We start from the raw sequence: 60,948 nt of genomic DNA, 5'->3' as shown, positions 1-60,948 counted from the left end.
CAGTTGGTTTCCTGTCCTTGATGGGAGACCTTGTTTCTGAACACAGCGTTTTAAAGAAAGAAGTTTTTAGTAGAAGAAGCCTGTATCTACCCAGCCCCGTCCGGTGTCTGGAAAAGCAGGGTGAGTCCTGTGGCGCCGTTCTTCGGAGCTAGAAGCGCTGTCCACCAACCCTTAGGGGACCTGGTGTCCGTACGGGGGGTGTCCGGCAAGGACTATAACGTGGGTTTTGGACCGCAGCTCCATCCTCCACCCTTGCGCTCCCTTGTTGCTGTGTAGGACTTCCGGGTGTTTGGCGACACGCGAAAAGCATGCTGGGAGGAGGCGTGCTTGCGTGATGTCACCGGAAGAAGATGGCAGCGCCCATGCGGCGGCAGCAGCAGTGACGTCTGTGTAACAGGGCAAGAAAATCCCCACTGTTAGATCACTGCTGGGAGCGCAGACGAGGCGCAGGGGTCATATGCGACCGAAAGGCGGAGGATCCACTATTAAAGTAGTGCTTACTGGCGGAGAGAGGTGCTTGTGCCTACATTCCAGGATGGATACAGATGGGCAGCAGCACTCTCCGGCAGCAGGCACGTAAGGACGGTAATCGTTCTAGTGACGCAAGCTGGCCTGGCCATGACAGTCAGAAGAGCAGATCCTCCCGCGGCTCCGAAGCTTCTGTGAGAGATGTGGATGTTCAGAGGAAGCCTCCAGAACCGGTACTCTTGATCTCCTATGGTGGGTGGAGTGATCTTCGTGAATGTCACCTTACTCATAGGTCATTGTGGTTTTCCCTTTTTTTTGTTCCTGCATCACTAGGTGGTCCATAAAAAATCCAGGTCCAAAAAGAAACATAAGGAGTGTCCCCTGAGCCACTCTCGGCTCAGTGGCAGAAAAAATTGTGTGCAGCATGCATTCGTACCACAATTGCAGAGGAGTCTCCAGGGTTCTCGGCGAACCTTAGGTCAGTCATCAGATCTGAGGTACAAGATTCCATGAAGGCTTTCTTGAAGAAGTCAAAGGCGGTAGACTCTGACTCTATTTCTTCCGCCTCGTCCACTGCTACTTCACACTCTGACTCTTCATCCTCAGTGATATGGGAGGCAGGCCATGCTTCTCAATTGATGTTGGGAATCTGGTTAAGGCGGTCAGGGCGACTATGGGCCTAAATCCCCCAGATCTCTTGAGGATGTTTTGTTTGGAGGATTAGAGAATAAGAAGCAGCATACCTTCCCGGTAAACTTTAAAATAGAAGCTCTTATCCAGAAAGAGTGGAAGCGTCCCGATAAAGCAGGCGCTCTCCTCCCTCCTCAAAGAGAAAATATCCTTTTGATGATGAGAAGGCGGCATTGTGGGATAAAGCCCCGAGGATCGAAGCTGCAGTGGCAAAATCCTCTAAGAGAGGAGGCATTCCCCTGGAGGATTTGGGAACATTTAAAAGACCCCTAGACAAATCAAGCAGATGGCTGTCTTAAGCACTTGTGGGAATTTGGCCAAAAGGGCATTATGGTTGAAGGGTTGTCCAGGGGGGAATCTGCAAACCAAGCATAAATTATGTTCAGTGCCATGTGATGGTCAGCTCCTTTTTGGCAAACAGCTGGAAGATGCGTTGAATAAGGCATTGGATAGCAAGAAGTATTTACCAAGGTTCCACTCAACTCAGCCTCTTCTCATTCTTCCTTTCGGAGGCATAGATTCATCAAGGGCAAGCCTCCGGATAAATAGAAAATGGGAGCACAAGCCTAGACGAAAGTCAGGATTCATGTTCGGTGGTTCCGCTTCCTCCTCGAAGAAGTCATCCCAATGACGCCAGGCTACAAATTGGGGGACGCTGTTCTCAATTTCTGGAAGCACGTGAACGTATTTCCACGAACACTTACGTGCAGGCTATAATAAGGGAAGGTCTCAAGTTGCAATTTCTCTTTCAACCCCTGCAGCATTTCATCATCACGCCTCTTCGGAGGTCATTGGAAGAACAACAGGCTCTGGAGTCAGAAATTATGGGATTACTGGACAAGTAAGTTCTTTGCGAGGTTCCGCTTTCAGAAAGAGGAACAGGATTTTATTCCCCTCTCTTTCTCATAAGAAAACTGGATGGTTCCTTGCGAACCATAATCTACCTCAAACGTCTCAATTGGTTTCTTCAAAATTATCCATTCAAGACGGAAACCGTTGTCTGCCATAAAACTATTGTTCCGCGACTGTTATATGGCGGTAACAGACCTAAAGGACGCATATTACCATGTTCCCATCCATCAAAACTATCAACAGTTTCTCCGAGTGGCACTTCCATCCAGAACAGACTTCATCATTATCAGTTCAGAGCAATTCCTTTTGAGCTGTCTATCGCCCCCAAGATTTTCACAAAAATGCTCGTCCCTTATCTAGATGACTTCCTTTTGATTGTCAACTCCAAACAACAATGTACAGAACACCTGCAGTACCTCCAGACGATCCTGCGAGACCTAGGATGGATTGTGAATCACAAAAAAATCGAAATTAGAACCAGTTACGACTCAAACGTTTCTCAGTCTCACACTAGACTCGGAGCGTCAGTTATGCCTTTTGCCAAAGGAGAAAACACTCAAGGTGTTGGAGTTGGCTCTGAAGGCAATCCACCATCCCAAAATGTCCCTGAGAAAAGCTATGTCTCTGCTGGGCTCCATGACATCCTGCTTTCCGGCGGTTCTATGGGCCCAGATCCACTTGAGAGCACTCCAATGGCAAATCCTGTCTGCCCAAAAAGCATTAGGAGAACATTTGGAAGGGGACGTCACTCTATCCTTGGCGGTCAAGAATTTCCTGCTTTGGTGGACGTCCATAGATAACTTGTCCATGGTAGTTCCCTAGCTGCCTCAGGATCAGAAAGTGGTCACTACCGATGACAGCCAGCCCGGCTGGGGAGCTCACCTCCACGAGCAGATATCCCAGGGCTGAGGGTCAGCACTGGAAGGAGCACAGCCCTTTTAACCTTCTGGAGCTATGGGCAGGAGAACGAGCACTCAAATCCTTTTTTTCCCTCCTCCGGAGACGACATGTTCGCGTAATGTCAGACTGTCTACAGTCTCATACATAAACCATAAAGGGGGCACAAGGTCCCCATCCCTACTGCAGGCATCTTACAGTCTTTTTCACTGGGCGGAGCAGAATTCCCTCTCAGCTCTGCAAATAAAAGGCCTTCTCAATACCATGGCAGATTACCTCAGTTGCCATCAACTGCGACAAGGAGAATGGTCCTTGAATCCACGGATCTTTCAACAGATAGTGACTCTGTGGGGAACATCACAGATAGACCTGTTTGCCACCAGACTAGTTCTATTTCCTTAACCCAGCAGACCAGCCCTTCGCCGTGGATGCGCTTCAGGTTCCATGGACTTTCAAACTAGCCTATGCCTTTCCCCCGATTGTCATGTTACCAACAGTTATACAGAAGATCAGGGAAGATCAAGTGAGGGTCCTTCTCATTGCCCCCTTCTGGACCAAGAGGTCATGGTTCTCTCTTCTGAGGACAATGTCAGTAACAGATTCATGGGTTTTGCCGGAGATTCCAGACTTTTTAGTGCAGGGACCAGTATTCCACGCAAAAGAGAAGGGGTTCCATTTAACAGCATGAAACTTGAGAGGTCATTGCTCATGCGCAAGGGGTTCTCTTCTTACCTCGTCTCTACATTGCTGAAGAGTTGGAAACCGGTTTCCACAAAAATCTATGGGAGAGTGTAGCAAAAGTTTCTTACATTTGCAAATATTCCCTTGGGTATGGAGGCTCCTATTCCATCCATTTTAGAATTTCTGCAGAAGGGGTTTGACCTAGGGCTAGTGTGCCGCCCCCGTACCAGCAGCCAAGCTGCTCGGGTCCGGATCCGCAGTGGCTCGAGGGGTCTCCGGACCCGGGGGTCATGCGGACACTCAAATAAAAAGGGGTGTAATACGTGCGGGAGATTTGTTGTAGGTTCTTCGTGACGCCACCCACGGTGTGTGGTAAGATGGAGTACCACCGCTGCTATTGGATGGAGTGGATTGGATGGAGTGGCAGCTAGATGTTGGACCCTTCCGTGGGTAGGGGTGGATGCAGGACACGGGGAATGATGTAGGCCGGAAGTGGCGCACCGTGCCGGATCGGGGGATGTTGGTGTACTCACTGTTGAATAATTGCACACAAGTCTGCTGGTAAACCAAGGTGTCAGTGGCCGGCTGCCGCGTCCGGGTGTACTCTGGTCCCACACCCGGCTGGTGTACTGATGTCCCTTCCTCCGGCACTCTGTAACTTTCTCAATTCTGGACAGCCTCGTATGGAACGGGGAAGTCCACTCCCGGTGCTGTTGTGGTTGGGAGTCGTGCCCTCGAAAACTGACCCTTGGGATCTCAGTGGGTGTTTGCGGATACCCTATCCCCCGTGGTGGGCTGCCATTTCGCTCTATCTCGGCTCCCACTTTGGAACAACGTCTGGAACCTTGCTCCCGGCCTGGTTAATTAGAGAAGGGGCTTGCAACAGTCTTCTAACTAGGGTCCAGGTACCCCGCCTGTGCACAGTTTCCGGACCGGATCTCCGCTGTCGGTACCGGCGGACTCCAACCCTGTCCCGGTCCACTTTGGATTTCCCGCGACCGAACTCCTGTCGCCTTTGGACACGGTCCACTGCTTGGCACCTAGCCAGTAGACCAGGGCCACTACCCAGGCTACCCTTCACTAGGCTCAGCTTTCTTTACTACTCGAAATCTGAACTTTAACTACTGTGTTCCCACCGCCGGTTCCTCAAGACCCCTAGTTGGGTGCTCCCAATCCGCCTGGTCCCACCCACTGGTGTGTCCTTCTTACCCTGAGGGGGGTGGCTAGGATTTTGTGGCAGATGGTACCTGATGTGGGATGGTGTTATATCAGGTGAATTGTTCCTCTGTGACCACCTGGCGGCGCCAGGGCGTCACATTAGCGGTAAACACTCTAAAGGTTCATGTTTCTGCCTTAGGGGCCTTATACAAATGTAACCTGGCAGCCAACCAGTGGGTTAAACGGTTTATGAAAGCTTGCAATAGTAATAAACCAATAGTCATGCCTAAAGTTCCACCATGGGATCTTAATTTAGTTTAAGATTCCCTCACAGGTCATCCCTTTGAGCGCATTGCTGAGATCTCCCTAAAGTTACTAACATTAAAGACTATTTTACTAGTGGCCTTGACATCAGCTCGTATCGTTAGTGACTTACAAGCCTTATCGGTAGTTCATCCTTACACTCAGATACTAGATGATAGGTTGGATCAGGTCTTAATATTACCTTATCTCCCAAAGCTCGTCTCTCGTTTCCATAGGATGCAGGAAATAGTTCTGCCCTGCTTTTGCAGCCATCCCACGAATCCGGGGAAATGCAGATTTCACACGTTAGAAATTAGGAGGGCCCTACTGCAATACATCTCATTGACATAGTGTTAGGAAAACACAATCCTTATTCATAGTTATTCAGGATAGTAGGTTAAGGTCTTGGGGTATCAAAGGACACTATCTCTAGGTGGATTAGGGGAGCCATTGTTTTAGCCTACTCATCTGCTGGTGCTGCCATCCCTGATGGCATACGGGCCCATTCCACCAGAGCGGTGTCGACCTCCTGGGCTGAGAAGGCACAGGTATCTATTGACCAAATTTGTAGGGCCGCTACCTGGTCCTCACAATTTACTTTTTTCCAACGCTATCGGTTGGATCTATCCTCCTCGGCTGACCTCTCGTTTGGTAGAAGGGTGCTTGAGGAGGTGGTCCCTCCCTAATATGTTATTCTCTGAAAATCTTTCACGTAGTGCTGTCACGGGTGAGGGGAAAATACCAAGGTTACTTACCGGTAGCCGGTCTTTCCAGAACCTATGACCGCACCCATATAATCCCTCCCTTTCTCACCCTTGGTGTGCACTATTCTAGGTGTGCATGTGTGTGTGATAGTTAGTGACGGAGTTAAGTTCTAATGATTTTCGGAGGTCTTCTCATTCTCGGTAAACCAACTGATGAAGGGGAGGGGTACCGCCCTTTTATTCAGATTGGTTTCCTGTCCTCGCTGGGCGGATCCCTCTCTCACGTGGTGCTGTCACGGGTTCTGGAAAAAACGGCAAGTAACCTTGGTGTTTTTGCTGCAAACATAACGATAGTTAAATTTTAGTGTAGTCAAACCACAGGACATGTCTCCAAAAATTAAGGTCTTTGTTCCTGTGTGCATTTGCAAACATTTTTATCTGGCTATTTTATGTTTCTTTTGGAATAATGGCTTCTTCCTGGCAGAGTGGCCTTTCAGACCATGTTGATACAGTACTCATTTCACCGTGAATAATGACACAATCTTACCAGCTTCTGCATGTTCACAGGGTCTTTTGCTTTGTTCTTGGGTTCATATGCACGTCTGACCAAAGCACGTACCCAGATCCTTCCTGAGCAGTATGACAGCTGGAAAATCCCATCTTGCTTGTACTTGTGTATAATTTTTGGACAGATGAACAAGGCACCTTTAAGTAACTGGAAATTGCACCCGAGTGAACCAGACTTGTTCAAGTCCACAATTCTCTTCCTGAGATTTTGGCTGATTTCTTTTGACTTTCCCATGATGCTACACAAAGAAGCAGTGTGTTTCAGGTGTGCATTTAAATAAATCCACAGATGTGTCTCTAATTAAATCAGATGTTGCCAATAAACCTATCAGAAGCTTCCAAAGACATGACATCATCATATGGGCTGTCCCATATTGCTTAAAGGCATAATACTCTTAGTGGATTTAAACTTTTGTTTTTGCAGGAAGTAATAAAAATGCCTTAAAACATTTGATCTCTCTCTTATTCTGGCATTTGACAAATCTAAATAATTTTGGTTCCTAATTGACCTAAAAAGGAAAGGTTTATTTTTATTGTGATTTCATGTCCTATAGTGAGAAAACCTGCATATGTGGTTTTTTAGTGTAAGTAAACTTCTGGTTTCAACTGTACGTCAGGTTATGTATAGTGACTGCACAGTACAACCGTGCACACATGCATGTCAAGTTATCCATGGAGGAGAGACTGAAGGCACTCACCAGAAATGCGGTAAAAAAAGCTGTTTATTCAACCATCAAGTCAAGGGGAAAAGGCGTGGGGAGGTAGGAACACACAATCCGTCGGACGACGGCCGTTTCGCGTCTTTACAACTGACGCTTCCACGAGTCCAATGGACTCCGACGGATTGTGTGTTCCTGCCTCCCCACGCTTTTTCCCCTAGACTTGATGGTTGAATAAACAGCTTTTTTCACCGCATTTCTGGTGAGTGCCTTCCGTCTCTCCTCCATGGATATTGTGAATTGTGGTCTATTGGAATGAGCACCGTGGCCAGTATACAATGGAATTTATTGCCATATACTGCATGTATAACCCTGGAATAAGATGATTAAGCGGTTAGCTCGCTGAATGGTGTTTCCTCCTTTTTCTTCTGTTTTGACTACGTCAGGTTATGTATAGTGACGGCACAGTACAGCCGTACACACATACAGTACATGTCAGGTTATGTATAGTGACGGCACAGTACAGCCGTACACACATACAGTACATGTCAGGTTATGTATAGTGACGGCACAGTACGGCCATGCACAGATACATGTCAGGTTATGTATAGTGACGGCACGCTACGGCTGTGCACACATACGTCGGGTTATTTATAGTGACGGTGCACACATACATGTCGTGTTATGTATAGTGACGGCACAGTACGGTCGTGCACACATACCTGTCAGCTTATGTAAAATGACGGTGTCATACAGTGTTCAGGTCCAGACTCATTAGGTGTCACTGCAGCGTCAGGCTCTGTTCACACTGCAGAGCCTGACAGGCAACCTGATGTCTCCTGTTGTTCACCCAAAGCTGGGCGTCTGCTGTTTCATGTGGTCTATTCCTCGGTCCTGCAGGGGTTAATTCCTGCTGACCTGGGGAACGCTACTACAAGCTCAGGTTGCTAATAATTACCAATCACAGCCGCTTCCTTCCTATGAAAGATTCTGGACCTTGCTATTCAGCTCTGATAATTGCTTCAGCATAGCTCCAGCGATTCCGGTCTTAGTTGTTATCCTGCTTATGGTGATCTGTGTTGCGGTTTTGTGTGGTGGGGACGTTACTCTGTTGTGCAGTTATTTGCTTCTGTTTTCTTTTCATATTGTCTCTCATTTGTGTTTGAGTGCAGTGTGTACGAGTTTTTCGTTCTCCCTTGTCCATGTTGTTTGTGTGGGGTTTTGTTATTGGATTTTCCGACCGGTCTCAAGAGTTTGGGAAAGGGAAAGTAAGATCAGGGCTTGGACAAACGTCAGGGTTACGCTGGGGGCTCGGACCTGGCTAACATCAAGCCTACCTCCGAGAAAAGAGCGCAGAGCCTCGAGTCTGAGGGCCAGCCTAGGGGCCCCTGTTCTGTCATTACATATGCCGTGACAGACACCACAGTACTGCTGTGCACACATACATGTCAGGTTATGTGTAGTGACGACACAGTACGGCCGTACAGACATACATTTCAGGTTATGTATAGTGACAGCACAGTGTGGCCGTGCACACATATATGTCAGGTTATGTGTAGTGGCGGCACAGTATGGCCGTACAGACATACATATCAGGTTATGTATAGTGACAGCACAGTGTGGCCGTGCACATATATATGTCAGGTTATGTGCAGTGGCGGCACAGTATGGCCGTGCACACAGACATGTCAGGTTGTGTATAGTGACGGCACAGTACGGCCGTGCACACATATGTCGCCTCCTGTAAGAAAATGGAGCCAGTCTCCTCCTTCTCCCTTTACTTCCGCATACACAGATCGCAAAATGGCCGCTGCGCCGAATCTGTGACATTTCTGGATTCTGACATGGTTACCGCCCTCCTTCTCCTCCCTCTCCTCCTCTCCATCCTCCCTCCTCCTCCCCGACGGCCTGGAAGCCGAAGCCCCGGTCCACACAGGTCGACAGCCTCGGTACCGCGGTCTACACCAAGGCGGCAGGAGGCGGAGCTGAGGAGCGGCTGTCAGCACCGACTCCCGGAGAGCGAGGTGAAGCGTGCGATGATCGCTGTGGGGGCTGACGGCCATTGTCCTAAGTGTGCAGACAATGGAGCAGGGGCTGTACGGTTCACTTGCGGGTGTTGCGCATCCTGTGGTCGTCCATCACAGAGCATGCATGTATGGTCAGCTGTATACTGTGTCCAGCATTTGTGGTCAGCTGTATACAGTGCCCGGCATGTATGGTCAGCTGTATACAGTGCCCGGCATGTATGGTCAGCTGTATACAGTGCCCGGCATGTATGGTCAGCTGTATACAGTGTCCAGCATTTGTGGTCAGCTGTATAAAATGCCCGGCATGTATGGCCAGCTGTATACGGTGCCCGGCGTGTATGGCCAGCTGTATACAGTGCCCGGCGTGTATGGCCAGCTGTATACGGTGCCCGGCGTGTATGGCCAGCTGTATACGGTGCTCGGCGTGTATGGTCAGCTGTATACAGTGCCCGGCATGTATGGTCAGCTGTATACAGTGTCCAGCATTTGTGGTCAGCTGTATACAGTGTCCAGCATTTGTGGTCAGCTGTATACAGTGCCCGGCATGTATGGTCAGCTGTATACAGTGCCCGGCATGTATGGTCAGCTGTATACAGTGTCCAGCATTTGTGGTCAGCTGTATAAAATGCCCGGCATGTATGGCCAGCTGTATACGGTGCCCGGCGTGTATGGCCAGCTGTATACGGTGCTCGGCGTGTATGGTCAGCTGTATACAGTGCGCTGCATGTACGGTCAGCAGTATACTTGCCCGGCGTGTGTGGTCAGCTATATACAATGCCGGGTGTGTGTGGTCAGCTGTATACAGTGCCTGGCGTGTGTGGTCGGCTGTGTGCGGTGGGTGCCTGGTACGTGTGGTCGGCTGTGTGCGGTGGGTGCCTGGTATGTGTGGTCGGCTGTGTGCGGTGGGTGCCTGGTGTGTGTGGTCGGCTGTGTGCGGTGGGTGCCTGGTGTGTGTGGTCGGCTGTGTGCGGTGGGTGCCTGGTGTGTGTGGTCGGCTGTGTGCGGTGGGTGCCTTGTACGTGTGGTCGGCTGTGTGCGGTGGGTGCCTGGTGTGTGTGGTCGGCTGTGTGCGGTGGGTGCCTGGTATGTGTGGTCGGCTGTGTGCGGTGGGTGCCTGGTGTGTGTGGTCGGCTGTGTGATGCCTTCATCAGGGAATATTACAATGGTCGCAGCACATATGTCCAGTGGGCAAAAAGGAAGAACTCTATGAATTGTGCAGGCTCTGGTGTGAGGACGTGACTCTCCCCCTGAGTGTGGTGCTCGGTCCGGTTTGTCACGTTGATGTATGTGATTTATCCTGGCCGCTGCGGTCCTCTGTGGTTGGGCCATGTGTACTCGCTGAGGCAGCTTTGGCGACTTTTTGGCTGTGACATTTTTGTTCTGCTGCTCTGTAATGTGACCGCTCACTGCGACACACGAGTCTCCATTGTTATGGCAGGTTTTTGGGTTTTTTTATGACTGGTCGTGGCAACTTGAGTGACCACTTTCATTTCTATTTGGCACAGTATATGGTGAAGGTCTGCACCTTGCCCACACGACGTGGGTCACAGTCTGTGTAGATCCAGCCTTAAAGGGAACCTGTCATCAGAAATTTCGCCCAAAAGCTAAAAGATTCCCCCTCTGCAGCTCCTGGGCCCCATGTGAGACCAAAATAAAGCCTTTATAAAGTTCTACCTTTTTGTATGCAGCTTCTGTAAATCTGACACGGGGGCGGGCTCTCTGCCGTCCGTTATTTTGCCCCCTGGTCCTGTATGCCGCCCCCATCGCTCCTTTCCATATCTGATGCACCGCCCACTGCTCCAGCCATCCCCGCGCATGCCCAGTGCCAGTCTCACAGGACTGAGCAGTGTGACCGCTGGTGACGTGTGCGCAGGCAAGTGATGATGGGCGGGACTGTGACTGTTATCAGCAAGTACCCGCCCATAATCTTGTGAGCGCGCAAATCTCTCCAGCGGTCACACTGTGCTCAGAGTAGATGCTAGACTGTATGGGCTGCTTCCAGGGATGATGTCCCTTTGTCATGTGATAGGGGCGTGTTCAAAATACTATCACATGACAAAGGGACGTCATCCCTGGAAGCAGCCCATACAGTCTAGCATCTACACTGAGCACAGTGTGACGCTGGAGAGGTTTGCGCGCTCACGAGATTATGGGCGGGTACTTGCTGATAACAGTCACAGTCCCGTCCATAATCACTTGCCTGCGCACACGTCACCAGCGGTCACTCTGCTCAGTCCCGTGAGACTGGCACTGGGCATGCGCGGGGATGGCTGGAGCAGTGGGCGGTGCATCAGATATGGAAAGGAGCGATGGGGGCGGCATACAGGACCAGGAGGCAGAATAACGGACGGCAGAGAGCCCGCCCCCGTGTCACATTTACACTATCTGAATACAAAAAGGTACCACTTTATAAACTCTTTATTTTGGTCTCACATGGAGCACAATAATAACAGGGACCTTTCTAGAATGCAGCCCAGGAGCTGCAGAGGGGGAATCTTTTAGCTTTTGGGCGAAATTTCTGATGACAGGTTCCCTTTAAATGTTTTTTTTCCACATTCGTTAATTTGTACATCTTTTTGTTTAAAAAAAAAACATGCAATTTCCTTTTAAAAAGTCTTTTCCATTCTCAAGAACTGAGGGATTTATAGGTTAAAGCTAGTTGCCTAGGTTACCAGCCACTTTTACTGTCTATCAGCAGTGTCCGCACACGTGCACTGCACACAAGCTCTTTCCCACAGAGCTTGGAAGTGCTGCTCTGACAGTTGTAGGGTCTGGACAGGTTCCGTGTCCTTGTTTAGCCACAGAGACAAAGCTTCCTCTACTTACAGCATCAGTTTGGGCCAGTGGTGCAGCCATTCAGCTGGTCTGAACCGTCAGTCACACAGGGGCGCACCTCGCTGTGTAGGTGCAGGAGCTCTGTGCCCCTGAAAGCTATTTCTAGACAACCTTTTTGTCTCCCATTATTGTAAATCTGTGGTGCAGAAAGAAGTCTTCCACACTTGGGTGCAGATCGGGAGCCAGGCTGCTCAACACAGCAGAGTACCCTGGGGAGAATCACTGGTGACTGGGTTCAGTTGTGGTTTACTATTCTTGGCCTTCATCAATTTAAACGTTTTTTTGGCTTAAAAAAACCCAAATAAATTCTTCTTGTCCCTGGGATCCGCTCTGATGGTCTCTGCAGGCAGGCCACTAGTGGTGAGGTCACAATCACCAGTTACCCGACCCCCGGGGTCTATTCTGATGGTCGCTGCCAGGCCACTAGTGGTGAGGTCACGATCATCAGTCACCCAGATACTGGGGTCCATTCTGATGGTCGCTGCCAGGCCACTAATGGGGAGGACATGATCACCCGGCCACTGGGGTCTGCCCTGATAGTCTCGGCCAGGCCACTAGTGGTGAGGTCACGATCACCAGTCACCCGACCCCCGGGGTCTATTCTGATGGTCACTGCCAGGCCACTAGTGGTGAGGTCACGATCACCAGTCACCCAGCCACTGGGGTCCTCTCTGATGGTCTCTTCCAGGCCTCTGGTGTGGAACGAAATCACCAGTCCCCCGGCCACTGATTCCCATAGTCATGAAGTCCTTGCTTTTGATCCAGCAGATACCTTTTTAACCCCTTCGCGATATTCGACGTACATGTACAATGCAAGTCGGAGGCGGGTTTATGGAGTGGGGTCACAGGGTGACTTGGATCCATACTAGTCATGTAGTGGCTGTGTCTTAGGCTACTTTCACACATCCGGATTTTTGCTCTGCGGCACAATACGGCGTTCTGCAGAAAAACCGCAACCGGCTTTTGTAACGCCGGTTGCGTTTTTTTTGCATAGACTTACATTAGTGCCGTATTGTGCCGCAGGGGCTTGCGTTCCGTCCGGTTTTGGCCGCATGCGGCAGATTTAGCCGATGCCGCGGCCGGATCGAACGTTCCCTGCAACGTTTTTTGCTCCGGCAAAAAACACCGCATCGCGCCGCATCCGGCCGCTGCAGCGCATTTTTCAATGCATACCTATGGAGGCCGGATGCGGCGCGATGCGGAAAAAACCGCATCCGGTCGCCGCATGCGGTTTTTTCCACTGCGCATGCTCAGTAGCATGCCGCAACCGGAAAAAAACGGATGGGCCGCATGTAAAAACTTATGCAAAGGATGCGGTGTTTTCGCCGCATCCGTTGCATAGTTTTCACAGCCGGATTGAGCCGCAGGGCTCAAACCGGATGTGTGAAAGTAGCCTTAGCCAGGGTCTGCCTCCAACAATTTCAGGTGGTGCAAATCCCTGTTTGAAATTGTTAACCTGTTAAAGGCCACTGTCAATTTCTGAAAACAGCATTTATTGAAAACTGCATGGGGGTGCGATCGGGGGGCGCTTATGTCTTGCTATGATAGCCGAGCGTCTATTGAAGACCTCCGTTCTTGTAATTACATAGCTCCCTTGAAACCCTGCCTGTGGCTGGCCTTCAAAGGATAACATGATTTTTGCTATATACAGCAATACTGTGGCATTACTGTATATAGCACAAACTATCAATCGCAGGTTATAGTCGCCTAAAGGGACAAACACAGTAAAAAAGTAAAAAAAAAACAAAACACAACTTCAAATAACCCCCCCCCCATTAAAATAAAGAAAATAACAAAAATACACTTGGTATCATTCAGAAAAACCCGATTTGTTAGGATAGTGTAAAAAATAAATTAAACTTAACCCAGAATTATTTATTTTTTTGTCTTCATACAAAATACCACAAAAACACTCTGTAACAAGCGATCAAAATAAAACGTCTATCTCAAAATGGCAGCAATAAAAAAAAATCACCCCCCCCCAAGAAAAAACATCACACGGCTGTGTCATCCAAAAAATGTTTTGGTTTTTTTTAGTTTTTTTATTTCACCAGTAAAATAAAACAAAAAGCAAAAAACAATAATGGCAATTGACCTCATTGTGAAGAGGTTAATCTTTTCCCATGCACTTGTATCCACCCCATATAGGAGAAGCAGGTGGGCTCGGTTTGGTGAGCTTGGAAGACGTGATGTTATCCTCAGGGGTCCAGTGAAAGGCTCCACTTTTGCCTATAGAAAGAATTGTCATTTGGAATTTTTTATGAGAATGTCTCTGCTCCCCGGTCGGCCATTAGTCCCCACAGATCAATTTATTCGGCATACTGAAAGGACACTTCAGAGCTGAGATCTTCCCAAAAATCTCCCTTCCTCAATCATTGTCTACTCCAAGGACAGTGAATTGTCCCTCGGGAAATGTCTTCATCATCGCAGGCGCTGTTCTGTTATGTAGGTGAGAAGAAAGTGAGCTATGGTGCTGGGGACATAGAACTGGGTCCAGGAAAAGCCAGCAGACTTATGAATGCTGCACTGACCTATCTATACTGGAGATCAAAATTTAAAGAACAACACACAATGTCCTAAATGTTGCAGTCATTGTGTTGTCCTATGTGATTATATCCTAACATGAGTAAACTCGCAGTATTTCAAGCTTCTTACATAAATTGAATTTATTGTAACGCACATAATAAAAATGTAAATGAGATAAATGAAAAAGAACACGGATCAAAATTAGAGAACACGTTCACATACCTACAAGTTATTGATGTTAATGAGCCCATGGTTCTAATTTCCTTAATTACCGTATCTGACAACCTAACTTTCCAGTTTGCATTGACTTTGAAAAAATGGTGTGCCGTTCCAAAGTGACTGAAACCCTCCGACAGCAAGTTGTCCAGATGAAGGCCAAAGGGGTGACCGTATCAGCCATAGCAAGAAAAGTTGGTCTTTCCAAGTCTGTGATTTTGAGAATATTGCATCTTTACATCACAAACTCTTTCAAGTCCCCCCAAGAAGGCTGGTCACCCCTCGAAAGACAAATGCAAGAGAGGACAGGATAATGAGGAGAATATCCATGGGTAATCGTTTCAGCACTGCAGCTGGAATTGCTCGCCAGTTCAGCACTGAACAGGGTAAGGATCTGTCTCGTCATAAAGTGTCATGACGTTTAAGCGCATTTGGACTGAAAGCCCACTCCGCAGTGACCATGCTTCTCATTAGCAGAAAGAATCAAAAGGCTAGACTCCCCTTTGCTGAGGAGCATGTTGTGTGGACAGAGGAGAAGTGGTCCACAGTTCATTTTAGTGATGAAAGCAAGTTTAGTTTATTTGGATCTGATGGGGAAACTTTATGTTCATCAACAAATTATCCCAAGACTGAACCCAAAGGGTGTTAAGATGTCAGTGAAAGGTGGTGGAGGAAGGGTCATGGTTTGGGGAATGTTTTCTGCAGCAGGAGTTGTACCTCTCATACAGCTACATGGCAGAGTGAATGCAAGTGTGTATCAGAACCGTCTTCAAAAACACGAGGCTCCTTACTTGTGTTCATCACTCAATCAACCAGCAATTTTCATGCAGCACAATGCCCCCTGTCACACAGCAAAACCGGTAAAGCAGTTCCTTAAAACCGAAAACAATGAAACAATGACATGTCCAGCCCAGAGTCCTGATCTAAACCCAATAGAAAACCTCTGGAAAATTCTTGGTGACAAAGTTATGGCCAAGAAACCCACAGCAGTCAAAGAACTGTGGAAGAGACTGGAAGAAGAATGGACCAAAATCACACCAGAGCAGTGTGAGAGGCTAGTGATGTCCTGTGGCCACAAAGGTGCTTAAGTCATTCACAGCAAAGGCCTGTACACGTCCTACTGATTGGTGACAGTTGTTACCTTCAGAAAATTTAGTCATAATCTTTCTCTGTGCTACAGTCATTGCTATTCTCTAAATATGATCATCTCGTTTTGGGCAAAATAAAGGTTTTATCTTGATAAACCTTGGATCTTACAAGTGCTGACATTGTATCTATACAAAAACTGAAGTGGGTACAGTGTACAGCGCCCCTCCAGAAGCTGAACTGCAGGGGTATCTAATGTTCATAGTGATGAGCGAAAAGTAACTATTCGTGTTTGTATTATTCGCAATGAATCCCAAAGTACTGTTCAGGTATTTATCACGAATAATGAATCTAATGCAAGTCAATGGGGAACGTGGCAGCATTGTCTGAGCACGAATAGTTACTATTCACAACTTATCCCGTCCTAAGGATAGACCATTTAAATTTAATCTCATAATTACCAGGAGATCTTACCTTTTTCAAAGAGCATTAATTTTATTTTCCTTTTCCATACCCAGGCTTGTCTTTTACATGACAAGTTGTAGTTTAATGACACCATTCATTTTCCCATTCAATGGACTGAAAGAAATTCCAAATGGGATGAATTGGTCACAAGAAAATGCAATTCTGCCAGTGTTTGGCCTTATGCTTTTAACAAAAGCAAAGTAAAAAACAAATAAGAATGACTAGGCCCCTTGATTGTCCAGGTTAGTACGATTATAAGTCTATGCTCACACGAGCATGAAAAACAAACAAGTGCAATGCGAGAAAATCTTGAATTGCACTCTGACCAATGTTAGTCGATGAGGAAGAGCAGTTGGTCAGCTTATCTCGCATCCAGAATCTGGATGCGAGAAAAGTCGCAACATGCTGCGATTTTCTGTAAAAGCCGTAGCACTCGCACCCATTCAAGTGAATGAGTCCGAGAGAAACATCGGACAATGGAGGAGATGGGTGGGATTAACCCATCTCTCTCCTCTGCAGCGCCCGCCCTCAGTTTCACAGCTGTGATCCGATCGCAAGATAAAACGTCAAGACTGGGCCAAGAAATATCTTAAGACAGATTTGGCCTGATGAAATGAAAATGACTCTTGATGAGCCAGATGGATGGGCCAGAGGCTGGATCAGTAAAGGACAGAGAGCTCCGACTCAGACGCCAGCAAGGTGGAGGTGGAGTACTGGTATGGGCTGGTATCATCAAAGATGAACTTGTGGGACCTTTTAGGCTTGAGGATGAAGTGAAGCTCAACTCCCAGACCTACTGCCAGTTTCTGGAAGACGACTTCTTCAAGCAGTGGTACAGGAACAAGTCGGTATCGTTCAAGAAAAGCATGATTTTCATACAGGACAATGCTCCATCACATGCATCCAACTACTCCACAGCGTGGCTGGCCAGTAAAGGTCTAAAAGATGAAAAAATAATGACATGGCCCCCTTGTTCACCTGATCTGAACCCCATAGAGAACCTGTAGTCCCTCATAAAATGTGAGATCTACAGGGAGGGAAAACAGTACACCTCTCGGAACAGTGTCTGGAGGCTGTGGTGGCTGCTGCATGCAATGTTGATTGTAAACAGATCAAGCAACTGACAGAATCTATGGATGGTAGGCTGTTGAGTGTCATCATAAAGAAAGGTGGCTATATTGGTCACTAATTTTTTGGGGTTTTGTTTTTTGCATGTCAGAAATGTTTATTTCTAAATTTTGTGCAGTTATATTGGTTTACCTAGTGAAAGTAAACAAGTGAGATGGGAATATATTTGGTTTTTATTAAGTTGCCTAATAATTTTGCACAGTAATGGTTACCTGCACAAGCAGACATCTTCCTAAGATAGCCAAATCTAAAAAACCTCACTCCAACTTCCAAAAATATTAAGCTTTGATATTTAGTCTTTTGGGTTGACTGAGAACATAGTTGTTGATCAATAATGAAAAAAATCCTCTAAAATACAACTTGCCTAATAATTCTGCACACAGTATATGAAAAACCTTCATCCATTAATTTACATATTTCTAGGGCCCGATAATGTTTTTATTCACAATGTCTTGATTGGATAGCCCCCTTTTTGATCAGCCTGAAAAAGGGAATATTCTGTTTAACTATTGGGTGCGGATTGTCACACATCTTATCGTATTATATATACCATGTAAAGGTGAAATGGGTAATATCCATCACTGATTTTCCCATCATGTTTTGAATATTTAATCCCCCTTATGTGGAAAATTCTTATTGAAATCTTGAAGACCTACTCATACTTTTATGTTTTGGGGTTCCTACCTTTTTATTATTGGGATTTATTGGATCCCCTTCCACAACATCCGTACACCCCTTTTCTGTCCCAGCATGTCTCATCAGCTTTACCTTTACACTGTCTATCATTGGTGCTCTTTGTGTATGTATCTCCAGATTCACCTTTAATGCCTCTCACTTATACCATCTAATATGACCGCTCTCTCCACCACTGCCTCGCACCTCACCGCCTGTGTCTTCCACATACAGTCCTGATGTGGTGGCCGGGAAACAATGGACCTCGGGCATGTGTTCAATGACTGGGCCTCCTGGATTGGTAAGGCCTCTCTTGATGACACTGTGTGTCTGAGGCATGCCCCTCACTCTCCTTCTCCAGTATTCATGCCATGTAAGTTATGCCCCTTTTGAATGATGTGCTCACATTGGATGAGCCCCTAACATATTGCACCATCCTGTATGGCCAGCTTTCCTAGAGACCTCCATAACACGTTGGGAGACTGTGTTCACCCTAGAACTCCTGGATCATGGACATGCACAGAGATCATGTAGGTAACAGCTTGATCCCTATTTATCTCCTGAATGAGTGGATCTTAAAGGGAACCTGTCAGGTGCAATATGCACCCAGAACGAGCAGTTCTGGGTGTATATTGCTAATCCCTTCCTAACCGTCCCTGTATACACTAGCATAGATAAAGGGATCTTTAGAAAACGTATTTCTAAAGATCTTTTATCATATGTTAATGAGCGCGGGGACTAGTCCCCTGGGCGTTGCTGCCCTTGCCAGTTGGCTCCATTAGCATGTTAGCACGCCCACAGGAGCGTACGATCATGCTAATGAATGTGCAGTGTCAGAGGATGATCTCACTCACCTCTCCGCCGCCATTGCTGTCTTACACTGGATTTCGGCTCAGTGCGCATGACCCAGGAGTTTCGGCCATGTGCACTATGAAACCGGGTGTATGAGTCCTGGCTTCAAACTGAAATAGTGTACATGACCGAAAGTCTGGGGTCATGTGCACTGAGCCGAAATCCCCTGTCAGACGCGGTGGAGAGGTGAGAGATCATCATCTGACGCTGCACATTCATTAGCATGATGGCACACCCACAGGGGCCTACTAACATGGTAATGGAGCCGACTAGCCAGGGGAACTAATGCCCAGGGGACTAGTCCCCTCGGTCATTAGCATACGATAAAAGATCTTTAGAAATACTTTTTCTATGCTAGTGTATACAGAGACCGTTCAGCTGGGATTAGCAATATGCACTCAGAACTGCTCGTGGTTCTGGCTACATATTGCACCTGACAGGTTCCCTTTAAACTATTCCATTATTTATGCTACTCCTTTAGCCAATGAGCACCTTCACCAAAATTAAGGTGTCCTTTCCATGGCTTCTGCCTTATTTTCCCATATATTTTGGTGCCATTGCTTCTGTCACAGGCTACAGCCACCTACCTGCCCACCGTGTCCACACCTTGGGAGCTGTGGTTTCCGGCCCCTGCTCAGACGCATGCCTTTATATGTCTGGTGCCAAACACCAAGATTCTGGATTTAAAGTTTAGTTCCCTTTAAACTCTATCTCCTTAGTGACCGGGCCAAATTTCTCAAATCTAACAAGTCCCTTTATGTAGCAATAACTGGAATGTTTCAACAGACGCCACTGGTTTTTCTTTTGTGGCACACTGTACTTTGATAGTAGTAAATTTAGATCACTATATTTTGCATTTGTTATTGAAAATATTAGAAATTTGACCAAAAGAATGTAATTTTTTTTGCCAATTTATAAACTTTGAATATTTATACATTTAATCCACATAGTCACACCACACAGGAGTTAATAAATAACATTTCCCATGTGTACTTTACATCAGCGACTTTTGTCAAATGTCCTTTTTGTTTCGTTAGGTTAAAAAAAATAGCATTTTTTTATTTATTTTTTTAAGAAATGTACAAAATTCTGTTGTCTATTCAGTTTTGAAGTGATTTGGGGGACTTATATATTGGGGGGAAAAAAAAGGTGCTACCATTTTAAAAAAAACAACCCCTCCAACATATACAAAACTGCTCTCCGCTTATTAACCCTTCAGGTGCTTTTAGGAAATCAACACAAAGTGGATTGACAGGAGTGGAAAATTGTATTTTTAACACTACCATGTTGCTAACATCTGAACAGGGCCATTATTTGGCCTTGGATTGTCATGGCAACCATCAGGACTACACAATCGGGCTCTCAGGGTGATGATGGGGTTCAGGAGGAGCCTCCACATTCTGTTAACCATCTAGATGCCCCTGTCACTAATGACAACAGCATCAAGGGGGTTAAACGGCAATGGTTTGTGCCAACCCTAATCGTGGCTGATGCAGCTGGCTATAGTGTACAGCTGGGAGCCGCGGCATTCACACCCTTCGGGAGATGCTATTTTCTTACATATCAGGTCAGCAAAAAAGGTGTATTGGTAATCAACACCTGGAATATAGACACACACAAATAAAAGCACACATACATACATAATTTATTTCGCAGCCAGTATAAGAAGTATTGAACACATCACCAATTTAAATATATTTTTAAAAGTGCTATTGACATGAATTTCTCACCAGATGATGGTGCTAACCTATTCTATCCACAGGGACAAAGAAATCAAATCATATACGACCAGAAATTAAGTTAGGTATGTTGTGTAGTGGGCCACCCCTTTAATTCTTTATACAAAAGCCTTTATTGGTGATGACAGCTTAAAGATGCCTCCTGCATGAAGAAACTAGTCGCATGCATTGCTCAGGTGTGATTTTGGCACATTCTTCCACACACACACACTTCAAGTCCTGAAGGTTTCGTGGGCTCCTTCATTGAACTCTGAGCTTTAGTTTCTCCCATAGGTTTTCTATTGGATTCAGGTCAGGTGATTGGCTGGGCCATTCTAGCAGCTTTGTTTTCTTGCTTCGAAACCAACTGAGAGTTTCCTGGGCTGTGAGTTTAGGATCATTGTCTTGCTAAAATGTCCACCCTCGTTTCATTTTCATCATTCTTGTAGATGGCAGACTTTTACTAAAAATGTCTCAGTATGTTTGTCTCTTCATCCTTCCTTCAATTACATGAAGTTTGCCAGTGCCTTATGCTGAAAATCAACCCCACACCATGATGTTACCACCTACAAACTTCACTGTTGGTATGGAGTTTCGTTGTCCTTTGCAGTGCCTTTTGACCTCCAAACATTGTGTGTATTTTGGCATCCAAAGAGTTCCAAATTTGGTGTTTGAATGACCTCATCTATTTTATTATATGATGTAATGGTAAGTGGGGGAAAAATGCTAAGTCTGGGGAATTAGCAAGAAAACTGAAATTCTGCAATTGTTTGGGGTGTGTTTTTTTTTTTTGTTTTTTTTTTTTATTTCCAAAGTTCATTTTACAATAAACTGACCTGGCAGCATGATTCTCCGGGTCAGTACGATTTACGCAGATGCCAAACTTGTATAGTTTTTGTTTTAATTAAGTGGTGAAATCAAATATTTTGGGGGAAATATAAAAATCTTGTTTGTCTTGTGACTTGCCTTGTGTTTGTTGTGGCCCGAGCTGATATTGATATTATTTTGGGGAATATACAATGTTTTGATCTCCTGTTAATATATTTGCTTCTGTTCTTACGGCAGCCAAAAAACTGCAATTCTGGCGGTTTTGATTTTTTTTCTTGTTGCACTGTTTACCAATAAGATTTTATATTTTTTTTGTACTTTATTTAATAGTCCCCTTAGGGGATTGGAACCTGCAATAGTCTGATTACTTGTTCTATATACAGCAATGCCCAAGCATTGCTGTACATAGAAGAAATCACAGTCTCCTATAAACACTGGTCACGGGCTGGCGGCTTTCATAGGAGTTCTCAGAGGACTCCTATGATCCCTGGCTGTCATGACAAAACATCAGCGTTCTGCGATTGTGTCGCAGGAGCGCTGATGAGGGGTCAGAACAGTGCGTGCCCCTGCCAGTGCAAGAGTGCCATTTAACAGGTTAACCAGCCGCTTGAGCAGCGCCGCTCCACCCACAGCTGTTAGAGGCACATATCGGCTGATTAAATCAGCGAAAGAGGCATGTTTGGAGAACGCGCCCACATCAAACGCAGGAAGATGACCCATGATGCATATAGCACCTGATGGGTCGTTATGGGGCTAAATGCGCTTGAACATTTTTTGTTTTTGTTCAGCAATGGAGTCTTGCGTGGTGAGCGTGCATACAGGCCATGGAGGGTGAGTGCACTACTGTTCTGATTTGTTTTCACTCCTCTGCCTAAAATCTTGCGGGGAGCACTTGGTTCTGGCCAGTTTATGTTGAACTAATGTTCTTTCCACTAATGACCCCAACCAACAGTGCACACTTGAAACATCAATAGTTTAGAAATCCTTCTGTAATTAATGCCATCAGTGTGTTTTGCAATAATAAGGTTGCAAAAGGTCTTGGGACAGCTCACTGGTTTTACCCATCCTCAAATGTTTCTTGTGTGGCACCTTAGTAATGAGACACCTTTTTATAAGCCATCAGATGAACTAGCTGATATTATTTTTCAGCTGGTGTCATGACTTTCCATGGCTTTTTGCAGCTCTTTCTGTATATATTCAATACTTTTTCCCCCATGTAATTTCTCATTATTACACATCACAAAATGTATGGACGTCTATGGTTTGAGTTCATTGCCTGTGTGGATTGGATGGATTTTTACTGACATCTGGTGATTCATGCCAATAGCATTAATTTAAATTGCTGACATGTTCAATACTTATTTCACCTGCTCTATATAGTCTCTTTAGTCAATGTGCACTTTTCTCCATATAGAATCATGGAGGTGATCCCACGACATTATCATGCTGTGGTTACCAAGTGACAGGAACTAATTATATGACCAATAATGACAATTTTTCGGGCATTACTAGTTGTGCAATTGGGGATGGCTCATCAAAATCCTGATGCTGGTCTTCAATCTTGTTTTTAATATGACTTTTACCTCCATATCGCATAGCCCCTACATACTGTGTTTTTCCAAAAATAAGACACTGTCTTATATTTTTTTTGCCCCCCCCCCCCAAAAAAAAACCACTAGGGCTTATTTTTGGAGGAGGTCTTATTTTTGAGAAGCACAGTTGGGGGGTAAGTTTAAAAAAGCAGACCCCCCATTTCCCAGGAGACTCATACTTACCAGACCCGGATGTCTGCATGGCTCCCAGGTCCTCCCTGTGTTCTCTGGTGGATGCTGCACACCGTCATCCCCTACTTCTGGCTGACGCATACACACCACAGATCACATGATCTCACATCCAGCGCTTCCGGCCACAGGGAATGATGGGAGGAAGTCACGTGTGTCCACAGGTCCTGTTGCGGCAGGTCCTTGCGCCCCACCGCACAGTCTCTGAGGATTCTGTCGGCGAAAAGAAATCTGTGTCGCTGGATGTGGTGAGTGTCTGTGTGATCTGATGTGTGTGTGTGTGATCCGATGTGTGCGTGTGTGATCCGATGTGTGCGTGTGTGATCCGATGTGTGCGTGTGTGATCCGATGTGTGCGTGTGTGATCCGATGTGTGCGTGTGTGATCCGATGTGTGTGTGTGTGATCCGATGTGTGTGTGTGTGATCCGGTGTGTGTGTGATCCGGTGTGTGTGTGTGTGTGATCCGATGTGTGTGTGTGTGTGATCCGATGTGTGTGTGTGTGTGTTCCGATGTGTGTGTGTGTGTGTGTTCCGATGTGTGTGTGTGATCCGATGTGTGTGTGTGTGTGTCATCCGATGTGTGTGTGTGTGTGTGATCCGATGTGTGTGTGTGTGATCCGATGTTTGTGTGTGCGAACTGATTGTATGTGTGTGCGAACTGATTGTGTGTATGTGATTTTGTGCAAGGGTGCGATCACTGCAGGTCCTCTGCTCGGCGTCTAGGGAGTATGATTACGGGGTGGCCGCTGTGTATAATGAAGTGCCCTGTAGTTTTTTACCTTTTTTTTAGCTGCATCGACACTTCATTATTGATCCACGACTAGGGATTATTTTTGGGGGAGGGCTTATATTTAAGCCTTGCTCCGAAAATGCTGAAAATCCCTGCTAGGACTTACTTTTGGGAGAGGGCTTATTTTTGGAAAAACGATATCACTTGTGATGTTATATTAGTCCGTACTTTTGACAATGCGTATAATCATGTGCTGGTCTTGTGTTGCTGTATCATACATCCGAGAACAATTCTCATCTCTCACCATCTTTGATCTATTTTTTTTTTTTTATGTGATTTGTACATGCAGAATTGTGTAGCCCCTACATATCACTGGTGATGTTATGTCAGATCGTACTTTTTGACAATGAGTATAATCTTTTGCCAGTCTCGTGTTGCTGTACCATACATCCGATAACAGTTCTCATCTCTCCCCGTCTTTGATAACAATCCTCACACTGGCACAGTGTGCCACTAACCTCCAGAACCTGGCATATGGAGCTTATAGGCCGGCCGACCCCATACTAGGTAGTAAGGAGTATGTATATAGCCAGTTATGTTGGGAAGCGATGTGCTGCGGGCCTTGGGCTACTGTAAAAGCAGCAGGTTTTTACCAGGAGTTGTTAGTGAGCTGTGTAATGACACAATTAGTGTGCTGCTCAGACTACAACTTGTACCTAATGAATTTACTGTACACATGAAAAATGTAGCCTGGGTCATGACTTGCTGACATTAGGCGAGGGCTAGGTTTTTGCTGACGGCTTTAGACAGTGCCATTATGTCATTATAAAACAGATAGCGTTGTCTTGAAGAGCAACTGACGAAATAGCGCTCCTGTAATATGTGTATGGCTGGTGAGTGTACTCATACACGACAAGATAAATAATGTATGCACAGACAAGAAGTGTTGTCATATGGACCTGGGAACAGAGAAGGCTGCAGGGCTGAACTAGCAGAGACAAACTATTGAAACTCTTTTTTTATGTCCTTTTAGTGTATTGTATATATTAGTTTTGCTATTTCTCAGGTAACTTTCCCATTTGTTTTTATCTGACCGATTCTTTTGGTTTTCACCTTTTTACACTGAGAACACCTGCAGGCTAAGATCACAAAGTTCTCATGTCCAGTAATGTTAGGGCCACACGGCGAGTAAAATCGGACAAGTGGAATGCGAGAAAAAAATCGTATTCCACTCGGACCAAAGTTATTCTGTGGGCTGTTACAATCTATAATTGTTTTGTGTCCCCCCCCCCCCCCTTGGCCCTAATCGGAATGAGAAAACAATCACAGCATGCTGCGGAGTCTGAGACGTGTCACTTGCACCCGTACAGGTCTATGGGTGCGAATGAAACACTGGACTGCACTCTGATGACATTCGAGTGGAGTGCGATAATTTCATCAGCTGACAATGGAGGTAATGGAGAGATTAATCCCTCTCCTCTGCAGCGGTGATCCGATCGCAGGATTGGTTCGTAGTATAATGACTGGGTTCACGCTCGCAGCACAGTGCAAGCCGAGGGTCATTAGCATAACACATCCAATGCTCTTGCATCGGAGGCTATGCGCTCGTATGGCCTTAGCCTAAGGTTGAGTGTATTGCTTAGTTCTCTTTGAAACAATTGTACCTGCTGATTCCAGGTCTTTAGCTCTCCATACGTGATCCTTGGCTCTTGGACAACTCTTCTGATAATTCTTATCACTCCACTGTCTAAAATGTTGTGGTGAGCACCTGGTTGTTGTCCGGATTATGGTGAAATAATTTTCTCTCCACTTCCAGTTTATGGCCCCAATAGTGCTCACTTTAGCCTTCAGTAGTTTAGAAATTCTTCTGTTCACATGTCCAGTAATCTTCCGTTCCAATGGATCCAGCAGCAATCTACTGACCGTGTATCCATTTTTTAACGTCCACACGGATGAAAAGATCAATAGAAGCCTATGGGTTTGTGAAAAACACAAACGCTTGCCGTGCCAGAATATGAATATTTCTCCAGCTTTTCTTGGCAGTCCGTGAGTAATGGACAATACTTTGCTATGTACTGTTGTTTTTTCACTGATTGCCAAAAAAGCTGAAGAAATAATCCATTGTTATTTTTTGACGTATAAGAAAAAGGGATGATACATGCATAGATGGTAAAAGCGGACACTGCCCCCCCCCCACCCCAAATAACCAAATAATGCAAAATTGATTCTGCATGGTGCTGGAAAAAGGAATTAGAAAAAAAGAACCAACGTGTGTATTTGGAGTTACTTGGAGCCCGGCAAAAAGTTGGTTCTAGTGGCTTAGTTTGTCCTCAGACTAAAGACACTTAAGGTACCGTCACACTAAACGACGCTCCAGCGATCCCACCAGCAACCTGACCTGGCAGGGATTGCTAGCCAGAGTACACATCGGGTTAATTACCCAATGTGTACTCCGGCTACTTGTGCAGAGAGCAGGAGCCGGCACTGACAGTGAGAGCAGCGGACGCTAGTAACGAAGGTAAATATTGGGTAACCAAGGTAAGGGCTTCTTGGTTACCCGATATTTACATTGGTTACCAGCGTCCGCAGAAGCCGGCTCCCTGCACATTTAGTTGTTGCTCTGTCGCTGTCACACACAGCGATATGCGCTTCACAGCGGGAGAGCAACAACTAAAAAATGGCCCAGGACATTCAGCAACAACCAGCGACCTCACAGCAGGGGCCAGGTTACTGCTGGATGTCACACAGCAACATCGCTAGCAAGTCGTGCCTCAGCAGCGATGTTGCTAGCGATGTTGCTTAGTGTGATGTGGCCTTTAGTTTGTCCTCAGACTAAAGACACTTACACTGGCTGATCACCATTAATGAGCCTAAATGGGTGTTAAAAGGCTTTTCTCTAAATCTAATTATCCCCTACCCCTACCCATATGAGGTGTTGGAGGGGGTGTTAGCTGGGTTCTGATCCTGAGCAGTGGTCTATATGTAATGAAGGTGTAACTTCATGACCTCCACTCCATTCTTCCTTTTTTGGGACACCTGCGCTTGGTTATTTCTGGCTGTTCTGTAGAGGTGAGGTTGAGTATGCCCACCTCGGCTCCATTTCATTGGCTAACATTAGATTCTGAGGAAACCCCTGTAAGTCACCATCACTATTAGTCAAAAGTTTATACCTTGTTTACATACATTGGTAGATGATATGTCTGATGGTTTATGGTGAACCAAACCTGATGTGATTGTAACCTAGCAAGCAAACCCCAGACTTCTAAAGGCCCCGTCACACGCTACGATACAGTCAGGGCCAGAAATATTTGACAGTGACACAAGTTTTGTTATTTTAGCTGTTTACAAAAACATGTTCAGAAATACAATTATATATATAATATGGGCTGAAAGTGCACACTCCCAGCTGCAATATGAGAGTTTTCACATCCAAATCGGAGAAAGGGTTTAGGAATCATAGCTCTGTAATGCATAGCCTCCTCTTTTTCAAGGGACCAAAAGTAATTGGACAAGGGACTCTAAGGGCTGCAATTAACTCTGAAGGCGTCTCCCTCGTTAACCTGTAATCAATGAAGTAGTTAAAAGGTCTGGGGTTGATTACAGGTGTGTGGTTTTGCATTTGGAAGCTGTTGCTGTGACCAGACAACATGCGGTCTAAGGAACTCTCAATTGAGGTGAAGCAGGACATCCTGAGGCTGAAAAAAAAGAAAAAATCCATCAGAGAGATAGCAGACATGCTTGGAGTAGCAAAATCAACAGTCGGGTACATTCTGAGAAAAAAGGAATTGACTGGTGAGCTTGGGAACTCAAAAAGGCCTGGGCGTCCACGGATGACAACAGTGGTGGATGATCGCCGCATACTTTCTTTGGTGAAGAAGAACCCGTTCACAACATCAACTGAAGTCCAGAACACTCTCAGTGAAGTAGGTGTATCTGTCTCTAAGTCAACAGTAAAGAGAAGACTCCATGAAAGTAAATACAAAGGGTTCACATCTAGATGCAAACCATTCATCAATTCCAAAAATAGACAGGCCAGAGTTAAATTTGCTGAAAAACACCTCATGAAGCCAGCTCAGTTCTGGAAAAGTATTTTATGGACAGATGAGACAAAGATCAACCTGTACCAGAATGATGGGAAGAAAAAAGTTTGGAGAAGAAAGGGAACGGCACATGATCCAAGGCACACCACATCCTCTGTAAAACATGGTGGAGGCAACGTGATGGCATGGGCATGCATGGCTTTCAATGGCACTGGGTCACTTGTGTTTATTGATGACATAACAGCAGACAAGAGTAGCCGGATGAATTCTGAAGTGTACCGGGATATACTTTCAGCCCAGATTCAGCCAAATGCCGCAAAGTTGATCGGACGACGCTTCATAGTACAGATGGACAATGACCCCAAGCATACAGCCAAAGCTACCCAGGAGTTCATGAGTGCAAAAAAGTGGAACATTCTGCAATGGCCAAGTCAATCACCAGATCTTAACCCAATTGAGCATGCATTTCACTTGCTCAAATCCAGACTTAAGACGGAAAGACCCACAAACAAGGAAGACCTGAAGGCTGCGGCTGTAAAGGCCTGGCAAAGCATTAAGAAGGAGGAAACCCAGTGTTTGGTGATGTCCATGGGTTCCAGACTTAAGGCAGTGATTGCCTCCAAAGGATTCGCAACAAAATATTGAAAATAAAAATATTTTGTTTGGGTTTGGTTTATTTGTCCAATTACTTTTGACCTCCTAAAATGTGGAGTGTTTGTAAAGAAATGTGTACAATTCCTACAATTTCTATCAGATATTTTTGTTCAAACCTTCAAATTAAACGTTACCATCTGCACTTGAATTCTGTTGTAGAGGTTTCATTTCAAATCCAATGTGGTGGCACGCAGAGCCCAACTCGGGAAAATTGTGTCACTGTCCAAATATTTCTGGACCTTACTGTATATCTAACGATATGTCGTTGGGTCACGGAATTCGTGACGCACATCCGGCATCGTTAGAAATGTCGTAGCGTGTGACACCTCCGAACGACTGTTAACGAGCAAAAATACTCACCTTATCGTTGCTCGTTGACACGTCGTTCATTTTCATAATGTCGTTCCTCCTTCTGCGCGACGGTTGTTAATCGTTCCCGAGACAGCACACGTCGCTCCGTGTGACACCCCGGGACGACGAACACAGCTTACCTGGGTCCTGCCGGCAATGAAGGAAGGAAGCAGGGCTGTGGAGTCGGTAAGCCAAACCTTCGACTCCGACTCCGACTCCTCAAATTCTCTTGCACCGGCTCCGACTCCGACTCCGGCTCCGACTCCGGCTCCGACTCCGACTCCTACATATATTGCTTATAGTTAGGTGAAAAATTTATTGTAGTACATGAATATGTGTATGTGAACATCAGACATTTAATAATTTTTATGATACAATAATCAAGATATTTGGATAGAACATAAAATATATTTATTGGAATACAACTTTAGAACACAAAAAACTGTAATAAATTGTAAATATGTAATACACTATGTAATATACAGTAGATTACATATATATCTTGTGTGTGTGTATATACACTGTATATATATATATTATATATATTACATATTTACAATTTATTAGTTTTTTTGTGTTCTAAAGTTGTATTCCAATAAATATTTTATGTTCTATCCAAATATCTTGATTATTGTATCATAAAAACAATTAAATGTCTGATGTTCACATTGTACTACAATAAATTTTTCACTTAAATATAAGCATTATACTAAATGTTGTTATTTAGTAAAATATTCAGCACATTCTGCATTGCACTCCTGTCCCCAATTTATTATATATTTTAGGAGTCGGAGTCTGTGCATTTTATACCGACTCCGACTCCGACTCCACCAAAATGAGCTCCGACTCCGACTCCACGACTCCGACTCCGACTCCACAGCCCTGGAAGGAAGGAGGTGGGCGGGATGTTGTGGCCGCTCATCTCTGCCCCTCCACTTCTATTGGGCGGCCGCTATGTGATGTCCCTCCCCCTTCAGGAAGAGGATGTTCGCCGCCCACAGCGACGTCGTTAGGGAGGTAAGTGCGTGTGACGGGGTTAACGACTTTGTGTGCCACGGGCAACAAATTGCCTGTGATGCACAAACGACTGGGACGGGTGCGATCGCTCACGTGATCGCACGACATATTGTACCGTGTAACGCCGCCTTTAGTCTGTCAGATGTAAGGAAATTAGAGAATGAAAGAACAAATAGGCCAATCCAGAAAAGGCAGACATAAGTATGGAAGAGTAGAGTTCAGTTATGTCGTGATATGGACCAATTCCTCTAATCTTTGAGCCAGTGTCCAGTATAAGACAGTGATGAAGGCAATAAATACCCTGAAAATTGGGACAGGTTCTTGTGTGAAAACCACTCAGAGAAGAATGTCAGGAACGCTAATGGTAATGGCCGAAACGGAAGGGGAAGGGTGTAACTTGTGCCCAGTTCTCCTGATGTGAGTAGCATGGCTGTCTACGCACATATTGGCACAGATTATAATGGAAGTTCGCGTCTTAGGCCGAGTTCACGTGTCCGTTAGAACGGATCCACCAGCAATCCATTGGCAGAAAAATTGCGCAAACACAATTTTTGTCTGCCTAAAAAAAGTGATTTCTACTGGATCCATTTTTTTTTAACATTAAAGTCTATGGAAGAACAGATCCGTTAATTTGCCATCCGTGTTTTGCTTCCTGGATCAGTTTCGAATGGAAGAAAACTGATGGCTATTTAATGGGTCAGGTTTCCATAGACTTCAATTAAAAGAAAATGGATCCAGTAAAACTCAATGTTCTGTCTGCACAGCTTTTTGCCACTGGATTGCCTGTGGATCCCTTCTAATGGATGATTGCTGGACATGTGGACTTGGTCTAAGCTGGAGTAGATTTAAGTTTATGACTAAGGCGCCCTAAATTTATTAAGAGACTTAACACTAGAAGTCCCAGAAATTTCGAGCTCCATGGGGTTCCAATGGTAGAAATGTTAAATGACCCCTCTCTGGGACTTCTAGTGTTCAGGCTCCCATCAAATTCACTCTTAGCAAATCCCTCCCCCACAGTTACTCTGATAGAATAAAGTATGGGGGTACACTGAGCCGTCCGCATTTCTAGTAGCTGCACTGTGCGTCTGAGATGGTCACCGTCCCGGCTGATGGATACGTTCGACCCTTTTCAATGTGTTTTTAAAGATATTTCCCGTTTTTGCAGTACTCGTTGCGGAAATGTCTTATCTCCATTAGTAAGATGATTGTGTCTTTAGTCTGGAGAATTACATCTTCCTCGCAAACTATGGATCATCATCTGCTTTTCCCAATGTTATACCTTTCTTCCCTCAAAGTCCCTTCTGTACAATGCAGCTCTGCAGAACTGCTATAAAATAAAAGGCAACTGAATGGAAAACCGTTCTTCAGGAAATAAGCACATAAAACCAAAGCCGAAGGTGGAATGTTCCCCAAAATAATGTGTGAGCAACGCACAGGAAATACGACCACATGTAATAATATCGGGGGTAGGGTGCGTTCTCATCAAGCAGCATGGACGGGGAAGCCCGGAGGAATAAATGTGCAGGACAGCTTACCGATATAACCCTCATTATATGTACATAGACTTCTATACCTGCTATTTTTACAATTACGGCTAACCCGAGAGGGGGTGGAGGGCCGTGTAAAGCGCCTTTGCTTTGTCCATCGCTGTATACACAGCCACATCCTGTATACATGGTAAGGATCACATTACTGTTCACGTCATTGTGCTGTCGCTGTTTTGGGGCTGCTGGGTGCTATTACGCTCAGTTGATATAATGCAATTCTCCATTTTACGATGGTTTACCTTAGATTGGATCTACACGGCATTGCCGATCTATTCGAAATGTATTACTACATTGTTACATAGTATAATTTCTGTAATTCCAGTGACTGCGTTGTTCTCCTGTACAGAATCCTCCCTAGTTATTTTAGAGTTGTTGAACGCTGCTGAATTACAGATTTAAAGGGAACCTGTCAGGTCCAATATGTACCCAGAACCACCGGCAGTTCTGGGTGCATATTGCTAATCCCTGCCTAAAGGGTGCGTTACACGCTGCGACATCGCTAGCGATCTCGTTAGCGATGTAACGCGCCTGATCGTACATACGATTTGCCGAGATCGCACATGTGACCGGCGCTACAAAAAATGACCTATTAATTTAAGACAAAGATTCTGAGTTTTTAAAGTGCAAGTGTACATATTTTATTTCACAATTGGTGACTATTTCAATAAAAACTTTTTCTAAAAGTCAAAACGCCAGGACTGGACCAAAAAGGTTATTATTGGTATATGTGTAAGACAAAGTCTCCCAAGGTTCACAAGGCACATATATAGATCAATGGTACATAACCACAACATCAGGGAGCAGACCAACAGAACAGACCTACAGGTTAATGTAACTAATTTTGTGCAGATGACATATGAGCACAGATACATTAAAGGACAGTCAATAGCATAGTTTAGCATAAGTAAGCAGAAATTATCAGTCCAAAATGCAAAGAATCCTGAAAAATCCACTGCATAAAGTGGTTTTTACTCCACAAGATAGTGCTTGTTGCGTGCCTAGTAACAAGCCCCAAAGAGACCCGTAGGGTGGAAGGTACATTGGACAATCCAGGCGTTTGGGAAGGCCCCCATTACGCCCTACGTACGTTTCAATTCTTTAGACTGTAGAGAATCTTCCTCAGGGGTCAAGGTGCCGTAGGGGGTCTTCCTCAGGGGTCTACGGCACCTTGACCCCTGAGGAAGATTCTCTACAGTCTAAAGAATTGAAACGTACGTAGGGCGTAATGGGGGCCTTCCCAAACGCCTGGATTGTCCAATGTACCTTCCACCCTACGGGTCTCTTTGGGGCTTGTTACTAGGCACGCAACAAGCACTATCTTGTGGAGTAAAAACCACTTTATGCAGTGGATTTTTCAGGATTCTTTGCATTTTGGACTGATAATTTCTGCTTACTTATGCTAAACTATGCTATTGACTGTCCTTTAATGTATCTGTGCTCATATGTCATCTGCACAAAATTAGTTACATTAACCTGTAGGTCTGTTCTGTTGGTCTGCTCCCTGATGTTGTGGTTATGTACCATTGATCTATATATGTGCCTTGTGAACCTTGGGAGACTTTGTCTTACACATATACCAATAATAACCTTTTTGGTCCAGTCCTGGCGTTTTGACTTTTAGAAAAAGTTTTTATTGAAATTGTCACCAATTGTGAAATAAAATATGTACACTTGCACTTTAAAAACTCAGAATCTTTGTCTTAAATTATTATGTTTATGAGTTTGTGCCACCCGAGGGATTTCTGTAGGTACAGAACCCAGGGGAATTGTTTGAGTATGGTTTTATGGAATCTCCTTCTAAAAAATGACCTATGTGCGATCTCGGCAAATCTTATCTGTGATCTGGCGTGTCACATCGCTAACGAGATCGCTAACGATGTCGCAGTGTGTGAAGCACAACTGTCTCTGTATACACTAGCAAAGATAAAGAGATCTTTAGAAAAAGTATTTCTAAAGATCTTTTTTTCGTATGCTAATGAGGGCTTGGACTAGTCCCAAGGATGTTTTATCCCCCGACTAGTCCCACCCCTCTTAGCATGGTAGTATGCCCACAGGGGTGTGCTAACATGCTATTCAATTCAGCATCACCAGCGGTGCTGCACGTACCGGTGTTCGCTGTGACCGCGCTTCTGAATGCCGGGAACATCCGGTCATGTACAGTATGAAGTACACTTCCCGGCTTCAAACAGGTCTACTGCGTATGACCGGAAATTCCCGGCATTCAGAAGCGCGGTCACAGCGAACACAGGTACGTGCAGCACCGCTGGTGATGCTGAATTGAATAGCATGTTAGCATGTCCACTCCCTTGCTAAGAAGGTGGACTAGTCAGGGGATATAACACCCTTGGGACTAGTCCCCGCACTCATTAGCATAAAATAAGATCTTTAGAAATACTTTTTTTTAAAGATCTCCATCTACGCTAGTGTATACAGGGACGGTTAGGCAGGGATTAGCAATATACACCCAGAACTGCTCGTGGTTCTCACTGCGTATTGCACTGACAGGTTCCCTTCAACCTTTATTAGTTGTGTCTATGTTACTATTTTGTTGTGCACCATCGCATTTCACAATCATTCACATTTTAAATGGTATTCTATTTTTTTTTTTTTCACATTTTCAAATATCAAGTCTATAATGACATACAAAAAAGTTCACATACCTTGGAATATTTGTCTTTTTTTATTTTTTGAAGTGTTTTTGGGGTCAGTTGCAAACAATATCAGTTGCTCTTGGTATGAGTTTTAGTTTTTGTATTCTCCCGCTGTTTTCTCTGACCTCCATAAACTTTTCCACAGAAGAAAGTGACTTGCCACTTGTTCCTTCCTTGAAAACATTGCAGCTCATTTTAGCCATTTGGACCTAGTTTTCTTAGTACTGGTTTCTTCTCCTTATATGTTTGGACTATTGATCTTTTGAATTGGGTTGTCTTATATTTATTTATTTTTTTTTTTTAAAGACTGGGGGGCTTCCTGATCGCTCTCAGCATGCAGGACATGTTGGTCTGCCTATTCCTGGCTGAGGAGTGTCACCGCTGCCACAAACCATCGCTGTTTAGTGAGGTGGGACTAGGGAGTGGGGATCAATGGGGGATCGTAGGAGCATCAAACAGGATCTGTGTACAAGTAAATTGAGGGGTTTCAGGCCAAGCATTTATCACTTATTCTGTGAAATGTTCTTTTTTGGGAAAACCTTTTAATAGTAGATCTCAAAGGGTTATTCAAAATGTTAAATGTTATCAGCTATCCAAAGAAAAGGTGATAACTTGCATATGAGTGGGGATCCTGCCCCTGGAATCCATACCAGTCAAGGGTCTGGTGTGAATGGTGCGGTGGCATGGGCACTTAAGGCCCCTTTACACACTGAGACTTTCTAGCGATCCCACCAGCGATCCTGACCTGGCCGAGATTGCTGGAAAGTCTTTAAACAGTCGCTGGTGAGCTGTCAAACAGGCAGATTTGGCCAACGACGCAGCAGCGTTTAGAGACTTTCCAGCGATCCCGGACCTGCAGAACGACCTCGCTGGTAAGGAACGCTTTAGCACGCCTACAGGCTGGGTTCTAAAAGTCGCTAACGATGTCGTTGTAACGGTGTCAAGCACACCAATGCATGCTGCGCAGCGGGAAACAAAGGACCAAAAAATGGTCCTGAAAGATTTGTAGCGATCAGCGACCTCACAGCGGGGGCCAGATCGCTGATGGATTTCACACACTGCAATGTCGCTGGGGAGGTCGCTATTACATCACAAAACCGGTGACGTTACAGCGATGTCGCAGTGTGTAAAGGGGCCTTTAGGGTACCGTCACACTTTAGCAACGCACCAGCGATCCCACCAGCGAGCTGACCTGGTCAGGATCGCTGGTGCATCGCTACCTGATCGCTGGTGAGCTGTCAAACAGGCAGATCTCACCAGTGACCAGTCTCCAGCCAGCAGCGACGTGGAAGCGATGCTGCGCTTGCACGGAGCCGGCGTCTGGAAGCTGTGGACACTGGTAACCACGGTAAACATTGGGTATGGTTACCCGATATTTATCTTGGTTACCAGCGCACACCGCTTAGTGCTGGCTCCCTGCACTCGTAGCCACAGTACACATCGGGTTAATAAGCAAACCTTTGCTTATTTACCCGATGTGTAATCCGGCTACGTGTGCAGGGAGCCGGCACTGACAGCCTGAGAGCGGCAGACGCTAGTAACTAAGGTAAATATCAGGTAACCACCTTGGTTACCCGATGTTTACCTTGGTTACTGCTTACCGCAGGCTGCCAGACGCTGGCTCCCTGCACATTCAGATTGTTGCTCTCTTGCTGTCACACACAGCGATGTGTGCATAACAGCGGGAGAGCAACAATAAAAAAATGAACCAGGGCTGTGTGTAACGAGCAGCGATCTCACAGCAGGGGCCAGATCGCTGCTCAGTGTCACACACAGCGAGATCGCTAATGAGGTCACAAAAACCGTGCCTCAGCAGCGATCTCGCTATGTGAGAAGTACCCCTTAGCCTCCACTCCATTCTGTGGAAGTACACTACAGATCCATTAGATAATGTTAATGATCCTTTAAATCAGGATTGGCTCAAACATGGTCTGGAAAGCTGGAATCTGATCAAAATCTAGGACCTTTATGAACGGTTCATTTTTTTTTCCCTCATTCCATGATTTATTTTTTTTTATTTTGCTAGTGCTCAAACCGCTATTTATGCCCATGTCTCTGGAGGAGCATAATAACATATGAAGACTGCTCAATTATTATGTCGAGGCAGATGTTATATTCAGGATCCATGGTGGCTTTAGCCATGTAGAATTGACATGTATGAGTTTGGACTGTAACGTTCTCCCCGGAATATAACGCTGAATGCACATGTAGCAATTTACTGGAATAAGAGGCAGGCGTGCAACAAAATGTAAACCTGGAGATTGCATATTACATTCTTATACCACCAGCCTGGGCTTGTAGTGGTAAGCCGTTACAGCATCATTGTTCTTGATCCTGTTGCAAAGTTCAGCTTTCAGTGGAATCATCAGCATTCAGATATCATAAGAGAATGTACTGCATCACTAAGGCCTAAGCCACACGGCGAGAAGATCGGTGCGAGTGGCGTGCGATAAAACATGGCATTTCACTCGGACCAATATTAGCCTGTGTGTCAGCACACTTGAGCGATTATTTTCTCAGCCCTAATCAGACCGAGAAAACAATCTCCGCATGCTGTAACTATAATGTGAGACTCTTCTCTCGCACCTATTCAAGTGAATGGGGCGAGAGAAAAATCGCACTGCACTCGCGGTATACCGGTGTAGCACGTGTGCAGAGCGAGAATCGCAATAGCCGGCTACGGAGGAGGGAGGGAGAGAAATCCCACCTTCCCTCCTCAGTGCCGGCCCGCCCCTCCTCAGTGCCGGCCCGCCCCTCCTCAGTGCTGGCCCGCCCCTCCTCTGTGCTGGCCCGCCTCCCGCAGCTGAGGTCCGCTTGCACAGTCGGACCTCAGACGCAGCGATACTAGCATGACACTCGGCTTCTGCTGTGCTGCCAGTGCGAGCCGATTGTCATGCGAGCATCGCAGTAGTGCCCCGTGTGGCCCCGGCCTTAAAGGGAACCTGTCACCAGTTTTGTCCCGTATGAGCTACGGCCACCATCAGTGAGCTCTTATATACAGCATAACAAAAAACTGTATAACGTAAAAACCATTGTGTGTTATACTCACCTGGGGGTGATCAGGTCTGATGGGCATCGCTTGGTCTCTGGTGCCTCCTCTCTTCCATTGCTGTCCTCCTTCCTAGCTCCGTGTGGATGATGCTTCCTACATCATCCACTCAGTTGCAGCCATTTATTTCCTGCACATGCGCACTTCTCTCTGCCCAGGCCAATCTGTATAAAATAAAAACCATCTTTTATTATATTCCGGGGGTGGTTGGGTCCCAATGGGCATTGCTGGTCTCTGTCCTTTGCCTCCTTCCTTCCATCTCCGTCCTCCTTCATAGCTCCATGTGGATAATGCTTCTTATGTCATCCACACAGATGCCTCTATTGCACTCCTGCGCACTTCCCTCTGCCCAACACATTTCTACCTGAACCTATTGCTTACTCCAACAGTCATACAGTGAGTGATTCGTGCATGATGCTCTAAAAAATAGAAAAATTATGTAAATTCTGTTCACTTAATTTTTCACTCTGTGATAGCAGACTGCTGAATCTTGACAGTTTGCTTTGTACACTGTCACAATTCTCTGGTATTCCCTGTGTGGGGGGTCACATGACTACAAGTATGCGATTTTATGCTCTTTGTGTTTTATTTTTTTAATTATTATTATTATTGTTAGTTTATGTAATGAGGGACAGTCTCTTTTGATCCCTGGTGTTTTAGGGGACTTGGAATCCCCTTCACCGTCAAGGAACACACGGATATTCTAGAAGGTACATGGTAGATGAGGACCATGTTGCTGTACATTACTGTGTGTATGGAAGTATTATGGGTAGGACAAGCTGTCTTTGTGCTTACATTTTGGTAGAGATGTTTAGGTTATGCTGTGATTTTCTGTTTTCTTGCAGACACATTCCCTATATTAGAGGAGCGCTGTCCGCTTCCATGTACTGCTCAATGTTTCTTATGCTCAGTTTGTATTCTTAGAAGAGGTCGACCACTAAACGTCTTGTAGAAGGAATATTGGACCGCATTATACTGCTATCGTAGGCTGCCTTTATTACATTGATACAGCCAGTGCTCTGCTGGCACATTAATATTTCATAGCGCTGGCTCCCATTTTAGTGCAGTCCGGACAGCAGCTAGACGACGTCGCAGGAGCAGCCATTAGCTCTATTCTACGTAATGCTGTGAATTTTCTCTATCTCTATTATCTGTACATATAGTAAACTATAAAACATACTGCTTTTTATCATCTGTATATAATCCTTTATTATAAATCCTCTTATTTTATTTTTTTGTTTTTAAAGCCAAACATCATGTTATAGCATTGTTCATGGCACTGCAGACCCAGTGCTCAAATGCGACATATATATGTATATATTCTGTATTCATGGGAGGGGAGCTCCAGTCTATATTCCCTGCCTCTCCTGATTTGTAGTGTCACTTATGAATGTATCTGATTTATTCAGAGAATATGTATTTGATGGCATATATCACAGAAGGATTTAAATATTGAAGCCTAGAACACTTTGTATAACTGCATGATCAGATTGTAACGTGTGCAGTGTCACAAATGCCTATGGAATAGAATCACAATACAGCTAACAATCACAGCTCAAGTCAATAATGATACATTTGCAAGGTGCACATACACACATTACAGACATGCACACACTTTATGCACAGACATGCACATGCGCACATTACACATACTACACAGACAGGCACACATTACACATACTTTATGCACACAGGCACATGCGCACATTACACACACTTTATACCAGGGCTGTGGAGTCGGAGTCGTGGAGTCGGAGTCGGAGCTCATTTTGGTGGAGTCGGAGTCGGTATAAAATGCACCGACTCCGACTCCTAAAATATATAATAAATTGGGGACAGGAGTGCAATGCAGAATGTGCTGAATATTTTACTAAATAATAACATTTAGTATAATGCTTATATTTAAGTGAAAAATTTATTGTAGTATAATGTGAACATCAGACATTTAATTGTTTTTATGATACAATAATCAAGATATTTGGATAGAACATAAAATATTTATTGGATACAACTTTAGAACACAAAAAACTAATAAATTGTAAATATGTAATATTATATATATATACACAGTGTATATACACACACAAGATATATATGTAATCTACTGTATATTACATAGTGTATTACATATTTACAATTTATTACAGTTTTTTGTGTTCTAAAGTTGTATCCAATAAATATATTTTATGTTCTATCCAAATATCTTGATTATTGTATCATAAAAATTATTAAATGTCTAATGTTCACATACACATATTCATGTACTACAATAAATTTTTCACCTAACTATAAGCAATATATGTAGGAGTCGGAGTCGGAGCCGGAGTCGGAGTCGGTGCAAGAGAATTTGAGGAGTCGGAGTCGAAGGTTTGGCTTACCGACTCCACAGCCCTGCTTTATACACAGACATGCACACATTACACATACTTTATACACATACATGCACACAGGCACATGCGCACATTACACACACTTTATACACAGACATGCACACATTACACACACTTTATACACAGACATGCACACATTACACATACTTTATACACAGACATGCACACAGGCACATGCGCACATTACACACACTTTATACACAGACATGCACACATTACACACACTTTATACACAGACATGCACACAGGCACATGCGCACATTACACACACTTTATACACAGACATGCACACATTACACATACTTTATACACATACATGCACACAGGCACATGCGCACATTACACACACTTTATACACAGACATGCACACATTACACACACTTTATACACAGACATGCACACATTACACATACTTTATACACAGACATGCACACAGGCACATGCGCACATTACACACACTTTATACACAGACATGCACACATTACACACACTTTATACACAGACATGCACACATTACACATACTTTATACACAGACATGCACACAGGCACATGCGCACATTACACACACTTTATACACAGACATGCGCACATTACACATACTTTATACACAGACATGCACACAGGCACATGCGCACATTACACACACTTTATGCACAGATATGCACATATTATGCACAGATATGCACATGCACACATTATACACAGACATGCACACAGGCACATGCGCACATTACACACACTTTATGCACATGCGCACCTTATACACACACTATACACAGACATGCACACAGACACTTGTGCACATTACACATACTTTAAACACAGACATGTACACATGTTCAGGCAGATGCACACAAGGACATGGGTATAAGCACATGCACATATGTGTTTATACACATGAACACAGGCACATGTACTAAAATACTGACTTGCGCTCCTTTTATTTTTAATGTTTGAAATAATAAGCAGAAGATCTGTTCCCATCTGGAGACTGCAGAGGTCCCCACAGACCTCAGATAATTTTCAACAGGTTTGGTTAACTGCTATCTAATATATATGGAGGCCTCCCAACTTTCCCCTGACAGTTTCTAACAAAGCTAAGGATTGAATTGAAATGCCCAATATTTTTGAATGTGATGGAGCTGTATGGCCGCGGCTTTCTCCCCTTTTCCCATTAAGAACTCTTCAGTGCTCAGCTCAGGAGCGCTTCATTAGAGAGAGCGCTGTTGGCCAAACTGACAGCTTATGTTAAACTGATCTTGTGTAGGACCTGCTTAATGGAAAATAATTTATAATACAGTAGTACTTATATTTATAAAGCACCAGCATTTTCCGTATCACTTTGCAATTGAGCGGGAGAATGGGAAGACAATTGAACACACAATTGAACCATTACAGGAGATGGGAGGGCTTGAAATAGGGGTACACAATAGGTAGAAAGTGCTTGTCTGGTATGGTCCGGCCATCATTATAATAAATAGGGGTTTCCTTATTAGGCTGCTTTCACACCTCCGGTTTCTGCAATGCGGCACAATCCGGCACTTTGCAGGAAAATCGCAACCGTTTTTTTCTTGCTGCCGGTTGCGTTTTTCCTGCATAGACTTTAATTATTGCCGCATGGCCTTGCGTTCCGTCCGGTTTTTGCCGATGCGGCGGCCGGATGGAACGTTGCCTGGCACGTTTTTTCATGCGGCAAAATAACCCGCATCGCGCCGCATTCGGCCGATGCGGCGCATTTTTCAATGCATGCCTATGGCGGCCGGATGCGGCAAAAACCGCATCCGGCCGCCGCATGCGATTTTTGCCACTGCGCATGCTCAGTAGCATGCCGCAAGCGGCAAAAAACGGACGGGCCGCATGTAAAAAACTTATGCAAAGGATGCGGTGTTTTCACTGCATCCGTTGCATAGCTTGGACAGCCGGATTGAGCCGCACAGCTCAAGCCGGATGTGTGAAAGCAGCCTTAAGCTGCATGATACAGTCATCAGCCAGCATCTAAGTGCAGTTATTCTATGCTATTGAGTGCTTGGAGAATGTGGAGATGGATGAAGAGTAAGGACCAGGTTCTGCGAAACATTTAGAAAATAGTACAGGGAAGCATTAGATCAGTAACTTGAGATTTGTTTTTAGAGCACGCTTAAAAATGAAGGTCTAGGTATTAGTTGGATGGGATATAAAACCAGGAAGACCAGGAGTTTTGAAAGGCAAAATACAAAATTTTATTTCAGCAAAAAATCGCACAAAATCACAAAAGAATCACATGAAATGACAAGGACATACAGATTAAAAATGGTGCTATAAAGGGGGAGAAACCCATGAAAGGTGGGACAGAGAAGCACGCTCCTAGATCCATCATAGACATGGGAATTTAGAACAGGCTCTAATAAATAGTAAAATACAAAAATATATATCGAGCCTTAAGTCATCTGCTTACCCATTGTTAAAAGAGCACGATAGATCGCACGATAGATCGTCTTGTGTAAAGCACCCTTTAGATCTAGGTTGCCAGACTCCGGCACCATGCCCAGCATTTGCTCTACATAGGTATCACGTCTCTTCACCGGTTTTACTCTTGAGCCTCAAATATCCGTGAGGAAGACACACTAGATATTACCAGGAATGTTCTTTTTTCGGTCAATCTTCCACCTTTCATCCTTCGAGCAATGGTTTGGTACAAACTGGAGTGTAAGTTCTGTATGTGTGAAATGGGTTTACCAAGAAGACCACAACTGAAGTGAAGCCTCTGAGATACAAGGGGCAACTCTTATATCAGCCACTGTGGTCAAGTGTCCGTTGTATACACATTCACTCGTGATACGTTGTATTTGTGAGTATAAATGCGTTTTGTAGCTATGATTATAAAAAAGTTGAGATGTAAAAATGTTTGTTTTCTTCTTTATCCAGGTTGAAGTCTGTAACCAGGAGGTCATTGCCCCTATGCATTTTATGTGGCCGTCTCCAGACCGCGCTTTATTAGAAGATCTGCTTGCAGGCGTGTACACAATTATTCTGGATTTCTTCTAAATACGGTCTCTTTGACTTTGCCATGTTTCGCCGTCAGGACCTGCCTGGAATGCATGTACGTGAATCATTTACCCACCCCGGTTTTTGCGATCCATTTTTTCTGGATGAACAAAATATCAAGGCAGGTTACCGATCATAGGATCAGCTTTTTATTTCTGTAATTTCTTTTTATTTAGCATTTATTTACAATTGGTATAGCCACATAGAGTAATATACAGCCATCAACAATGAAATTGCAACACTTCGATGGAAAAGTCGTGGAGTTATGAAAGTCATAGAATTGATAGACATGTTATTGATATACAAATAGGAAAAAATGGAAGCAGCATTTTCAAAGAATCTTGATTTATTCAGTATCTGTATATGAACATCCCCCTCAGTAATACATGCATTAACACGCCTTTCCTATGGCTGTTTCAGGGATGGTCTACCACAATGAAGGCACTTGGGCAAATCTCTAAAATCCGCTGTTGGCAACTTTTTTTTTTTTAATTGTTGACCGTTCACGTCTCAGATGTGCATGATTGGAGACAAGTCCAGAGAAGCTGCAGGTGTAGCACGTTTATGCCACGCAGATGGCACACAGTAGCACGAGCAACATGATCATGTTGGAAAATGGCTCCTGAAACACTTGGAGAAATGGTCTTACCACTGGTCTCCTAACCAAATCAATTAACGCCGAGCTGTTAGTCTACCAGGAATGAAGAGTAGAGGGGTCAGGCTAATGTACATTATGTGACCCATGTGTGGGCCTCTTCATGCTATTGCCCCATGGTCTCCAGACTTCTGGCTATAATTGCATCCAAGACGACAGCAGGTCTCATCCCTGAAGAGGATAGACTTCCATTCCAATCTCCAATTTTGTCTTTATCTGCACTCTTATCTGTTGAGAGTGATGGCGTGAGGTCAATGGACCACACGGACCTGGAAGTCTGACTCTCAACCCAAAGTTGTTCAAACGCCTTTTGATGGTTTGAGAGACTGATGCTTGTTGTGTGACCTCTAACTTCATTTACGGTACAAAATGGATCAATCGTGGAACCAGTAGTATGCCCAATATGACTCCAGGAGCTGTTTTTCTACAGGTCCAGGTTACATGTTGCTAGTGCTACTGTAAGCAGCCTGCATGGCCTAAAAATACCACAACCTGCAGTAACTCTAGACTTGTCTCCCATCAAGCACATCTGGGACATTATTGATCGGCAATTGTAAAGGAAGCTGCCAGCAGTGGATCTTGATGATTGGACCAAGTGCATTTAGCATGGCAGAGCTTTCTTCAGACAACCATTGATAACCTCATTGTTAAGGCGAGTGTGTGTGTATTTCTGTACATGGAGTTCATACGTGATGCTGAATATAGAAATGCTTTGATATTTCCATTTTTTATCATGTACGTATCATGAACATGTCTACAAATCCTGTGATTTCCATAATTCTGCAGCTTTTCCTTCTTGTTGTAATTTCAGTGTTGAGTGTTTGTTCCTCTGACATGTTCTGTGTAACTAGGTGACTTCCAGCATTACTGCTTATGTATGGCGATATTAAAGGAAGACTAGAGGGAGAAGTGATATATTGCACAATTGTAGGGCCGGAGGTGCTGGTGTACAGCTCTGACTTCAGTAATTCCCTAGAAGGGAGAGGTATTATGCCCATTCACTCTTTCTTGAAGTTTTCCTTTAAACATACTTATACATATGAAATCCATCAATCATAGCGGATTGTCAAAATCACAAAATGCCACATCATACCAAGGGACAACATTCAAATTGTCTCTCCAGTAAAGGAGACAAACTCTAGCACAGCGCCACCTATTGGAAGTAGCGATCCTAAAAGTCACAAGTGGATTTTCAACAATCCATTGCAATATGACTCAGGATATATAAGCCAGATCAGAATCCCAATTTGCAGACACGGTGTTTCGGGGTGCTTGCCCCTCGTCAGTGCAAAGTATGGGGGTGTCTGATCTGGCTCATGAGAAAGCTATGTGGGGACCACGGGGGAACACTATTCTCCTTAAGGAGACTTTGCAAGCCAGTCTGGCTGCCAGGTAAGGGGACTTATAGCTGCAATGCCCCTCTGGGAAATATTCAAATTGTCTCTCCAGTAAAGGAGACAAACTCTAGCACAGCGCCACCTATTGGAAGTAGCGATCCTAAAAGTCACAAGTGGATTTTCAACAATCCATTGCAATATGACTCAGGATATATAAGCCAGATCAGAATCCCAATTTGCAGACACGGTGTTTCGGGGTGCTTGCCCCTCGTCAGTGCAAAGTATGGGGGTGTCTGATCTGGCTCATGAGAAAGCTATGTGGGGACCACGGGGGAACACTATTCTCCTTAAGGAGACTTTGCAAGCCAGTCTGGCTGCCAGGTAAGGGGACTTATAGCTGCAATGCCCCTCTGGGAAATATTCAAATTGTCTCACCAGTAAAGGAGACAAACTCTAGCACAGCGCCACCTATTGGAAGTAGAAGACACATTGTAATAGATTCTTGGCGAAGACCTCTTCAAATCATGTATATCTATAAAACATTTTTGAGATGGGAAGTTAAAGGAACACCAAACCTAAAAATAAAGGTTTAAATTAAGGAGCTTGTCCACTACTTTTAAATTGATGGCATATCCTTAGGGTAGATCATCAATGTCTGATCGGCCGGGGTCCGGCACCCCCACAATCAGCTGTTATTGATTCTAGAGACAGCAGCAGGTGGATGGAAATGCTCAGCTCCGGAACTGATAACCGCCAGGCAGTTCAGATCTGCCTTCTCCAGATGTGCAGTACCCAGCCGCTATCAGTTGACGGAGCAGCTCCAGAGCTGAGCATTTCCAGTCGCCTGCTGCTGGGAGCAGCTGATGGGTGGGGGTACCGGTTGTTGTACGCCGACCGATCAGACATTGATGACCTATCCTAAGGGGCACTTTGCACACTATGACATCGCAAGCCGATGCTTGCGATGCCGAGCGCGATAGTCCCCGCCCCCGTTGCAGCTGCGATATCATGGTGATAGTTGGCGTATTGAACATTATCGCTACGCCAGCTTCACATGCACTTACCTGCCCTGCGACGTCGCGCTGGCCGGCAACCCGCCTCCTTATTAAGATGGGCGGGTAGTGCGGCGTCATAGCGACATGACACGGCAGGCGGCCAATAGAAGCGGAGGGGCGGAGCTGAACGGGACTTAAACATCCCGCCCACCTCTTTTCTTCCGCATAGCTGGCGTGAGCCGCAGGACGCAGGTAGGAGATGCTCCTTGCTCCTGCGGCTTCACAAACAGCGATGTGTGCTGCCGCTGGAACGAGGAACAACATCGTAACATCAGTCATTTCCAAATTATGGAAATGACCATCGCTACACCGATGATACGATTACGACGATTTTGCGCTCGCTAATCGTATCAAAAAGGCTTTACACACTACGATATCGCATGCGACGCCGGATGTGCGGCACTTTCAATTTGACCCCACCGACATCGCACCTGCGATGTCGTAGTGTGGAAAGTGCCCCGAAGGATAAACCATCAATATAAAAGTAGTGGACAACCTCTTTTAAAGGGAACCTGTCACCACTTTTGTGGACTATAAGCTGCGGCCACCACTGTGACAACATAAAAAACACTTTATAATACTTACCTAACGGTCGCTCTGCGGTGGATAAGGGTCTAATGGGCGTCTCCGTTCTCCAGTGCGTGCGCCCCCCCCTTTCGGCCATCTTCGGCTTCTTTCTGAAGCCGGTGTGCATGACGCGTCCTACGTCATACACACTTGCCGGTCCTGTGCATGCGCACTACAATACTTTATCTGCCCTGCTCAGGGCAGATCAAAGTGCGCCTGCTCAGGACCGGAATGCTGGCGAGTGTGGATGACGTCGGACCCGTCATGCACCGCGGCTAGAGAAGAAGGAGAACAAAGATGGCAGAAAGAGGCGGCTCTGGCATCGGACAACGGAGACGCCCATTAGGCCCTCATGCACCGCAGAGCGACCGTTAGGTAAGTAATAAGTGTTTTTTTATGTTGTTACAGCGGCCTGGGCTCTTATATACAGCATGTGAGAATGCTGTATATAAGAGCCTGGTAGTGGTGGCCGCAGCTTATAGTAAAAAAAAAAAGTGGTGACAGGTTCCTTTTTAGCAAGAAATTTTATTTTCTTTATTGCTTAAGTCTGCAGCATTTTATACCAAATATTGAAAGAGACAGTCTTTTTCAAGTCCTGCAGAGAACATAATGTGTACTGCTCCGCTCAATCCTCAGCTGGTGGGGCTGGAGTTAGCGTCCTGCAGCAGAGGGGGGAGGCTCCTGCTGCAGCCAGTTATATTACAGAGAGGCACAGGACAGTGGTGAGGAGGACAGGGGGGCATGACTGAGCTCACACATAGAGAAGATTTTTTTATATATATTTTTTTAATGGGAATATGAGACCAAGGAGATGGACATAATCATGTGAGGATGTGCTGGGATATTATTTTAATTCTGTGTGCATTTTCTTTGTTTAGTGTTTATTTAAAGCTATAAAAACTGAATAGCTAAGTTTAAGCCAGGATCAGACGTCCGTATTGTCGGTCAGTGTGCTGTCTGTCACACACGGATATCACACTGACCCAATAATAACCTATGGATCTGTGTACACCAGCAAATTTCCACACTGACCGATGGGCAATGCAAATAATATAGTCACGTCCGTTTTACATAGGACGATAATCGGTGAGCAAGCATTCCTAAAACACCCATCACCTGACAAACAAGCAAACACTAGTTTGGAAAATCCTCTTTCTCAGCAGCACATTGCACTGTGTAATGAGGATGTGCTGCAGACGGCATTATTCGTTGTGGGGGCAGAATAATCGCTGGTAATTGGCTGATTTCAACTCAATAACAATCTAAAGCCTCATTCAGACGTTTGTATGGACGGTAACTGGACTAGCCGCGGGTCTCCGAACACGAGGCTTTCAGCTTCACGTCAGTCTGTGCGTGCGGTCCATGTCACACGGACGCCGGAATGAGGCTTAAATGGGTTATCGCTAATTTAGTATTATGGGAAGCAAAATAAAAACAGCTATTTTTTTTAACCATGTGAGATAAGCAATGTGATGTCTTTATAATACTGGTTATTACAGATGAGATGATGCAAAAAACATGTTCTTTTGTCTTGATTTGTTTTTTTTTTCATTGGAAATAATTTTAATTGTTTTTAAAAAAAAACATTTTAAACCTTTTATTTGCCCCCACATTATTCCTTAGCCCTTTGCGATCCTTTGATTACTTTTATAATACATTGTGCTACTTTTGCTTGCACTGTTTGTTTGATACAAGGTAACAAAATCCAGCGGATCACAGGCAGAGGAATTAAAAACTTTCCTTTATTTTCATCACTTTAAAAATGGATAGACAGCATCCACAAGGCACAGTTCCATCCAACGCGTTTCGACATAACACAGTGTCGTTAGTTCTTATTCATGGATGTCGAAACGCGTTGGATGAACTGTTCCTTGTGGATGCTGTCTATCCATTTTTAAAGTGATGAAAATAAAGGAAAGTTTTTAATTCATCTGCCTGTGATCCGCTGGATTTCGTTACCTTGTATCTGCTATTATCCCCTTGTGCCTGGGATTTCCGTGCAGGATCAGCTGGTCTACTCCTCAGACTTACACACCAGAGCGGTGAGCTGGAACACGTTTCTGTTTGTTTGATACCTGCCTGCCCTGTGGTCAGAGGTGGTGGATATGGACCATCAAAGGGCTCCCCCTCCTTCTTATACTGCTTAGATGCCATAGTCACACTGTTGAGCCTTGTGCACATGTTGAGTATTTGTAGAGTTTTTTACCTCCGTATTTGTAAGGCAGAACCAAGAGTGGAACAATCAGAGGAAAAGTAGAATAGAAACTCGGGCACCACTTCTGTATTTTTACCCACTTTTGGTTTTGGCTTACAAATATTGAGCCAGAAATAGTCAACAAGCATGCTGCCTTTGGTCACACGACTGTAGATCTTCTCATCTGAGAGAATTGGGTTGATTACTGTGATATTCCGAGTGTCGGCATAGTGTGATCAAATTCTCTCGGATGAGTCCATTAGAGCACACTGAGGAGAAGATGCAGAACAAAATTCCTCCATCTTCCCAACTTCAAGTCCACAGAAACTGGAGTGCACGCCGATGGTGTCGCGGTGCACGCCGATGGTGTCGCGGTGCACTCCAATGTTTTCCATTCATAGGTTTGAATGGATGAGTGGCATCTGATTTAGTCTTCAAACCACAGCATTTTTTCTCATGCTGAATCTCTGAGAAAAAAAACCACTGATCAGCCCTGTCAAGTTACATATCATTGATCAGAGTGCCATCCTTTGAAAAAAAAAAAAATCAGATATCACGCGTCTGGTATATGTGAGGGCGCCCCTAACTGCAGACACCATACCCACTATGTATCTACACATTGTGATGTGGGGAGAGTCCTGTTTCACGTTGCCACTATAGCAGAGTTTTCCCTGTATCTAAAGGCTGCTTTACACACAACGATATCGCTAGCGATCTCGTTAGCGTTGTGACACGCCAGATCGTAGATACGATGTGCCGAGATCGCACATAGGTCGTTTTTGTAGCGCCGGTCACAAAACAACCTATGTGCGATCTCGGCAAATTGTATCTACGATCTGACGTGTCACAACGCTAACGAGATCGCTAGCGATATCGTCGTGTGTAAAGCAGCCTTAAGGCTCCTGTTTCCGCCATTTTTTGGTCTTACCTTCTAGAGGTGACCTGGGGTGACTGTGTGTGAGGTTCTGAATGTCCCATTTAGAAATCACTTGCTTTATTACAAGGTTTGTTTGCTCTTTCCTAATAGAAAATGATGCGTCCGGTTGCAAATAACAGTGTGGCTTTTTGTGGAAGTGGCAAGTCTTCCTGCCTTGGTCAAGACAGCATGAGAAGTGTGGAGCAATTTGGCTTGTACGCCACTCAGCCAAGCAAATACAGCCATACGGTCAGCCACAAGAATATCTCCTGCCAGACGCAGGAAACCATCAATGAGGCACATCTGCAGACCACAAGCGACGGGGACCTGGACACAAAAAGTGATTTAAAGAAAAAGAAGACCCTCGGCAAAGCTGGCAAACGTGGACGGCCGTCTGGCACCACCAAATTGGCAGGTTACAGAACCAGCACTGGCAGACCTCTGGGAACCACCAAAGCTGCTGGCTTTAAAACAAGTCCCGGCAGACCACTGGGCACAACCAAAGCGGCTGGGTACAAAGTCAGCCCGGGGAGACCTCCAGGTAGCATAAAAGCTCTATCACGGCTTTCCAATCTAGGTTTCACAAGCAACAATGCAGCTTTTCCCTACCCCACAGCACTTAGCCGGGGACTCCATTCTGTGGTGGATACAAACGTCAAACATCCTGTCGAGTAGCCGTGCGTCACAGTGTATATAGGTGTATGCAGAAATACAGAGGCGGAATTATCAAATGTTTGTATGATCACCTGGTTTTATCTAAAGCTTAGACTAGACACCGTTCTCATCATATTCACCCGTTTCCAGGAATCATATTCACCTTCCAGGAATTTGTCTATTTCTTTGAGTTTTTGCCACGTGGCATCCGTAGCTATACCTCTTTTGTTGTTTTTTTTTTTTTTTATGTGTCTATTTGCTGGCTTGTGTAACTTATTTTGCGGGGAAAAAGGGGTTGCCTTTTTTATTAACTGTTGCATGCAGTGTTACTGTGATCTCTTTATGTAAGAACATTATATTTGTGGCGTCAACAGTTCTGATCTCCAATGATAACAAGGCCATAAAATAAGATTAAACCAATCAGTGGAAGAAGAATACCAAATACTGTCTGATGTAACGTGAAGTTCACTTTAACAGCGTACATTATATTGCCAAAAATGTAAGACATTACTTAGACGTGTACATGCAGCTAGACTAATTATTGACATGCAAAACTTTTTCAAAGGAAACTGTCAGCAGGTTTTTGCTATTTAATCTGAGAGCAGCATGGCGTAGGGGCAGAGACCCTGTTTCCAGTGATGTGCCATGTACATCCTGGGCTGCTTGATGCTTCCATAAAACTGGTGTTTTAACAGCTGAAGATTATCAATAGAGGACTACTTTTTTCATGCCATGTAGTCCTACTGTTTTGTGTAACCCCGCCCCCCTGGTTAGCAGTTGCCAATCATTGGTATGGGTGCGGTTGTTCTATGCAACCGCACCCACACCAATGATTGGCAACTGCTAACCAGGGGGGGCGGGGTTAAACAAAACAGTAGGACTACATGACATGAAAAAAGTAGTCCTCTATTGATCATCTTCAACTGTTAAAACAGCTCAACATTCAGAGAATTGGTAGCTTAATTAATAGGTTAAAACAAGACCTAGGTCCATCTAGTTCAACATTCCTCCACCAATTATACATTGTGTTATTTACAACCAACAATGTTGTGTGTACTGAGGAAATCATCCAGCCCTTTTTTAAAAGCTGTTATAGTATCTGCCATTACTACCTCTTGTGGTAGTGTATTCCACAGTCTGACTGCTCTAACTGTAAAGAACCCTTTCCTATTTAGCTGCCGGAATCGCTTTTCTTCCACTCGCACTGAGTGTCCCCTGGTCCTTAGTACTGTCTTTGGAAGAAATAAGTCATGTGTCAGTCCTTTTTATTGACCACACATGTATTTATACATATAAATGAGATCTCCTCTGAGACGTCTTTTTTCTAAGCTAAACATATCTAACTTTTCCAACCTGTCATCATATGGGAGGCCTTCCATTCCTTGTAGTAGTCTAGTTAGCCGATTTGGACTGACTCTAACTACGTTGGGATCATGGGATCTAATCTCTCTTTTTATACACCCTAAAATCTTGTTTGCTTTAGCAGCTGCTGCCTGACATTGAGTGCTGCTGCTCAGCTTATTTGTAATGAGAATACCCAAGTCCTTCTCCTGTTCTGTAGTCCCGAGTTTACTTCCATTTAATGTATATGCAGCTATAGGATTACTCCGTCCTAGGTGCATTACTTTACATTTATCAACATTAAATCTCATTTGCCAAGTATCTGCCCATTCCGACATCTTATCCAGATCGTTTTGTAATATTGTACTATTGAGGTATGTTTTTAATATCCTACATAGTTTGGTGTAATCAGCAAAGACTGACACTTTACTATCAATCCCATCCACAAGGTCATTAATAAAGAGATTAAAAAGAACCGGTCCTAGCACAGATACCTGCGGTCCCCACTGCTGACTATAGCCCATTTAGAGAATGTACCATTTATGACTACTCTTTGTAGCCAATTCCTTACCCAGTTGCATATCGTTTCCCCTAGTCCTTGCTTCTGGAGCTTTAGTATAAGGTTATTATGTGGTACAGGATCAAATTAGTTTGCAAAGTCCAAATAAATCACATCAGCTGCATTACCAATATCCAGATTTGTACTTGCCCCCTCATAGAACCCCAACAGGTTGGTTAGACATGACTTGTTTTTCATGAATCCATGCTGTCTGTCAGTTATTGTATTATTGTCTGTAATATATTTTTGCATGTCATCCCTTAAAATGCCCTCATCATCCTTGCACACCACTGCTGACAGTTTGCTTTGAAATGAAAAAACTGCATCGTGCACAATGTACATTGAACAAAGCCCTTATCATGCATTGTATATAACCTATCTGCTTTTTTAATACCATTTTGCTTTATTCAGAGTAATTAATGGCAGAGATTTAGAAATGCTAGTGCAGACGGACAGGACGAGGCCCATAGTCGCCCAATTAGTTTGGTTAGGAACTTGCTCACTATGGCATCTGCCTTGCACGCTTTTTGCACTAGTCTTCACACATCGATCTCATCAATGGAGATGTTCATTATGTCAAATGTGTATAAATGTGAACAACCAGTCACAAATAATGGGCACAAGCTTCTCTGCGCTTTAAAATCAATTATTAGGGGATGTGGACAGCGGAGGGTCCCCTGCCCCCTGTACAGTGACCTCTGCACCGCTCAGATCTGTGTAATGATAGCATGGAGGCAGTGGCATATTGACAGGATGATTTCAGACCGCATATTTTATTGAACCCCTATCATTTAAGAGATGTGGGTGCATTAGCGACGCCCTAATAAAAGGTACACTGGTGCTAAAAAGTTTGAGAATTCTTTGAATTTTTTTTTAGTTTACTTTACACGCTAAATTGGTCTGAAAAATGTGATAAAAAGTTCATCTAGGTTTAATCTAAAAAGGCAAAATTTTTCTTCAAATGGTTGTGGTGTGTGTAGTCTCTTCTGCGCTGGTGTCATGCATCAACGCATAGAAAAGGCCCTTCAATGAACATTATTGTGGTTGTCCCACCAACAAAGTACACTTTAATCAATAGATCTTGGAATGATAAGAAGTTCCACAATTGGATGTGTTTACATAAAATGTTCCTGTGCTGAGATAATCTTATAAATGTGTCCCTGCTGTGTACTGTGTAATGCCTGTGTCTGACCATACAGGTACAAGAGCTGATCATACCACATCTCCTGGGCTGGGGAGGATGCAAGAGAGTATAAAGACAGGACAATATAGGATCACATCTTCTACTTCTGTGAGGTACAATGTTTAAAAAACAGGCAGGAAAATGTTTTACCTCACAGAAAGAATCAGCTGCTATCCTTTCTGTATACTCTGCTTTGCGTCCTCCCCTGCACAGGAGCTGTGGTATGGTAAGACTATTTCCCTCTACATGCTTGACAAAGACATTTTTATATTGAAACATTGCTTTGTTTGTACTGTAATGGGATAAAAAGGAAAAAAATAATTCACTCGAGGATGCTGTCATCTTCTCTATTGAATGGTATGTGGAATCAAGTGATCCCTTGATATTGGACGTGCGTCCCAACACCACCGAATTGTGTGTTCACACAATAGGTGCTGCAGTTGTTTTGTTTTTCTATTTTCCTGTACAGTCAGAAACAATTTTATAAATGTGACCCTGCTATGTACTACGATTGTGTTTGACCAAACAGGTAAATTGTCTGATCATACCACTGCTTCTGGGCAGGGCAGGAGGCAAAGCAGAGTATACAGAAAGGATAGCAGCTGATTCTTTCTGTGAGGTAAAACATTTTCCTACCTCTTATTAAACATATTTTACCTCACAGAAAGTAACAGATGGGATCATATGCTGTCCTGTTTTTATACTCTCTTGCTTCCTCCCTGACCAAGGAGATTTTTTTTATGATCAGGCCATGTTCTTGTACAGTCAGACACAGCTATTACACAGTACATAGCAAGAACACATATATAAGATTATCTCAGCAAAGAAACATTTTTTTAACACATCCAATTATGGAAATTATTATTATTATTCAAAGATTTATTGCTTTAAATTAACTTTGTGGGAAAGCATCTTTTAAAGCGGGTGTCCATTTCACAACAAGATCTTAAGATGTATTCCTGATATATGCAATACAACTTAGTGCTTTATCTGGATTTACAAATGTGCAAAAATCTTAAAAATAAAAAAAATTAAAGGTCCTGTCCCCAGCATCTGGCGGAATATCAGTACTGAGGCCAGCCTCCTTCTCTGTCATGGCCATTGCATTGGAATATCAGTACTGAGGCCAGCCTCCTTCTCTGTCATGGCCAATGCATTGGAATATCAGTACTGAGGCCAGCCTCCTTCTCTGTCATGGCCAATGCATTGGAATATCAGTACTGAGGCCAGCCTCCTTCTCTGTCATGGCCAATGCATTGGAATATCAGTACTGAGGCCAGCCACCTTCTGTCATGGCCAATGCATTGTCTGAGAAGGTGGCTTGGTTGGCTAGTGTAATGAATCCGCCACGTCTGATATACAAACTCTGTCCTGCCGCGAGTAGAGCATCTCAGGATGCTGGTCTCTGAAATCAAGACACCTAAATTGTATAAAGTCAACTGAAGAAACTTTTTTCGAGGTGGACGCCTTTAATGGGTGGTGCTATTACTAGTCATTTTGTAACCATATAGAGTTTACCAAACCAAAGAGCAGAAAAACATGGCAGAAACAGCGCCACCCCTGATTATAGGTCATGTGTGGTATTGATTTCAGCTGGAATATCAGACATGAGCTGTAGACTGGGATGCTGCGGTTATTGGAAGAAGACAGATGCATTTTTCATAAACTTGTGAGATTAATTATTGGCTAAACTCGCATGTGACTTATATCCAGAGCTGATAATTTTAATTTTTCAGACCTAGATGAATATCTTAACACATTGAAATTAATGTAGACATGCAAGGCCGTACTCAGCCGCTCTGTATCCCTAGGCGGCATAGGGCACACTTTTACCAATCCGGTGTCAGACAAGTGTGAGCGATTGCATTACTGGATTTCCATCTAGCATAAACTGAAAGTCCATTGATTTTTTTGATTAAAAATTTTTTTTTTCTTCAACTTTTTGGGGAGGGATTAAGAACGCGTATCATGTTTCATGCTTTTCTTGTTAGGAAAAAAGCAACAAGCCGTCACGTGTGCCAGCGATGCATTGGACACACTGGTCTGGACTTTACGGTTGTTCATGTGCACGGTCTGGACCTTTTATCACGTCACATGCAACTATGGAAATGCTTGTCCGCCCTCACTGATCACTTACCAGTGGTTCTGCTCGGCTGGATGTCTTCTTTGTTTTATCACCTTCTGGCAGCTGAATGGATTTTACTCTTTCCCTGGAGAGTCTGTTGTCCTCTTAATTTGGAGCCCTACACCCATCAGTGTGTTGTGCGCATTATTTATGAGTATATATGTTGCGATGGGGCATCTGAGGAAGAGTTTTACTGTCTTTTTGTGTGAAGCCACTGTTATCACAAACTACCCAGTATACATTAATGTGGAAACAATCTATTGAAATGACTGTATTAGACTCAGCACTTCTCTACGATTCATCATTTCAGGTTTTTTTGCTCTTTTTTTTTTTTTAATGTCTTGTGGTATTCATTGACATTTCTTAAATGGTTAATTTTGACTAAAATCAAAAACGCTCTTTATGTTTGTCTTTAATCCCTTTTTTTCCAACTTTTTAGGGCAAAAAAAAAATTGCATATTCCGCTAAGATGTTGCAAAATCTGCGCACAACTTACAGGTATAGATAAAATCACGAAGAGGGACTTGACTATATTTGTGCAAAGAAACAACATCTGACAACCAACATAGTTTACCCCAGCACCTCCCAGTGTAGGCCTGGGACTTGAACCCACTTTCAAATAAAGTGAATTGTGAAAGGCTCTCTTATGGATATTGAACCTAGAAATGGAGCCATGAAATCACCAGATAAGATGAAAAATCTTATTTGTTGAACATTTATGCAAGACATAAAAATCAAAGTGCATGGTGCAGGAGTACGAACTAGTAGAGATACCAACAGTCAAAAATACATAGGGGGAGAACAAATATCTCCAATGGGAAGTGCATACACCCAGGATTACATTTATATAGTCAGCAATTAAGAGCTAATATAGATCATTTACCCGCTCGAGGAAGCCCACGCGAAACATGCGTAGGGGTTACAGGAGTACCACTTGACAATAGGGTATATCATGGGTAAGTGCCTTGATGCAATTGTGCACAATGGTTGATCTATTAGCTCTCAATAAATTACCTATATTTCTGCAAAGTTGATGTGACTTCTGAAAGGGAACATGTCACCTACTAACCTGTGGGGCGATCCGGTCCAATGGGCGTCGCTGGTCTTGACCCGGTGCCGCCTCTATCCTTGTAATCAGCGTCCCCCTTCTTGCGTCAGCCACACAGTGTTTTCCATTGTCCTGCGGTGCATTCGCACTTCTCTTTGCCCTGATGTGGGCAGAGCAAAGTGCTATAATGCGCAGGTGCGGGTAAAAGTCAAAGACCGCCCACGCATGCGCGCTCCAATGCTTTGATCTGCCCTCAGCAGGTCGGAGAGAAGTGCGCATGCACAGCAGTGCGATGGAGGCCTCTGTGTGTATGACATAGGACACGTCATCCACATGAAGCAAAAAGAGAGGAGGCACCGAACAAAGACCAGCAATGGCCATCAGACACAACCGCCCCTGCGCAGGTGAGTAGTTGACAGGTTCCCTTTAAGTCAAAGTTGATGAATTAAGGACCGTGTCACACATCCGGCTTTTCAGCGGATCCGGCGCACTCTAGTACAGTGTGATACAGTACAATGGCAGCGCGACAACTTCCGGGTCACATGCTCCGGTCACATGACAGCAAGTGACTGGAGCTTGTTGCGCTGCCATTGTACTGTATCACACTGTACTGGAGTGTGCCAATCCGGCGAAAAGACTGTTGTGTGAAACTAGCCTAACCGAAAACCACAAACCCAAAAACAGGCAAACTCATATTAAATGGACTTTTCAAAATGTGTAAATTTAAAAAGAATAATTAATAAAAAACAGGCAAAAAGACAAAAAATATATACAGAAAAAAGCCTCCAAGGCAATAATGAATTGGGCCCTTAGTGTTTAGAGTTAATTCCAGATGTGTAAAGATGACCTGGCAACTATCTGGACATGATTTTAAGATTTTTTTTTAAGAACACTGCACTTTTCTCTTCGTGTGTTATTCCTCCGGGAAATGCATTAATACATTGACTACTAGGTTTTACAATTCTCCTTGCCTATTTGTCATGTCCATGAATATGGCCCATTCAATGGTAACAGGAGGAATAACCAAATACCGATGTAACCTACAATTCTGAGAACAGAGTAATTACTATTTCCTCTTTTTATTTTTTTTGGGTTTTTTTTTTTATGTAAAATGTATAAAAAAACCCTGCAATATTATTGCATTTTTACTTTGTGCCATTTTATTGTCATTTTCTATGTTTTTTTTCTAGTCTGGGAAAAATTCAAGAAAAAAAGTACCAGACCTGGTTGGAGCATGCAAAGATGTTGCGACCCTAAAAAAAAAAATGGCACAAGCCAAAACGCGTTGATGCAAGTTTTATATGTCACAAACGTTACACTAACTTTTGTGAGCAAGAATCCAGCTAGAAATTCAGTGAGCACTGCTGGGACTAGCATGTGTAGTCTGGTGTGCATGTAGCTAGTGTCTGGTGCTCGGCTGCTAAGAATGGCTTCCTAACAGTGAAATGGATGGCAAGTGGCTTGGTTATTACGAATGGCCGCAGAGCACTACGGACATACTTACATGCGCGCCGATTGCTACACGGCTCCCTACTTTTAAGCATACTCCTCAGGAGAGCGGTCAGGTCCTCCTTAACCTCTGACCAGGCTTACCCTAGAATTGCTGCTGTGTAAAGGGAAGCAATACAAATCTATTGCTACTTTTTGGAAACAGTACTTTGCAATCCAGAATATGATGGAGTGTTCATTTTTCCTTGACTAAATGAAAGATACCTGGCACTTACGGTAATTTCTTTTTTTTTTGTGTTCTACTATAGCCCATAACGATACTTGTAATCACAGAATAACCATACAGTTAAGACCTCTCACCAAAGTGTACAGGAGGGTGCAGTGTTCACCCAAGAGCAGGACAAATAGTATCTCTTGATATGTACATACAAGTGCATCTCAATAAATTAGAATATCATCAAAAAGTTAATTTATTTCAGTAATTCAGTACAAAAAGGGAAACGCATATATTATATAGTCATTACAGAGTGATCTAGTTCAAGTGTTTATTTCTTTTAATGTTGATGATTATGGCTTACAGCCAATGACAACCCAAAAGTCATTATCTCAGAAAATTAGAATATTAGATAAGACCAACGGAAAAAATTATTTTAAACTCAGAAATGTTGGCGCCTACTGAAAAGTCTGTACAGTAAATGCCTCAATACTTGGTCACGGCTCACTTTGCATGAATTACTGCATCAATGTGGCATGGCATGGAGGTGATCAGCCTGTGGCACTGCTGAGGTGTTATGGAAGCCCAGGTTGCTTTGATAGCAGCCTTCAGCTCGTCTGCATTGATGGGTTTAGTGTCTCTCATCCTCCTCTTGACAATACCCCATAGATTCTCTCTGGGGTTTAGGTCAGGCGAGCTTGCTGGTCGGTCAAGCATAGTAATACTGTGGTTACTAAACCAGGTATTGGTACTTTTGGCAGTGTGGACAGGTGCCAAGTTCTGCTGGAAAATGAAATTTCCATCTCCAAAAAGCTTGTCTGCAGAGGAAAGCATGAAATGAAAATAAATAAAAGAAATAAAATTTCCTGGTAGATGGCTGCGCTGACTTTGGTCTTGATAAAACACAGTGGATGGACACAGTGAGTGGACCAGCAGATGACATGGCTCCCCAAACCATCACTAGTTGTGGAAACCTCACACTAGACCCCAAGCAGCTTGGATTGTGGCCTCTCCACTCTTCCCCCAGACTCTAGGACCGCGATTTCCAAATTAAATGCAAAATTTACTTTCATCTGAAAACAACACATTTGACCACTGAGCAACAGACAAGTTCTTTTTCTCCTTGGCCCAGGTAAGACACTTCTGGAGTTGTCTATTGGTCATGAGTGGCTTCACACAAGGAATGCGACAGTTGTAGCCCATGTCCTGCATACTTTTGTGTGTGGTGGCTCTTGAAGCACTTACTCCAGCAGCAGTCCACTCCTTGTGAATCTCCCCCAAATTTTTGAACAGCCTTTTCTTAACAATCCTATCAAGGCTGTGGTTATCCCGGTTGCTTGTGCACCTTTTTCTACCACACTTTTTCCTTCCACTCAACTTTCCATTAATATGCTTGGATACAGCACTCTGTGAACAGCCAGCTTCTTTACAAATGACCTTTTGTGGCTTACCCTCCTTGTGGAGTGTGTCAATGACTGCCTTCTGGACATCTGTCAAGTCAGCAGTCTTCCCCATGATTGTGTAGCCTACTGAACCAGACTATGAGACCATTTTAAATGCTTAGGAAGCCTTTGCAGGTGTTTTGTGGTAATTATTCTAATTTTCTGAGATGACTTTTAGGTTTTCATTGGCTGTAAGCCGTAATCATCAACATTAACAGAAATAAACACTTGAAATAGATCACTGTGTGTAATGACTCTATATAATGTTTCCCTTTTTGTATTGAATTACTGAAATAAATTAACTTTTTGATGATCTAATTTATTGAGATGCACTTATATATACACGCCATATTAGATTAGCTTCAACCCGGCCAGTCTCTGGGCCATCTTTGAAAGTCTTTCGTTCATTTTGTAACTGGTCAGCCAATTATTATACTATTCAGTTGTTCCTTTCTATCTGAAAATTAATGGATTACTTCTCTAAGGTAGGGGCATGAGATCTGTGACCCTCGGGCATTACATACCTTTTTGTTCTTTCCAGAGGTCATTATCCCAAATATGAAAACTTCCCGAATAACAAAACTGCATGAACTGTACCACTCGGGTTCAGCACAGGGAGGATAAAAACTCCTATTACTGATGATGATTAGACAGCTCCTGGCAAACTTATAATGAAAATGATGGCAGCACAGCCTCTATGTTTCTTTGGCCTCTAACTTTATTTAGGAGACTATAGAGAGAAGAATAATCACACTGTCCGGTTAACAGGCAGATATGGTACTGACTCTTACTGAAATATCATGCTGTGCTGAAGCGCTGCAAGTGCCTTAAAGTATTCATACCCCATAAACGTTTCCACCTTTTTTCCCCTTTCAACCAAACTTAAATAGTTTATTGGGATTTTATGTGATCGACCAACACTACGTAGCAAGTATTTGTGAATTGGTAAGGAAATACTTTTTTTTTTAAATATTTTAAAACTGTAAATCTGAAAATTGTGATGTGGATTTGTATTCAGGCCCCTGAGTCAATACCTTTTTGTAGGACCACCTTTCGCTGCAATTACTTCTGCATTCTTTTGGGGTTTGTCTCTACCAGCTTTGCACATCTAGATTAAATTTCTGACCATTCTTTGCAGAATAGCTGTAGCTCAGTGAGATTGAATTAAGAGCATCTGTGAATAGCAATTTTCATTTTGTCACATTCTCTATGGGATTTAGGTTTTTTCATTGACCGGGCCATTCATACATATGAATATGCTTTGATCTAAACTATCTATTGTAGGTTTAGGGTCCTTGTCCTGATGGAAGGTGTGCTTAACACCAGATTTCAAGTCTTTTGCCACCTGTATCTGGTTTTCCTCCAGGATTGCCCTGAATTTAGCTCCATCCATTTTCCCATCAGCTCTAACCAGCTTCTCTGACCCTCCTGAAGAAACGTCTCCCAAGGGCATGATTCTGCCACCACCAAGTTCGACGGTGGGGTTGGTGTTTTCAGGGTGACTTGCATTGTTGGCTTTCAGAAACAGTGTTTTGCAATTAGACCAAAACATTGTACTTTGGTCTCATCTGACCTGAGCACTTTCTTCCATTCGTTAGCTATGTCCCTTACATGGCATTTTTGCAAAATATAAACACAGCTT

General features: G+C 44.2%; 1 protein-coding gene across 2 annotated transcripts; it reads left to right on the top strand.

Moving 5' to 3' along the window:
• Positions 1 to 8,824: 8,824 nt before the first annotated feature.
• On the top strand, positions 8,825 to 50,683 carry C4H5orf24 (chromosome 4 C5orf24 homolog). Of its 2 annotated transcripts, none has more exons than XM_075344459.1 (3): positions 8,825 to 9,003; positions 42,448 to 42,688; positions 49,403 to 50,683. In XM_075344459.1, the coding sequence occupies exons 2-3, from the start codon at positions 42,590 to 42,592 to the stop codon at positions 49,964 to 49,966; spliced, it is 663 nt and encodes a 220-aa protein (XP_075200574.1). In that variant the 5' UTR covers positions 8,825 to 9,003; positions 42,448 to 42,589; the 3' UTR covers positions 49,967 to 50,683. The 2 variants fall into 2 exon arrangements, with proteins under 2 accessions (XP_075200574.1, XP_075200575.1); XM_075344460.1 differs by having other exon boundaries at positions 8,826 to 9,003; positions 42,448 to 42,622.
• Positions 50,684 to 60,948: the final 10,265 nt, after the last annotated feature.

This window comes from Anomaloglossus baeobatrachus, chromosome 4 (assembly GCF_048569485.1).
Source record: "Anomaloglossus baeobatrachus isolate aAnoBae1 chromosome 4, aAnoBae1.hap1, whole genome shotgun sequence".
Classification (NCBI taxonomy): domain Eukaryota; kingdom Metazoa; phylum Chordata; class Amphibia; order Anura; family Aromobatidae; genus Anomaloglossus; species Anomaloglossus baeobatrachus.
The sequence above is the reverse complement of the archived record's forward strand: the minus strand, read 5'-3'. Positions and strand labels throughout refer to the sequence as shown.

What these genes read in the sequence shown, in the direction of transcription:
- C4H5orf24 (XM_075344459.1), top strand. Translation starts at nt 42,590, where the DNA reads ATGTTTCGCCGTCAGGACCTGCCTGGAATGCATGTACGTGAATCATTT. An exon ending in TGGATGAACAAAATATCAAG is followed by an intron (nt 42,689 to 49,402) that starts GCAGGTTACCGA and finishes CTTTCCTAATAG; the next exon opens with AAAATGATGCGTCCGGTTGC.